Source organism: Scleropages formosus, chromosome 9, assembly GCF_900964775.1.
Source record: "Scleropages formosus chromosome 9, fSclFor1.1, whole genome shotgun sequence".
NCBI classification, from domain to species: Eukaryota; Metazoa; Chordata; class Actinopteri; order Osteoglossiformes; family Osteoglossidae; genus Scleropages; species Scleropages formosus.
In genome coordinates this window covers 28,774,922-28,847,010 of record NC_041814.1, presented here as the reverse complement: position 1 = coordinate 28,847,010, position 72,089 = coordinate 28,774,922, and the positions used below count along the sequence as shown (strand labels likewise).

Genomic DNA, 72,089 nt, shown 5'->3' with positions numbered 1-72,089 from the left:
TAAGAGCGAACTGGCTCTCTCTACCACCGCTCTACTGAAATAGCTGATCTGGATAACTGACGGCGGTAAAAATAACCATTATCAGCACTCCACAGCGACCGATTGCAGGTGGTCAAACTGTGGGCCGAGCGCCGGTGCTGCGGGCGCTCCTGGGTACAGGTGTGTGCGCCACCGAAAGGACGAGTATCGATCGGCTACCATCTGCTTCTCGACGGATATTACGATCCGACAAACGGCGACGCGCAACGAAACGCGCTTTCCGGAAAGTTCTGCTTGTGACCGTTACGGATCCCCCTGCAAACGGTTCGAAGTTTGCACAGAGGACACTGCAAGTTTCTCTTTAGTGACAAAAACTGAAAAAAAAGTAGCGCGATAAGACAAATAACTTGTTCTCCTTCGATTATGTGTGTTTTTCCGTTCGAAAGCGCCGATCATTAATACCATTTCAAGCGTCTTTACCCCAGAAGCTCTTTGCTCCGTCCTACGCAACATAACGCTTATTTTCTGCCCCTTTTTTTTTCTCACCTAAAAATAATCCCAGAGGTCAGAGAGTTCACTGTCACCGCTCCCCCCCAGCTCGTGTTCATCTTGAACAAACACAGATAGTGACCTCCGACCCTTTTTTTGCATAAGAATTGGCATCAGTATTCTGAAGTCGCCAGTTTGGCCGCCAGGACAACGCAAATCCCAGCTCCTGGTTTGAAACTCCAGATATTTTAATGAACTCAGGAGTAGGGGGGTGGGCTTTGAGCTCATCTGCATTACAGATTAGGAGGCTCCGAGAAAATCAACCATCCATAATTCATTACATGTTTCCTGCGGAGCCTGGAGACGACAGCGATCCTAGCAACTGGATCCTAGCAACAGCGACAAGGCCGCCTCCCATTTTTTCTGAGCCCCAGCCTATCAGGAACCAGACTTCCTGGTTTCACAGAGCCAATCAGATATTGGGGGGAGGAATAAAAAAACAGCAAAGTAGTGAGGAGATTCCTCCCACTGTGGACACACAAGCAGTCCCTTGCAATTTGACCCAGAACAGATTTTTTTAACCATATGAGTGTTTCGATTTTGTCCAGTTCAGAAGACTCATGGTGTGTATGTGTGTGTATATATTATATATAGAAGAAAATCAACCGTCATTGTGTAAAACGCTGCATGGGACAACACCAAGAAGCCAACACGTCAGAAGCATTTTCCTCCCTAGAGTTTGAAGAATGTTGAGAGCTGTAAGTCCAGGTCTCTCATTGCTGGTTTTCCATCAACAGGTTCTAAGCACCTTGTTCCTCTCCCATTGTCCGGTGACAACAGTGGTTCCAGCGTTACCAGTCTGCGATTCACCACAACGCACGTTTCAGCTGTAACGAGGCCCTGGAGAAAAGCGGAGGTGTGCGTTTGAAGCTCCGATCCAGGGCCACGTCCTCAAGCGCACAAAGATTTAATGATCGTCCGGGGAGGAGAGACTCCCTTCGACTCCCTCAGGGCTGCCTGGGTTTTTGTTTGGGGAGGTCGGCCTCCTCAAGTGTTGTTGGCTCAGCCTCAGATGAGGGAGAAGGAGGGATCTCAGACTGATATCCTCACTTCAGAAGATCATTTGTACCTCTCGTTTACTGGGACAGGCGGTGGCCGGTTGGGGTTCAGTGGACAGGTGGACACAAATGACTCGGGTTCAGCTGCTCTCCCTCGCAGTGTTCAGAGAAGAGCTCGACTCTCTTGTAGGCTTCCCCACATCCAGCATTCCTCTCTACATGTCTTCAAGTTCACTGTTTCACTTCAGATATTTTTCTTCCCTCTTTTTTTGCACATCAACCAATCCTTCTGCGTGACTCACTCTCTGTGTTTCATTTGTTCTTCTCTCCATCATTCTCCATTTCTTCTTTGACTCATCTCTCCATTCTTCACCAATCAATATTCTTCACCCTTCTGTTCTTCACGCTTCTCTTCTTCACTCTCCTCTTCCTCACCCTTCTCTTCTTCACCCTTCTGTTCTTCACTCTTCTCTTCTTCACCCTTTTGTTCTACACCCTACTGTTCTTCAGCTTTCTGTTATTCTCTCTCCTCTTCTTCACCCTGCTGTTCTTCTCCCTTCTCTTCTTTGTATTTGCATTTGCATTTTTTCATTTAGCTGACGCTTTTCTCCAAAGCGATTTACAATGTTAAAGTTACAATTCTTCACCCTTCTGTTTTTCACTCTTCTCTTCTTCACCGTTCTGTTCTTCACTCTCCGCTTCTTCACCCTACTGTTCTTCTCCCTTCTGCTCTTTACTCTTCTCTTCTTCACTTTTCTTCACCCTACTGTTCTTCACCGTTCTCGTCGTCATCCTCCTGCTCCTCACTCCTCGGTTCCCTCTCTCACTGTTCTCTTCATCTCCATTTGTCTTACTCTTCAATCTCTTACTATAGCCATCCATCTCTTTCATTCACTCCATCCATCCCTCATTATCTTATTTCTATGTCTTTTTTTTCTTCCTTCCCTCTCTATCTCTCTCTCTCCACCCTCTCTCTTGGAAATGAGAGACTCTGTGTCCAGTTCAGCCTGAAGCTAAACGCTCCGCTGCACCCAAGATGGCCCGATTTTTACCCATCGCCTCGGATCGTTCCGGCAGACACTTAACAGCCTGCTCTGCCGCCCAGCTCCCATCATTGCGGTTGAGCGAGCTCGACCTCTGGTGGATGCAGGTCTGCACCAGCCCAGCCTGCTTGCTTTCGAAGACTCGCGCGTGTAAAAACACTGTTGAGCTCTTTGGCTTGACAGTTAAACAGTGTTCAGTTCAAGTTCAAGATGGGCAACAATAAAATTGAGGCGAAAAACCAAGCAATCCACATTTTCATATCAAAATCCTCCTTAATGATGCACCAACACACCCTCTTCGTTGGTTTATGACATGATAACTGTCCGGTCATACTGTAAAGTCGGTGCTGGGGCATTCTGGGCTATACACTGATGCACAGCCCCCAAATGCAGGTGACCTGTTGCCACAGAGTAAGGTCTTCCTACTACTCCTGTATCACTGTCAAACAAGTGGAAGTTTGCTATAAGCCACTCTTCCCAGTCCTGGATGTCGATGTTATGGATCCCTTTTCAATGCGTTCAATACCTAGCAATGATCCACCCTCACAATCAACGCAACAGCTATCCACATGCTTTCGTTTGTTGCGTCTTTCTAGATTCCGATCCACATCAATAGCTTAGAGCACAACATATAGATTCAGCTCAAGTAGCGATTTGTCACTGAGCGACCATTTGCTTTAATGAGCCACATCAGTATGGATATAGTCTACATTTACTCATTCAGCCGACACTTTTCTCCAAAGCAACTTACTTACACCATTAAGCTACCCACAGCTATTTACCCATTTATACAGCTGGGTAATTTTTTACCGGAGCAGTTTAGGGTGCGTACCTCGCTCAAGGGTGCTGCAGCAATAGGTAAGATTCAAGGCGGCAACGTTCAGATCCAGAGAATTAACCACTGCACTGCCCAATTCATATAAAGTATATATTTATATTTTGTGTACACACAATATGGAAAAATATTGACTTTTGATTTTTTATTTATTGTCTTTTATGTAGATGAGGGGGTGCGGTGGCGCAGTGGGTTGGACTGCAGTCCTACTCTCCGGTGGGTCTGGGGTTCGAGTCCCGCTTGGGGTGCCTTGTGACGGACTGGCGTCCCGTCCTGGGTGCGTCCCCTTCCCCCTCTGGCCTTACGCCCTGTGTTGCCGGGTAGGCTCTGGTTCCCCGTGACCCCGTAAGGGACAAGCGGTTCTGAAAATGTGTGTGTGTGTGTGTCTTTTATGTAAAACAATATTGTACCACATCTGTTTGATAGATGCAGGTGTTTTTCTGGAAAGACATAGACATAAAACATATGCTTAAAGGCTATGCTTTACAGAGTGACTTGTTGAACACTGAGCTAAATAACGTGGTAACTGGAATCAGTTATGGGTGTTAACTGAGAAGTGGCTACTATGGTAAGTAGCTAAGCCTTCAAATTCTCTTTGGAGCAGCACCTACAGCTACATGCCACGTCACCAACTTACCTAATACAGTATAAATTTAGTTTGAAGCAGTCAAGTAAATATGTTCAGGTGGTGAACACATCCATGATCAGGTCACTACAGTGGTTACTGGAACATGAGTTGAGAAGCATGGCGATACCAGCAGGAGCTGACATTTCAGGCACCTGTACCTGGATGACTGACAGGTACACTCTGATGACCGCTGCTGGAAGAAACCCAGGGACATCAGTTCTGGTTCATGATCACAGCATGGTGATGCAAGTGAACCGCTGGCTGATGGAGCGCTGTAAGAGCAGGTTATTTTTGCATGCCGACGCACAGGTTTGTCTTCTGTTCGGTATTCATGATGCCCATCCTCCTAGACTAACAAGTCTGGACAAGAGGCTTGGTGGGAGCTGGGGGTTTGCTGTATGGTTCCATGGCACCTCTGAAAATTAGGATTCAGGAAGCGTGGGCTGCGAATCAGCTGGAATGAGCCAGTGCGTGGGTAGAAGGCTCATTAAAAAGCGGGCACTGGTTGGCTGCATCGCCAGGGTGACACCTTGTTAATTTGGCCCCATGTCAGAGCGTGACGGACCGGTCACATGGTGAACCGGTCACATGATGGACCGCTCGCATAACTCTCTGAAAGCTTTCCCTTAAAAGTAGCAGTATGTTGCCGTTGTGCCAGATAGAAGTTCCCTGTGTAAAAACATGATGGATGGATGGATGGATGGATTTCTTCTTGCTATAAAGAATTAGTGTAAAAAATCAGTATGATAACTCATACAAACTCCTTTTTGGACAGTGGACTTCTTGGACAATGATGCTTGATGACGCTTTTAAAATATTGCAGTTTTTGTCCTTGATTTATGGATGTGGACGTGTTCATAATCTCTATGTTTTCATTTGTGTTCCGATGCCGCTGTTGCAAATCAATAAAAAAACCAAGTGGCACAAATTACATCCATATCCATGAGCTCCTGCTGCCATGCAAGCAGCTACAGTCAGATGATGGTCTGTCTTCATCCCCAAGTGTGATTTAGGAATATCATTTACATTTATTCATGTAGCTGATGCTTTTCTGCAAAGCGACTTACACTGTTAATCCACCTACAATTATTTACCCATTTATACAGCTGAGTAATTTTACTGGAGCAATTTAGGGTAAGCACCTTGTTCAAGGCTACTATAGCTGGACGAGGGATTCGAACCTGTGGGTCCAAAGGCAGCAGCAGCTTTAACCACTACTCTATCGGCTGCCCCCTATATCAAGGTCCGAGTTTCATTAGTTTACCTTTTACGCTCATCCAGTTGTTGATTTTTTTTTTTTTTCCCAGTTTTTGTATAGCTATAATATTTTGGGGAAAAAAAGGACATGAATACGTTAAAAACAAGCGCCGCTTTGCTCGGTAAACAGGGCAATTCTATAAGTTTCTCCTTCTGCAAACCCTTACAAACCGAGCCCCATCTTGCATGTTTGCGGCACAATCGCCTCCACCCTTGAGACACATCCGTATTTCTATACACTGCGTTATTACGAAGGCTGTTTAACAGACATGGATGATGTCACTGCGGCTCCTTCCATCCAGTCCAGTGCCGCCCTGTGTCCACTCCTAACTCTCTTCTGTCTTATTACACTCGTACCACACCTGTGCCACACGTGCTGTTTGTCCAAGGTGACAAACGAAGCCCGAATTCAAGGAGGAAAGCAGAGCGTCCAGAGCCGCTGGGCGTCCCATCATGCAAAGTGTCTCCTCAAAGCGCCACTCACTCCCACGGGTGCGTCTTCGCTGAGGCTTTCATCAGGCCTACGAGTGAAGTGAGAATATAGATCCTGACATTGCCTTTATACGCTCGATGCGTATGGTACGAACCCGGCGCAAAAGAGCGGTAAGAGGCAACGGGAAGAAAGAGTCGTGAGGAACTGAAACTGCACACAACGGAAACTCAAAGACGTTTTCCTCGACCTCTCACTTCTCTGGGCAACTGCATCATCAGAATTTCCTCGATGGGGACTGATGCAGTGGGGTGGGAGGGGGCTTTGGGGGGTTCGCTGTAATAACCGCCATCGACTCCCCTCAGGACTCGGTCACGTTCCACACCCACGGTACTAAGGAGAGCGACACGTGACGCACAGCATACGTCCTCTTGTCATCCTCTGTGTCCCAAACGTTGCTAGGCAGGGTGCAGTCCCCCCCCCCCCCCCCCACACCGTGCCATCGCTGCAGTGGAAGTAATTTGTGTTCCAACACCTCGGTCCGATCTCCATTTTACAGACAATTTGGTTCTGGGTTGTGGGAATTGTGGCCGCAAATTGTGGCCCCTCCCTCTGTGCCCCTCCCCCACCTCTTGGAATGGCGTTGTTTCCGGAAAACCTATTTTTCCCCCGCGCCCCCTCCCAGAATAAGGCTCTGCTGTGAAAGCTGCTTTGCTTGATGTTCGACTTTCCACGGTCATGCCCGGCAGGAGGCCACACGGATGGGCTGTGGCACCATCGCAGCACGTGGCAGGCCAGTCCACTTCTGCTGGTCTTGCACGATGCAGTGTGACCCTGTCTGACCTCTTATGATTCCGTATGCCCCTGTTTGACCCTGTATGACCCTGTCTGACCTCATACGACTCTGTCTGACCCTGCACGGCCCTGTCTGATGTCCTACGACCCTCTCTGATGCTGTATGATCCTGTCTAACCTCATATGACCCTGTCTGATGCTTTCTAACCCTGTACGGCCCTGTCTGACCTCATACGACCCTACCTGACCCTGTACGACCCTGTCTGACCTCATACGACCCTGTCTGATCCTGTCTGACGCCGCATGGCCCTGTCTGACCCCAGTATTTGTCAAACTGAGTTAAACTGGAGCTTCTTAATCCTGTCCAGAGCAGGAAGCAACAGCCACACAATAAAACTAAATTAATTTTCAGCTGTGTAAAGTTTTACCGTGTGCATTTTCTTCCCCCTACGTGTCAAATCAGCATGATCCAACGCAATTAAAAATCCAATTAAAATACTCATTGCGATAAGCGCACGCACCTCTTGTTTCAACTAGTTGCAGCATTTCGGTTGAAAAAGCAGCGCAGGCGATTACAACGACACGGAGGAGGTGCTGTGCCCTTTCCATGAAGAATCTTCTACATCTTTCCCGGCGTTTTCCATCGTACGGTGTTGCCCTCGACAGTATTCTCGTCGTCCGGATCCCAGCGTCTGCCGTCAGACTCGAGTAGAAACAGGAGCCCTTCTGTCTGAAGACAGACCAAACCGCACTCTTTGTCCAGTTCGAGGATCATTTGTTCACTCGGAATCTAACCAGCAGGGGGCATACCAACTACGGAGCCTCCCTGTAACCAAGCGATTCTCACGGGACCTGCTGCCGGGCTCATTAGAATTCAGACTGTACGACGGGCAGACGTGTGTGAGTTTAATGCATATTAAAAACGGAAATAATATGTCACTATTAAGGGGGAAATACAGGAATGGTCTTTATAACCAATCGAAACACTCAGTCCTGCAAGCATTTACATTCCTGCCATAATTTCTGGGCTGAAATAGGCAGAAATATCGTGTAAGCCATGGGAAGAAGGAAAAATCTGTCTTGCCGTTTGATATGCTGGCATAGAAACGCAGGGATAACAAACCTCAACGTGCAGCAAAAAGAAAAACTGGGAGGCGAGAAAGGGGCCGGAGAACACGTTGGAGAGTGGAAACGCCGCGTTAGAAGCGAACAACAGTGACGGCGACAGCAGCTATTCCTGCCCCGGAGGATGAAAATGAGTAGAATGTAGAAGTCGGTGGACTTCGGTCCATCGACAAGCAGATGTACTGGCGCTGATATTATCCGCTTGTTTATTCATTTTCGAATTGCGTTTTCTTCTCTTAACCGCTTTCTAAAACTTGGGGGGAACAAATGTGGCCTGTTTTAAGGCGCCAAGCCGACGGACGAAAGGGTAAAGAGCGGCCAAAGAGAGTAGGAGCGTGGGGCCGCCTTAGTTAAACTCGTTTCCGCGGTGTTTACGGCCGGGGCGCGGCGTTCCCGAGCGGCGCACCTCGATAACAAGACAATCAAAGCCGGAATGAACTGGCCAGCGATCGGCACCGAATACCGCGTTTATGTGTTTACATCAGTTATTTTACTTCAGCTTTACTGCAGCTGCAAGTTCACAGATAAAATGCAAAGTCTTTCGAAAATAAAGATGGTCCCCGATTTACGACGGAGTTGCGTTCCGCGAAAATATCGGAAGTCGAACACGCATTTAATACACATAATAGACACCTCTGCGCGACAGACCGGGAGATGCGGATCGCCGTCAGCGCCCAGTATCGAGAGAGTATCGCTCTCCATATCGCGTGTCTGGGAAAAAAAATCAAAATTCAAAAATTAAGGTACGGTTTCTATGGAATGTCTATCGCCAGCTCGCCATCATAAAGTCGAAAAAATCGTAAGTCAAACCTTCGTAAATCGGGGACCACCTGTAGTGGTATTTGTTAGGGATACAGTCAAGGTTTTTCCAGAATTTAATGTACGAATAAATATTGCAACATCTGTATTAGGAACCTATTGTTACCTTTGACTCGGTGAAAGTCACTTCGGAGTTATGAACAAAATGAGTTATGAACAGGCTTGCGGTCCAAGGTGTGCTTTTGCAAGCTGATTCGGCGCGTCCCCGTCTTCCTACAGCAGGTCGCAGCCACGTTCGCAGATCGGTGCAGGTCGGTTGTGCTGCGAAGCTGCTCACAAAAACACAAAGCTATGAAAATCCATCCAGACGGGTGCAAAGCAGTCAGTGACCGCTGTACATGGTTTACCGCTGTACGCGGTTTGCTTTGATTTTTCTGCTTCCTCAACTGCGTTACAAAGGAAAGTAGCACTTGGAGAACTTCACTCAGTGGGAAGAAGGCGTCATTAAAGAGAAAAACATTAGTAAAACCATAATAAAATAGAGATGAAGTACGTCACTGTCCTAAGAGTGGATGAAATAGCGCACATAATGTCACAGCTATCGATTTGTTTCCAATTAAGACGCGGGTTCAAGGAGGGCTGTGTGTTGCGTTTCGGTTTAGAGGGAATCTCGTAAACAGACCACGCAGAAGTCAAGTGCTCCTCTCGTCCCGTTTCTAAGAAGCGTTTCGGTTGTTCGCTACGGGGAAGAACACGTCGGGCGCCTCGGAGATATTTGCATTTGGAGGATATATGTGTCCTGGGGGCTGAAGGCAACACGGAGAAACGGTTCGAACCCTCGTAGGGTTTCCGTGCCTCCCTTCCGTTTCCCACCAGAGAAGAAAGCGGAAGCGGTTGAATTTGAAGGTTATGACTTTCAGAGGAGATCCCTGCACTTCTCTTAGCGGTCAGTAGGTGGCGCAGTGGTTAAGTACTCTGTCTTTTACAGAGTCCGTTTGTGTCCTTTCAGCTTCAGATGTTTGTAGGTAAAAATAATATGCAGATTCAGGCAGGCAATGTATACATGTATACGTGTGTGTGTGTGTGTATGTAGAGAGCTGCTCAAAAGTATGTGAACCCCATAGGGATGGTCACTGTTCTGGTATAGAATATTAAAATAAAGTTACAAAATGAATAAATGGTGATGATTTACACACCTGACTCTACTTATCTACTTGGTAAAAGTAAGGGACACAAGAGTTTCACACACCTTGAAGCAACACTGTACATACATATACTGTGTGTGTATATATATATATATATATATTTATACATATCATAAACACTAAGAAACACTAAATACATTGAGTAACATGTCTGTTAAAAATTTCTAAAAAAATCAACATTAGGAATAGCTGTTTGTATACAAAAAAATGGATAAATGATCTCATTTTTTGATTCAGTTTGGAATTAAAACGGGAGGGAAAAGCGTTTAGTTAAGACGCTCACTTAGAAGGTGAGGTCACACCTGCCGTAGGTGTGCGTTTTGGAAACGCGTTCTTTCGGCGGCTTCGCGCTCAAGGTGCTCTCAGCGGAACGAAGCTCCTCCGCTTCCAAATAATGGGGTTCACTTCAAGTGTCGTCAGCGGCCGACGGACACATGAGGCGCCTCGCTCCCGAGCTCCGGCCCAGCGGAGCCTTGATGTCTACCTCCACCTAGTGTCGGCATCCGCACAGCCGACCCGCGGGGGCCAAAGTGACTTGCTGTGATTTACCCATTTATACAGCCAGGTAACATTTACTCTACCAAACCAAGGTGAGTACCTACATCAAGAGTACTACAGCAGGAGGTGGGATTCGAACCCGGGTCCTACGATCACGACGCTCAACCTCCTTTTGACACAAAAGCACAAAATCTTCCACAAAACTGGCATCACTAACAATAATAGTAACAGTAATAATAAACTAATAATTATAAATATTAGCCTATCCAGCTTATGACACGTGTGAGACTGTAAGTGGCGTAGTGCCTCATAGCACGAGCTCACGCTCAAAGGAGCCGGGTTCGAATCCCACCTCCTGCTACGGTACCCTTCATTAAGGTACTTCTGCTGAATGGATACAGTAAAAATTACCCTGCTGTGTAAATGGGTGAATCATTTGTAAGTAATTCAATGTAAAAACCCTCAACGTTCTTTGGAGAAAAGTGTCAGGAAAATATAATAATAATAATAATAATGCAATGGACTGGGGTCTTGTCCATGGTGTACCCCTCAGTCTTGTGCGCAATTATTCCGGAATAAGCTATGGACCTTCGCGACCCTGACAAAGACAACCAATTAGTGAAAATTAACAAAAAAGTTTATTATTATTATTATTATTATTATTATTATTATTATTATTGTAACAACAAACACTCTGAGCTGGGTTGTGGCTGCTTTACCTGGACTCTATTGTATTTACACTACTTTTTTGAGGGTGTGGCTCAGCATCCTTCACCAGGATCCTTCCAAGTAAGTTTTAAATATCATTAATTTTGGGTTTTACTATGTTTCCGCTTGTTTGCCCTCTGCTGTCGGGTGGAAAGTGCCCTTACGCTCTCGAGCGCATGAACCCGATGAAGCCGTAACGATGCCGTTCAAGGTTCGTTCGAATGAGGAGAGCGGTGGGCGCACGGCCTCAACAAGGACACAAACGGTGAGGCTCTGCCAACGCCCCTCCCCCCGCCAGCGCGCTCCCCATGTCGGCGGAATGTTAACGAATCGCCGCGCAGGTATTTTGCAAACCAAGAGCAGTTTCCCCGAATTTGGCCGCAGCTCTCGAATCCTTTAATTAAACCCTGGGAGACCCTCGACCCGAGAACGCAAGTCAAATTACAGCGTGGATCGTATGCATGTTTTAAACGATATGAATTATACAATGTACCATTTAAATAGATGGGATGCTTGATGCGCGATGCTCTTCGCCAAGTTATTGAGGAGGAAGAAAGGAAACAAACCAAATTGTTCCGGCACTTTTCCCTCATTTTGCCGCCACGAGACCCCTGCAGAAACGGTGGGTTTGTGAGTTATATGTTTATTTTAAAGAAATTATAAACATCCATCCATCCATCAGAAAATCAGTCAGTCCATCCATCCATCCATCCATCAGAAAATCAGTCAGTCCATCCATCCATCCATCCATCCATCAGTAAATCAGTCCATCCATCCATCCATCCATCATCAATAGCTTCTCAACCAATGCAGGGTCATGGTCACGCAGAGTCTATCCCGGAAGCGTAGGGCATGAGGTATGGTACACCTTGGTTGGGATGCAAGTCTATCGCAGGGCAATCACACACACGTATACACACACAACGGATCATTTAGAGTCACCAGCTGACTGAAAAAAACACCACTGGACTATTGACAAGAGATTGGACTGTGGGAGGAAACCAGAGCACCTGGTGGCAACCCGCATGAACATGAGGAGAACATGCAAACTCCAGATGGACCAGCGCTCTCCGCACCGCCACCGTGCCGCACAGATACAGAAAGACAACGAGCGCTCTGGTCCCGGGAGCACCCTCTACGGAGCCTCCTGTGGAAGTAGGGAGGAAGTAAGAGTCGCGACGCAATGGCGATTATTTCACTTGAAGCTTTATTGGCGCTTATATAAAATGACAAAACCCCCATTTGCGTGCAAGGAGCAGCGATAAGAGTCTCTCGCTGAAGAAATCGTCCGAAGAATCACATCACAGTATGGGAAGGTATCAGAGCGGAACAGGAGCCGTAGACGGACGGAGGGAGAGGGGTTCGAACGCGTTCCCGTTAAAAGGTGCGGACAGAAAAAAGGGCGGGACGCGGAACCCGCGCGCCTCTCGGGAGCGCAATCGCACACATCTTTTATTCATGGCGGCGCAGTCGCGCGCTTGAGTTTGTTGTCGGCATAATATTTAACGCGTCCGTGTTGATTTAAATAACGAAGCTGTGGGGGTGCGGGTGCCGCGACCATGCGAGCGTGCGCGGCCGGCCTTGCGTCAGGTCGATCGCGGAGACGCTGCCTCTTGGCCTCAGGCAGCGAGGTTACCGTGATTTCCCTCTTCTGTATGCAATTACCTCTTGGTACGTGGCGATACCATGGCGATACCATGGCGATACCTCGCTTTACCTTGCTGTGAAGGTGAGCCGTCCAACATCAGAGCCTCCAAGTAATGTACGGAGTTGCTCTTTTTGTGCTGCCTTCTGACGACCTCGCCTTGACCCTCCATTTAACCCTGTAACGGAGCCTTCCGGAAACCTCCGGTGACTCTGTGTGAGGAGCCCACCTGTCCACCTGTTCACCTGCTTTGTTCACACAGTCGCCGCATTAACCGTTCGGACTTTATCGTAGCGCCGACCTGCATCTCCTTAACTGTCTGCCTCTTTCTAGAATATCTCGCAGAAAAGCACGGCCTCCTCCTGCTCTTGGACTGCATGCGGTTGACTACTGGTGCATGATGGGATGGATCCGTATGTGTGATAGTTATTCTGTATGGGTCGAGCGTCTCTCGAGCACTTGCGGGCTCTAGGTGCTGCAACTCAACATTGGGTCACGTGATTAGAGAGAGGCAGGGGTCAAAGGGCAGAAAAATCACAGCCTCTAAGACTAAAACTTTACAAGAAAATTTTTTTTTTTTAGATTTTTTATAACATTATAATTTCATGTTCATTCATGCAAACTAGAGCTGTACATTGCAGGCTGCGTCCCAAGAGAGACACCCGGTTGCACAGGTGGAAACGAGATGGGAGATCGGAGCGGGGGGTCGGTCGGGGGCGGGGGGGGGGGGGGGGACACAGAGCAGATGGAGACAGGGATTACAGACTGGACGCGCACTCGCTAACGGAGATCGGGAAGACAGCGCCGGGAGAAGGCCCGGGATGGCCCGGTGAGTCGAGGGAGGGCGGGGCAGGGGGGCGGGACGGGGCGGGGCGTGTGCCGAGACAGCCGGCGCCATCGGCGGTGCGCGCTTCTCCAGGTGGCCTCCGCCCTTCCTCGGCTCCACGGGGGGCTGCGCTCCTAAAACCAGAAGCCCGTCCGATGCGTCACCCGGGGGGTCTTTTTCTTTTTGGCCTCCTCCCTGAGCCACGGCTTCCTCCTCTTGCTGTCCGTGTGCCCTGAGGAGAGACGGCGCCCATTAAGCGCACTGCTCGGGGGGGCGCCGCTGAATCGCCGCGCATCTTCGATGTGGCACAAACAAAAGCATCAGCAAGGCCGTTCTTAAAGGGCGGAGCTAAAATGACACACGTCATTCTTCGGTGCTCTCTGGCGCCTCACACCACATGGACGATCACACACACACACACACACACACACACACACACACACCTTCCCTGGGGTCGCCAATAACACAACCGATCGCAGCAGTGCATTTAAAACACACATTTAAATAGTAAAAAGAGTCACAATGAATTTAAATAACATATTATTATTAGTATTATTATTAAAAGAATAATATTAATAATGAAAGAAATCAAGACAGAGCTTTTCCCACATTTTCTGAGGTCAAGAAGTGCCTTTTAATCAGTGAAAACCATAAAATTAAGCAAAGACACAAATACCATGCACTAATAATGAGTCTTTAATTAAGGGAGGTATGCAGTTTCAGCGAAGCTACTTATGAAAACATGTCACTTACCTTCAGATAAGAGATTCTGCTTTACCCCAGCATCTTACTTATTCTCTTTATCACAATATCAACATCTATAGGCTTTTTTCTTACATTTTTATTTACACGCATTTAGTTGACAGTTTCCTCCAAAGCAACTTACAGTTATTTACCCATTTGTACAGCTGGGTAATTGTACTAGAGCAATCCCAGGTAAGTACCTTGCTCAAGGGTACTACTGCTAGAGGTGAGATTTGAACCTGTGACCCTGGGGGCCAAAGGGAGCAACCCTAGCCCCTATACCACTAGTTGTCCAAGGTGCACTTAACCCTGGTAACTGATCCAAATTCGTTCCTGAAAACCGACCGAATATCAAAAAACCGGGTGATGAAATCGCTCACGGGATACGTGAAAAGCCAAATATCAGGAAACCAAATAACGGGACGAGAGCAATTACTTCCACTACATGACGGTCCCTAAGGGGCGCCGAAGGAGGCAGTTAAGTCCATATCAGTGTGTTTTCATGCTCGGAGTCGATCGGCGACCAAGTACAAGTGGAAGGAGGTTTCGTCAGGGTGTCGGTTCCTTCAGAGCAAAGCCAGCCTTCGAAGAGGCCCCGTTGCCCTCTCGGACCGCATCTAAACCGCCGTCCCAAACACACGGACCGAATACGGCGCCTGCACCACGAACGTGGATTTACTACGGTGAAAATGAGCGAGTTCATCAAATGGGCACCGGCTGCCAGACCTGAACTACTTTGCAGACGGCATCTCCCGTTCAGAGCATCGACGGTCCGCTCAGGTCGCCCACGTGACCCAAGGGTTCGAGAAAACGCGAAAACAAACGGCGAAATCCAAAAATTGTCTGCAACATAGAAATTCCGCCCTCTGCATTTTCCTCCCCCAGGAGCGAAGAGGCGCACGGGGGGCACACCTCTGGACTGGCCCGGCATGGGGCTGGGAGAGCCACGCTCTTCCTCTTCCTCGGCGGCGCTCTGGGGGCCGTTCCTCAGGTAGCGCGGTACCGAGGGGGCGGCGGTCAGCATGTTCTGCCTGCGAGAGCGGCGCTCATCCTCTAAGGCTTCCAGGTCATGCACACCTGGGGGTGGAATGAAGAGGATGGAGGCCAATGAGAAGAAGGTGATTAACATGCATGAACGGAGGTTGTGCTCCAGGGTGGGACGTGTATAATAGCTGGGTGTTCTATTCTCAGTTCAACAAAAGCTAATAGTTACTAATACATCCAATATTAGTTTTCTAGTAATACACTAATATATGCTAAATTAAATCTCAGCTATATAGAGTATTTCACCATTTCGGTACCAATAAATAATGGAAATATTATTTCCAAACACTATGCTACTCATAGGCAGGGGCGTGGTGGCACAGTGGTGCAGTGGGTTGGACCGGGTCCTGCTCTCCGGTAGGTCTGGGGTTCAAGCCCTGCTTGGGGTGCCTTGCGGCGGACTGGCGTCCCATCCTGGGTGTGTCCCTTACGCCCTGTGTTGCTGGGTTCAGAAAGGGTGTGTGTATACTGCTCATATCCCAAAATATAGTTCTAAGTACATTAAGGACACATTTTCTTATTTATATAGTTCATACGTTTGTCCAGAGAGACTTAAAGTGGTAACTAATCAGCTTTACAGTTACTCACCCATTTACACCTTTACTGTAGTAATTCACAGTAAGTTCTCTGATCAGTGGTACTACAGTGGGAGGGGCCTTTGTATTGAAAATAATCCATATTTAATAAATATGTGTCCCCTCTATTTTGATTTTTTAAATACATACATACACACACACACATATATATATATATATATATACAGTATATATATGCAACCTCAACCCTGCTTCCAATCCACTTAACCAAGTCAGCAGGTGGATCTCAGGCTGTGATGCAGCAACACTTTCATTCCTAAATACCCCTTAGTTATAATATAAATGACTGTGATGCGCAGATTCATTTTGAATTATAATAATTCAGACTTTTAGCACAGTGCCAGATGTGCGATTAATATTGGCCTGTTGATAAGACAAACAAGACCTGCAGTGTGGGCGTTGCTCTCTTTTCTCCCAGTCCTATTTGTCTGATTTACTACTTATTTTTTTAAGTTTTTTTTTTTTTTTACTTTTAAACACGGTAGTATATTTTTTCATATTATACCTTTCTGTATTTCAAAATGCAAAGTGTAAGAATTTAGAAATTGGTCTCAAAACAAAATATTAATAATACATTCATTAATCGTCGTACCATCATTTGTATTGTAGCATGTAGATAGCTCGTTATATTTTTAGATTAAATTTCACAATGGAAACTGTAATGATGGATGTTTTGTACTACTTGCAATATATAGATGAAAACGGGCATATATTGTATCCTATTTTCTGTATCATTTTTGAAACTGTTTTCCACGGTTCCTTGGCGAGGTGTAGTACAACGAGACATAAATCAGACCTTTGTTTATACTGTGTCCGTAAAATATGAAAACAATTAGCGTACCAGAACAAACCGCCAAAGACAAATGTGATGAAAGTTCAAATATACCCTGGAGCAGCCTCTTTCCTTTCATGTGCCTGCCTTTTATATTCCATTTATATTTCATACAGCACAATTTATGGTGGTTAGTCATGTAAATAAAAAAGAGAGATTTCTCTATTCCTTTCTGTCTGTAATTTACATTTATATTGAATTAGGGACAGAGGAAAAAGACAGGAAGGGGGGGGGGGAGTGATTATATTGTGAGATTACAGGCAGATTACATCGCCATTGTGCTGTGTAATTAAAGAAAGAGTGGAGAAGAAAAGCGCTCCAGATGCTCTGTGGCTGGAGCACCTTTCATTTAGCAAAGGTCCCCGGTACCTTTCAGCACTCCTGCAAATATTTAACAGGCGCGCCGCCTCCTGCATGTCACTTGCATTAGCGCAAAATATCAAACCGCGCCTTTCGAGAGTGGAGGTCACGTGGAGGAGCACCAGCAATTAGTGGCCCTTGAGCCGCCAGGCCCCAGCGGGGCGCCATGAAAACCATGTGGCATCACCATGCGATGCGCATTACCGAAGAGGTGAACCGCTTTGGGTATCGCTTTCTTTTTTCTTTATTCTTTTTTTTTTTTTAAAGGTCTGATCTCATCAATAAGGGCCAGTCTGCCCGCGCTGACACCTGACACAAACAGCCGTGGTCTGGAAACGCTCGTATTAAATGCATCCGTTTATTGAAAGCGATATGATCCGCAGCGCTCCACTCTCCTGTGATCAGCTGGCGAGAAATTCCCCAGCCTTATTCAGGGAATGGATTCGATAATGAAACCCAGTGACCGCCTGACACTGAATGCCGGGAGAAGGATGACTTTATTTCATCGACACTAATTATTTCCCCGGGAGAACGGCACACGGACCCCTCCGTGAGGCTAACAGAAGGAGGGCGACAGAAGGAGCCATGGGTTGCGTGTGGGCGGATACTTGTACGTAGCGTTCATTGGAAGTCGTGTGCATGTCTAGGGATAGGGGTACGAATGAGAAACAGCCCTCTGTGAGAAATGAAGAGAAGTCCAATTAGAAGTGACCCTGCTGACTCCCCTTTCCTTGCAACTACGAACGAACAGCACACTGTATATGAAGACAGCCATCAAAGGTGCATTAATTTTTCAAAATGAGAAAATGCAAAGAAACTACCGGTTACCCCAAGATTAACTACTTGGCTCTTTATGTTGTTGTGGCCCCCCCATCTTTGTTGATCAATATTTGCTTCTGCTGTTTGGTCGTTCATTAGCTGGGTTATAAAAAGAGGTCCCCAGAGGGGAAACGGAACTCACGTTGCAGGATAATCGATCATTATTTAATTACTTTGAACAAAAGAGCCCAACGACTCATTCCGAAGCATTTCAAAGTGTTTTGAGACATGTGTGCCCTTCCTCAAGATGTAAGACTCAACTGCATTTTGATGGCTGAAGACAGAGGAACATGTCACATTACGCTGTTCACTGGGGGTTGCCAGCTATTGTCCTTTGTGCGTGACTCCCGGTGGGGCACAACGGTCGGCTTCTGCTGCTGTAATGGGCGATTTGACTGACACACGGAGCTGGTCGAGAGACCTGGAGGCTGGAGGCGGGAAATGGGAGGCGCGAGGTATCTTTGTCGCACACGCCCAGGCGTCCGTCAGAACCTGGAAGGCCAATCGTGGTGAGACCAGCCCATGAGCAGGTGGGTGGGGGTGTCACAGAGAGGAGGTATGACTAGGAATTACATTTTTCTATCTTAAAATCTTAACCCATATTTTCCAGTTATGCTCTTTTCATAATACTGTTATTGTTGATACCATTGCACATGACTTTTTTCTTTTACTCCCTATACTCCAGCAAGAGTGCAGTTCAACTCATAAGGAGATCAACCTGAAAGTCCATAGGTGTCAGTTTTGGCCCCGAGCTGGTGGAATGAGCTCTCAATCCCTCAGAGCTGCTGAATCCCTCCCAGAAATCAAGGAAGGTCTCAAAGTCCATCTCAGACCCAATTTCTTTTCTGATCTCCTGACAGCTACATGGAGTCCAACACCGTCTACTACGATTGTGTCTGTATTTGCTATTTCAATGTTACTTCTACAGGCAGCTACTCGAGGGCTGTGAATCAGCTACATGGCGGTATCAGACAAACAAGCTGTGTACTGATCCCATGTCTGCTGTTCATAAACTTTAGTCCTTTTCTGCGCCTTGCTTTAAAGAAAAAAAATGGCTGAATTAATAAACGTAAAGAAGGTACATCTTTACACCAGTTTTCCAGAAAAATTTCTGAAAATATCATCCGAACATGTGGACTTAGCAGAGGCACTGCAACGTGTACAATTTGTTGTTTTGCAACGAGGATTGCATCCTTAATTACAGTGGAGCTGGTGGGGAAATTTTACCGTGATCACACAGAAAATACTGTGTTCATGTCGTGCCATTAGAAACGCGTAGTCTGGATGTCACACCAGACTCTCGCAATGCTGTCATACTGTTGCATTTTTAAACTCAAACCGCCTGCATCTGAACACCTTTGAATGTTTTACAGTGATACATCTGGGTGTCTTTTAACTGTCCAATTTTATTTGAGTAAAGAATAAAAGTTATTATCTATAATATCTATGCATTACTATCATTACTACTACTACAGCGGGGCACGGTGGTGCAGCGGGTTTGACCGGGTCCTAGTGTGTAGTGGGTCTGGGGTTCAAGTCCAGCTTAGGATGCCTTGTGATGGACTGGCGTCCTGTCCTGCGTGTGTCCCCTCCCACTCCAGCCTTATGCCCTGTGTTGCCGGGTTGGGCTCCAGTTTGCCGCAGTCCTGGTTGAGATAGACGGTTTCAGTCAATGTGCGTGTGTGTGCAACTGGACTTGTGACCACAAGGTTGTCTGGTCAAACATCAGGAAAGGCAGCTCTCATCTGTACCCCAGCACTGAAAACATAGCTGTCTAAATTTTGGAAAGTGTAACACTGCCAATAATGGTAGTAGTTTGTATCTGACTTAGGGGTCTATGACAGGGGTTCAAGAGCAAAGAGCTTTCAGTTGATTGTGACTTGCAGGTCAGGTGTGGAACAAGTGGATTGTGGGGTAGCATCAGCCCCAGGTGACATATTCACACAGGGCCGCATAAGGACCCGAGGTCGACGGCGCTGCTTGAGAAGGGGAGTGAGACTGAAGGAGGAGAAGCGACAGCAGAGTGCAGTTGAAACTGTGTGCAGTCATCAATAAAACAGCAGCTGCTCCTCGAGTCGGGGTACCAGAGGAACGGCAAGCGGGAAAGTGCGTAGGTGGACCCTCGCGCTCATCTCTGATCTGCGCTCTGCCCACGCCGTCGCCATAGCGGAATACGAAATGAAAGGCGCGGACGGGTTCGTGCGGCCGTACGGAAGGCCCATTCTCGACGCCTCGCCGCTCCTGATTGCACGAAAGGCTCGAGTCCCAGCGGAGGGTACTCAGAGCTCACTTTCACACACTTGAGAGAGGAGAGATGAGGCTGGGAACGAGAGGCGTTAGGCCCTCAATGCGACTCGGCGGCCTTCGCAACGCGAAGGAATGTGTTGAGAGCCGCCTTGTAACCTTCCGATGGTCATTCCGTCCCGTTCGGGCCGCTTCCGCGATGCTCTTGAGCGTATTTAATGCGATCGGCCTGACGGAAGGGCACGTCAACACACCCCCAGCCACAGTGAACGCACATACTGGCTTCCTGAAAAGTTTGACGCGGTTGGTTTTTCGATCCTGCTGAGACTGTGTGCGGTTGAGGAGACTGCAAACATGTAAGTGATCCCTCCTAAAACAAGCACAACAAAAGGGGTTTGTATCACACCGATAAGTAGAGACTGTTGATCTTTAAGGAAGTCGCACAAATCAATAATCTGATTGCAACGCGAGGAAGGACTCGTCCCTCATCTCCCTCAAACCCACAACCCCCCCACTCCTCAACATAATGACTCATCTATTAGGCTGCTGCATTCACCTGAGCAACAGTAAATTGTCTAGTATTGTGGACATGCTATGCAAAACCTGGTAAGGCACATTCATTTTATATGCTCATTTGAAAGTAGCTTTTTTTGTCAAGTTATAATAAAGCGAGTTGTGTGTTGTAAATTAATAAATGTAGATGTATGTCAATAAACACACCTCAGTAACATGCTGTCTAATGCAGGAGAACGTAGACAATTTACTGTTACCTTCTGCACTCACAGTTTAACAGTCTGTGAAACACAGCATGTTGAAATGTATGAAAAACTTAATTTCTCACATTAGTCCATAATGAAAGCATAACAATCACCCCCATGTGGTGTGAAGCCTAGTGGCTGGTGCTCGTGATGTACAGTGAGTGGGGCGATGGATGGATGGACGGACGGACAACAAAAATGACACGAAGACGCCCCCTGCTGGTAATTAAAATATTACATCTGAGGCCACATTGCTGAGATTTGTATGAAACACAAAAACTGCAAAAACACTTATAAAAATTTTAGTCAATTTTCATTATAATGAAATGGTGCAGTACTTTAACCACCCCTTGCTCTATTAGAGATCAATTTTTTAAATCACTAAACCAACACGGCGTGCAACCAGAAGATGGTGCCAGTGCTTCATTACTGCCGTGACTACTTAATTAAAACTCACAAATAAAAGCTATTAGTCTGGAACTTCTGGCAGCATAACTTATCAAACGCAAACTATATTTAAAACTTAATATGTTGTCTTCATCATGATGGCAATTATTTCTGGTCAAGCACATAAAGCGCAGAAAAAAGTAATTTAAAATCTGTATGTTAGGCCACACAAGACTGACTACTTTTAAAAAAAATCACTTTGCAAGTAAAGGTTATGCTAAAAATGCTCTCGGCCTCTCAGTTCTCCACTCCACTGGCCCTCAGATGTGCACGCAATCTGTCTAGTCATCAGCCATGACAGGAGCTAGGGAGAGGACGCCATGATGCCTAGCAACCTCCACAAAGGTGAAGGCACTTAATTACTCTGAACTAAAAGTTAAGAAAAACCAGAAAAATCAAGATACATAAACAGATCTCACAGTCACTAAATTACTTTGGAAGCAAGTGGTAACAAATCAATAACAATGTGAAACAATTTTATCACATGCACTCTGAAATGACAGCTAAGAGCTGCAGCCTCTTCACGCCTGACGTGTACGGCCCCTCGACTCGACTTCCACGTGGACACAAATACATGTAATCTGGTTACTTACAGGCACCAGGTAGGGCAGTGGGTAAACCGGTCACATTACAACCTCAAGGTTACACGCTGAACCTCTACTCCCCCTGCAGTACCCTTGATCAAGGCATTTACTCAGAACATACAGCAAAAAAAAAAAAATCACCCTGCTATATAAGTGGCTAAAACACTAACATGCCCTTGAGAAAAAAGGTACATTAATAAACAAATGATTCTTGGATGGTACCACAGGCCTTCAATAGCTAATAAACTCACTTTATAACACCATGCAGTTTTTAGTGTTTTTGATGGTCAACAACAATAATGCTCAATAGAAGTGTGTGGAAATAGTGAGCAGGGACGGGACTTGCTCTCATACACACCCGAGGACAGTCATGGAGGAAAGTGAGCGTAACTTTATCAGCTAAGTTCTGTCCATTAGCCTCTTTTGCAGAGTCTAGACAAGGATACAGACTGAAGATATGTAAGCAGGTTTTCTGTAGAAATGTCCTTGACAAACCGAATTAGATCCTCGTGGATGTGGTTAGGGTGGCACAGACGATCAGCATCACAATGCTTAACGCTCATTACCACTATCTGGGTGCCGCTAATCCTGAAAGTGACTTAATTCCAGAGTAATGATGACCGGTATTGGGAAAGGAAGCAGATTCAAGGTGTATCGTAGAGAATGAGATCCGTCCCCCATACAGGAATTATCCATTTCACCCGTCCCTCTGAGCAGCTCTGTTAGCTTTTAATTCCCCTTCAAGTCTCTAATCCTGGTCCAGTAGTCTGAACAAATTTAATAAATTATTTCTAAAAGACACTCGGAATGAAAACTCACAGTGAAGGGCCATCCTTGCACCAACGCAACAGGTGGTAGGAACAGCCATGACCACGGTATTTAGTGTGTATAAGCGAGTGCATTCCACACTGTGGTGATGTGCAGATGAAAGCGTGTTTCAGGCAAGCGGTGGGGTAGTGCTGTCAGGCCATGTGAGAAAGTGACAGCAAGCAAAGGACACTGAGAATCACACACAACGGTAAAAAAAAAAAAAAAAAAACCCCAAAACTTTCATTTATTGATTGTAAACTGATTAAACAAAATACAAACTTCTGTGGTGTTGTTTTAATTAGGTCTGAATTGTTACGTCATAACATTAATATAAAGAACTACTATCACTGGAAATCATGCAGCAAAGAAAGAAAACACATCCAAATAAGTGCATATTAATATAATTAATTTATTAATATATAAGCATGTACAAAAGAAAATGGTAGATTGTTAGAAACTTTTTAAACAGGTGTGTAACTATTAAGTGAGGGTTAAGGTCTCTACTGGAACAGTTGAGATGGTGAAAAGAAGTCATGCTTTATTCAGGTATAACATTGATGTGCTCCAACAACAGCCAGAAAGGCAACAGATAATCCAAGTGTAACAGCAACGCAGCAAAGTGTGCGCAAAAACAAAACCAAACAAAAGAAAAGAAAAAAATAACCCTGTATCTTATGGTCCTAATAACACAATGGTCCCACACAAAAGTTAAATGGAACGAATTAAATTTACAATAAGTTACCATCCAGAAAAATGAATTTCTTCAACTAAGATGGAGACGCCTTTTGCAGGAACGGTACACTAAAGGAGGTCTATGGGGGTGGGGAGGGTCGGCACAGGTGCAGGGGAGGGAGGGGACGCACGCGGATGTACATCTGCACAGCGCTGGAGCATTCGTCCCGGGTCGGAGCGCTCCACTCGCCGCTCATCACCAGGTTACTTGTTATCCAATCGCAAGAGCTGCTCCTTACCATTGACAGTGAGAGATTTTAGCTGGCCGTCCTCTTCCACCTCGACGCGCTCCTGTCCGTTCTCTACAATCCTGCACGGAACGTAGAGTTGAACGTCCTCATTATTACTGCATTATTAATGCAACAATGAAATGGACATTGCAAGAATGAAAACCTAACATTTTCATAGTTCCCGAAATGACAGCTGCACAAGCAATACATACTGACACTTCTGCTTCTGAATGCATACTTTAAAATTTCATTTGGAACATCTTGGAAAAGTCTTCCCTCACAAAGCAAGAGCTTGTATAACGAGAATTTGGACTTATGAGCACATCTGTACCCTAAAAATTGCAGGTATCAGCTCCCACAAGAATCAGAATACAGAAACAGACTTAATTCATGAGCCTTGGTGACGTGATGCACCGTACAAGGCGGGCAGTGGCCCTCCACGCAGGACCCAAGTTTCTCCTCCGAATTTCAGTGGTCTTGTTGCCATGACTTTTCATGCTACTGTAAAAGCATAATCTTTAACCCTTTTCCTAAACTTAAAAACAAAAAGTGCGAAAAGATACTCAAAAGGCAAAGGAAAGCCCTTCGTATTGGCTTAAGACTTGAAATGATGAAACTCAATTCTCTTGAAAGAATGTCATTAAGAATGACTTCCATTTACCCCAAATGATACTTTAAACACTTTTCAGCAGAGAAGGGTTAGTAGCGTTTACAAGTGATTACAGTAATTATGAGAACTGCCTTATTAGGTAATACAGTAATATTGTTGACACGGTTGTGAATGAGATTTGTCTGTATGATAAAACAGAAGTTGTTTGGTGAAAAACAGGTGCACTTTTTGTGACTCAATAGTAATTAAGAATTTGTTTTACAAGATTCACCTTTCTAGCACACTTTCAGGAAGTGCACTAATTATGCCAGGGAAGTCTATATGGGCACATCTGAAATGTTTGCTGAGACAGACATTTTGATGCATTAAAAATGAAAAGTATAATCAGGCATTTCACAGTACACAGACATTCTCAGCTTCTTTAAAAGACAAAAGCTACTTTGTACCTCTTTGTTGTGATTTTTCTTCCATTGATGAATTTGGTAGAGGTGGACACTTGGCGGAAGTTCCCCATTCCACCACCACCACCACCGAATGACGACGAGGAGAATGAAGCAAAGCCGCCGCTGCCACCTATTGAGCTGAAGGAGGAGAAACCTGCAGAAAGGGTAAGGGCAGATCAGAGCCAATAGGACCCAGCTGTCTGACACACACACACACACACACACCAGTGCCTCTGGATCTACACCTACATGTCAACACAAACATCACTGTGAAAGGTTCTAAACCGAAATGTTTACTACTTCCTGTACTAGAGCGCATTTTCAAAGCTTATACATCAACAGCAAACTGTGATCTTCAGCCTAACTTCACACACCAACACGATTATTTAACAGCTACACAAGTGCTGGTTGTTCATCTACAGTTTCTTCCACAGCATTTTGGTACAATCCAACGGAATTTTGAATATCCATAATTTTCCACTTTATACATTTTTGGGAGTCCTTCTGTCATTTTAAAAGCTAATTTGAAAAAGTATGAAGACCCACCTGTGTCGAACCCTGAGAAACCGCCCCCGAAAGGAAAACCTCCAAATCCCGCAAAGAAAGGCCCATCCATTCGATTCCGACTCATGCCGCGATGATGGCTCCGCCCACCACCAAAGAAGGGGTCGTCGAAAGGGTCATCTGCACAGAGATTATGGAAGACATTGAAGTGGAGCGACTCAGAGTACTGCCACCACGTTTCCAAAGGTACAAGACCATCCTCTGTAATCCTAATGCTTTTTATTTTACATTTATTCACTTAGCAGACACTTTTCTCCAAAGCGACTTACAACGGATACTATGTAGTGTTACTACCCCACACACCTTATTCACCATGGTGACTTATACTGCGTCACTCATCCATACATAAGTGGCACACACACACACACACACACCCTCTCTGTCACTCGCACACTATGGGGGAACCGGAACAACATGTCTCTGGACTGTGGGAGGAAACCGGAGCACCCGAGGGAAACCCATGCAGACACAAGGAAAACATGCAAACTCCACACAGGCTGAGCGGGGATCAAACCCACGTTCTCTGGCACCACCCAGGTGCTGTAAGACAGCAGTGTTTCTCGTTGTGCCACCATGTTGCCAATTTTATCTATCAACATCTTCCTACTGTTATTTTAATCACCAACACTAGCTGTAAATACCACAGAAGTGAGCTGATTAAAGTGATTCCACTCTCTGGTTCTGTTTTGGGTGCTCTTTATTTCTACCTATGGGCTTGGCAGGTAAACAGGTCACATTCTCCACAGCAAATATTTTACAAAAGAGGAAATCTGCTATTCCATTTAATAAGAAATTCAGAGGATACCAAATTGTCCTTCAGACCAAAGCAGAATGAGGCCAGAGGAAGGTGTCTCTGGCGTGCACTTATTCATGTTCTTGGTGGCCTATCTGATGCCTTGTGCCAATTCCCCATTTGAAATCCCCAGTAGACATGCTCTTAATTGCGCAACAATCTAGGTCATGGATTGTAGAGTTGCTTAGTGTTGGTTTTTACACTAAAGCATAAGAGTAGCATATAATACTCAAATACATGCAAAAAGCTGAACAAGCTTCATGTTACCCTGGTGACAACTACCCAGCGTGACTGCCATCACATATAATTTTACACCACCCAACTAAACAGCTGAATGTTTTTAGTGTAGAAATTCACATTGAGAAAGAAAGCAACGTAAGTTATCTTTAGTGAATACAACTGGCAGACTCTTGGTCAGATATAGAATTCCTTCACCAATATTACCTTCAGTCCCAAAAAAGCTGTCATCCCTACTAAGACCCACAGATGTTAGCCCAGGGGAACTCTCCAGAATGACAAACTCTGGACTAGATCCACTGGAAGAGAATCAAAAGCCCCTGCTGCCAGGAACGACGACAGCAATCCTGAGTACTCCATACTGCCTGCGGTAAGGTTCTGCTCAGGCCACTCAGTAACTTAGGCTGCATCTAGACGCAACTACCACGAGGGCTTCTCATGACCACAGGCTGACACCATCAGCTGGTTATATAGTCAGGGGGAAGTTCAGGACACATCCTTGATTGGTCTCTCCAGAGATCTTCATGCCTGGGCATCTTGCTGGATAGGACAGGGTGAGGAGGAGGAGCAGCTGCTGTGTCCTTTGCAGTTTAAATATAGAAAACAGTTTTGCACACAAACCCCTAGGCATCCCAAATAAGTTTCCAATTTGCTTGCCTGAGTACTAGGTTGACACAGTCCTGCAAGTATAACAATCATCTAATGACCATTGATGTTTGATTTACAATCAGAAACCCAACTTATGGTCCTGATCTTGTACACTTGGACACTTGTTTGGTCAAAGAAATTGAAAGGCCACCATGTCGATTCCACAGCAGGAACAACATAACGATGGGTAAACTCAGTTGCCTCTGGCCGTTTCCATGGAGTCTATTTTCATCACATTCCAGCAGAATGATGCATTAGCTTACATTGGCACCTAGCTATGGGGCTAGGGACTCGTCTCCTTATTTAGACCTGTGTGTGCGTGTGAAAGAAATGAACACCATTCTTTAACTGAACACACAGCATTTACCACAACAGAAAGCCTGATCTTCAGTTCTGGTCCTAAAGAAAAGCAGCAAGCAAACAAGAACCTGCTGCAGTCAGCAGATTTTCTACAAGTGCTTTTTGCTGGACAAAAAAAATGGACTAACGGCTGAATGAAGTTTTCAGCACTGGCTATAGCGGCTATTGTTTAACAGCCTTGCTAACAATGATTTTACCGTTGCTCCGGAATCTCTATGAAATGTAAACAGGAAAACTAACATGGCAGCTTTGGGGGAGGTGCAGGCTTTCTGATAGATGTTCTAGCGTTTTCCAGACCGATAGCATCTGCCATTTTCAACTGAATTTTGAATGCAAAGGGACAGGAAACATTCAGCAGCAAGGTCATCCAACTGCTCCTTACAACACGAGTGACCAGGTCCCAATTCAGACACAGCAGCTTCCCCACCTACCTGTGAAATGTGAATTTCAAACGTCTCAAACACGCCAAAACCATCCCCAGATTGATTCATAAGCCTTTTGTTACATCACTGCAACTGTAACAAGTTTGTCAAAACATCCAGACTAAATACCAAATTCAAGTTTAAACAAGATGACAGGTATCCATTGTTCTACTGACCCAGACTTTCCACTCCACAATAACCTTGCTGGGCCGAGGACACCATGAAGACCAAGATATAGTTCTAGTAAAGCTCTGCCATGTGCCACAGATCAGATAACACAGCTTTTCAGTGCACTAATATAACAATGAACACATCTAATAGCATCAATCAATTCTAAAACAGAACACAGCAGTGTAACCGTTTACATTCTACTTTTCGTCCAGTGCTTCCTCGGTCACCATGCCACCCACAGATTTGGGCAATGAAGAAAGACTCACCAAAGAAATCTGCAAATGGGTCTCGACCGCCAAAGAATTCCCTGAAGACGTCTTCTGGGTTTCGGAACGTGAAGACCCCCCGGAACGGGTCACCGTTGTGGTAGTGTCCTAGACCACACAAATGAAACCGAAAGAACTTTTGATTGTGGAAGGAGGTGAACTGCTTATAATCCATTGTAATAAAAACATACATCTCAATTGTGCTTCACAGGAAAATGTAGAAGCAGTGAAGTCCAATGGTTCTTTGCTAGTGGAATGCAACCACATCCTCAATAGACCATAATACTGAATACTTTAATAAGATTACAGAGTTATCCAATTTAATTCCCACATGTAACTTCCACTGAATCTCAGAATGGAAGCTTCAGACTTGAATCCAGTTGCTATTAACTGCTGGGTTCACCATTCCTTGACATGAGGAATATACAAGTAGGAAAACAAGACTTTACCTCCACCGTTTCCAGACAAGCCTTCTTTACCATATCGATCATATATGTCCCTCTTGTTTGCTGCAAGACAAAACAAATATTAGCTGAAGACCATCTTTTATATAAAGCACGACATGGTACCCTTCGCACTCCAGTACGGTACCACACAGCAACATTGACTCCACTTGATGGAACATCACGGAGAGCTGAATATGTGTACAGTCTATTCATTTGTGTGACAAGGATTTCTAATGAGATACTTTGTGCTTTTAGGTATCATCAGCATGACCTTAAGGCCAGGGTCAGACAATTGCCAAGGACCACAAGCGCTTAAATGTCTATAAAAGTATGGTGAACATTATCAATTAAGGCAACAGTAGAGAATTAATATTTGGGTTACTTAAATTACTGTGCTGTATTATTCTGAACTGGACACTTTCCTCAGATTTTTAAACTAATGTGTCCCTGGAAATTACTGTTTTCACCAAACTGATTAAGTGAAAATCTAGTTCTCCGTTTCTAGAGAAGAACATATGTCTGACCAAGATCTGGACTCCGATCAGATATTTTGAAATTTTCATCTGCAGGTCAGGTACCAAAAAAAAAAAAATCCTGGAATTCCATTATTTTTAAACAAAGAAAATCCTTATTTGTATCAGACCCAAGAATGCAAACAGCTTTACAGGGCACATTTACTTCCTCTTTAGCAGGAGGAAAAAAATTAAACCAAGTGTAACAGTTTTCATAATTCATTCTCAATGTGTGGCTCGACTTGAAATCCTATTCTCAAACTGGACCATAAAGTTGCTCAAAACTTCCTGCAAATAAAATGCAACTGACCAGCTAACCTCCCTGCCTTTCTCACATTGACAATAATTAGGTCTTAAAATATACCCTTGATGTCAGAAATAAAATCTTGATGGTGGAGAACCCCCTACTTGGAATCACGAGGAGCGGTAAAGTTATAGCACACCATTATTCAGGACATGTAACTGGACATGGAGTCATTAGGTTTTGTACTCTGTGTTGGGATCATGAGGGGAAAATGTAGCAGATACAAACAACTGAAAACCACAACTTTTACTCCAGCAGGGTTGAGGGACCTTCACTTCCACACTGCTCATTAGCAGAACCTGGATCTCTCCTCCTCCTACATGGCTTTAACCAGGAAGAAAACAAGAGCAACAGCATGCTCTCCAAGGCATCCACACACATCTGGTCATGCTCTCACTGTCCTCTTTCATGATGGCTCTCAGTTTTGCTTTAGAGACCAGACCACACATCCCAGTTTCAAACCCTTCATATCTTTTCAAACCAACTACAGTCTATTCACTTGGCTTTGTTGCTTCAAGAGACGGAAGACAGTGACCACCCCATGATGCGTCTAACTGAAAAGTGCTGTCACAGGTAACAGACTTGTACATCTGATGTTTTAATTCTAATACACTTTTGGTCTCCACTTTGTGCCACAGCCCAAATGAGTTTTTTTTTTTTTTTTTTTTTTTAAAAAAAAAAGAAAAGAAAAAAAAAAGCTCTGACACATTCCTTTGGGGTGAGAGTCAAAACATTTTTCCCTTGAACCCAAAAGAATGTAGTAAGGAACAGAATTTACTTTTGAACCCTGGGGTGGGGTTGTGGGGGCGAATGTGAGCGGGAAAGTGCAACACTGAATTCATTGCATTCATGCAGGGAGCAGGCTGGGTGTAGGAGTTAATGAACAGCTTGCCTACAACAACTAACCTAACCAGTTCACTGCAGCTCATCACTGCTGGAAGAGCTAGTCGCCATCTTTTGTATGTCTTGTACTTATCTGCTTTGTTCTAGGAGAGGCATTGTTTGGACAAAAGTTATGAATGTCTGGCATCTCCAAAGGTTGGCAACAAGAATGGGGAAGCCGTGTTACTTCGTGTTGCTGGGACAATATGCAACGTTTAGAACATAGTCTTGGCCACTTTCTGCTGAGAGACTATTTGTTCCCCATCTGCTTTGAACAAACTGTTAGAAATGAAGGAAAAAGGATTTCCTCAGCAAGTCAAATGTTTACTTGAAACAGAATCAAAATTAACAGTAATCATTTCTAACATTTGATGCACACCTGTTTCAGACAACCTTCCTGAAGCAAACTGACTGCCTCTGTGATGACAGTTGCTGAATTATCAATGTTCTAGTTGAACCCCCAAGATGCAAACTAAAACCACATAGTTCACACCATCATGGTCAATGAGCACTGCCTGACTGGAAAGGCCAAATTCAAAATTGTGAGTGAAAAGTTTACACTCTGGAGAAATGGCCTAACAAACACAAGACAAAACAATTTGACACTCAACCTGGGGTCCCAAAAACACTGAAACATGCTTCCATTCACACTGCAAGCCAAAAACTCAAAGGGTTTATGAACAAAACATATGGGAGATATAAATCTTTAGTGTCATAAAATTGATTAGATTCATGAGTCATGCAGTTGCGACTCAATTCATAAATGATTTAGCTCAATTATGAACAATTAAAATCTACTCTGCAAATTTGTATTCAACACAATACATTCCTGGAACTCTGAAACAGTGGCAAATGAAATGGTACTAATGTCCTTCTAGAGAAGGAAAAAATATAAACCATTTAATGACTGAGTTGTTATAAAGTATTAAACTTCTTCCTAAGAAATATTGCTGAATACTGTAAGTGTATTCACAGAAACATCATTTTAGTCTAAGGTTCCCACTGAAAGCTGATTTAAGGGGGAGGAGCTGAACAGTGGCAAGAATCTCTCACAGACCAAGTTTCCACACCCTGTCTTGGAAACGCAGCAGAACACTGCAAGGGCACAACCTACAATAAGCTCAGTCCAAAAGATTCAGAACAGGATCAATGCAGTCTTACCATCTGATAAGACTTCATAGGCCTCTGAAAGCTCCTTAAATTTTCTCTCTGCCTCCTCTTTGTTTTCTGGATTCTTGTCTGGATGCCACTTAAGAGCAAGTTTTCTGTACCTGCACACATCATAATAAAGAAAATAGAAAAACATCAAATTGAATATAAAAAAGGGGCACCCATCGTTTCAACAATGAAAGAACAAAAATGAACAAACTTGTATCCTCATGACACCCAGCTATTCATTTATATCCACTTTAGAGGAAATATCTAAGTGCATCTTGTAAGATGTACATGCTACAATGCTAAGTAATACACCTTACAGAAAACATTCCAAGCTTTTAAATGCTGTCACATGGGTGAGAAGTCTGAAAAACTCAAGATGCATATATTTTAGACAGTTTTTATTACTCACCTACCATACTTTTTCAAGAAAAAGGGACCAAAGTCAAGGACAAAATCTAAAGTTTTCAGATAAATCACAAGTACCGCATTCATCATCTTACGTGTGACAACAGGAATTACGTGAAGGTCTAGAAGATGTGTCTTAAGGTGAGGAATGTGAAAGCCCTGGTCCCAGTTCTGACAGGGCCCACAGTGCTTGCTTCACACTAACCTTCAGGCTTCACATTGTTACGTGACAGTTATAGATGAGGGAGTGCCAGGCTCCATTCCTAAAGAGGCGTGTGTGTGTGGGCTGCTATTCATTTTGTGGGTTCCCCTGGGTTCACTGGTCCAAGAAGAACTTAATTAGCTCTGTGCTGCCTACCCCCTACCGCTGTGAAGTACAGCATTTCACAAATATGTAACTTTCATATGTACTTTATTACTTGTTAGAAACCGATTGCTAAGTAATTTTACCATTTCTTACATTCAGACCTTTAGAAGACCTTAGCTGAGTGATCATCAGCACCTTACTTTTCACATTCATTCCATGCACCTAAAGACATATACTGATTAGCTCCATCTACTCCTCCCTTCCCTGTAATATATAGTTTGCTTTTTGGCTACCCAGAAGACGGCAGATACTTCTTGTAAAATTTACAGAATGATTTTTTTATACTCTAGATACAATGCATACAGGGTAAAAACACGAAATCCTGTCAATATCAACGTGCATGTAATATTTCTGGTTGCAAAAATACCTAGCTAGCAGCCCCATTTTGAGGTTTTGACTTGTCAAGATAAGATCTGTCTGTGGACAGAACAGGGAGACCAAGTCACGGAGAAACCACACGTTCTCCCAAGAACAGATGCCGACTGGTGGGAGCAGCTATGTGTCCTGTAGAGAAGTAGAGCAGCTCAAGCCACACTGCAGATAGGTGGAAGAACAGAACGTGTGAGCAGATGTGTCTTCTGGCTTTTTTCTTTGCTTTTCAACTCCCATCAAAAAAGTACAGGAGACTTCCATCAGAGCGAAAACATCCATCCATCCATCCATCTTCCTCCGCTTAGCCGGGGCCGGGTCGCTCTGACTTCCCTCTCCCCGCACACCTCCTCCAGTTCCTCTGGGGGAACCCCAAGGCGTTCCCAGGCCAGCCGGGAGACATAGTCTCTCCAACGTGTCCTGGGTCTGCCCCGAGGCCTCCTCCCAGTGGGACAAGCTCGGAACACCTCCCCAGGGAGGCGTCCAGGAGGCATCCGGAACAGATGCCCGAGCCACCTCAACTGGCTCCTCTCGATGCGGAGGAGCAGCGGCTCTACTCCGAGCTCCTCCCGGGTGACCGAGCTCCTCACCCTATCCCTAAGGGTGCGCCCAGCCACTCTGCGGAGGAAACTCATTTCTGCCGCTTGTATCCGCGATCTCATTCTTTCGGTCATGATCCAGAGTTCATGACCATAGGTGAGGGTAGGAACGTAGATCGACCGGTAAATTGAGAGCTTCGCCTTACGACTCAGCTCCCTCTTCACCACAAAAGAGCGAAAACATAGACCATCAAATCAAAATGGCATCTTAAAAACAGGAACAATATTACGGCCAATACTACAGAAAAAATGCCATTAAAGGGCTGCAGTAAAGGTCATTTGTTATATCTAACTGTGGTGATCTCTACGTCACCAGCACTCTAAACTATTTCCTGTAGAACAGAATGTTTAATGTGTCTTAAATCAGTAAGATCTAACTCCCTCCAATCTAGCGAGCATGAAACAAGAAGGAAAAAGACTAATCAAATCATTTTGATTACACACAACACAGAACACCTTCTGACAAGAAAACTGTTTTCAACATTTTGTGTTTAATTTTAGAAGTCCTTGAAGATGCCCTCAACATTTCTCTCCTGAGCTGGCATGTGGGTTCTCTGCCTCTGTCTCCCAAAAGTGACAATGCGAGCTCCAGAAGCCATTGTGCTGCATAAGCCCGGTTTGCTCAGAGGGACCTGGCATAAAGGTGAGAGGGATTACCTCCTCAGCAGTCGTCAGCAGATTAATGCTACTGAGCCCTGTGTGTGACCACCACCACCACCACCCCTGGACTTTCAAATACACCATGTGCCTGTCTCTTTCACACTAAAGCCTCCACCACCCCACACTGCTGACGTATAGAAACCACTCAAACACACACTCAATGCCAAGCACTTTTTTTTGCATGAGACCGATTGTGCTCTGCAGAACGAGGCAAAAAGAAAGGTTAAAAAAAGAAAACCCTAGAAGAACTGCATCTACAGTGTTACAATTAGAGACATGCAAAGCAATAGTGGCAAGAAATTCTCAATCTATCGTGGAAATACTGTACAAGCTCTCAAAAGTGGTTAGCAATGGTTTGATAGGCATTATCCATTTTCAGTAGATTGCTGGTGTGGGACTATGTTATTTGTATTTAACTGAGCTAATGCTGTTCCTTAAGATAGGATACAAACCTAACATTAAAAGTTAGGTTACTTGCAGTGATTTATACAGCTGGATAATTTTTACTGCATCAGAGTAAATACCTTAATTTAGGGTAATAAAACGAGCAGAATTTCAAGACAGGTCCTTTGGGTTCAAGGCAACACCTTTACTACACTACCAGCTTTCCCAGAAGGCTGGACAGGCAAGTGACTTTTGACCTTGCCAGCATAATGCCTTGTATTGCAGCAATGCTTTTGGCAGACACTTTTCCCCAAAGTGGTGTACAATTCAGAGTAAACAAACTGACAATTAAGAAAGCTTCTTTAACAGAGCCATTTTGCTAAGTAGCTGCCAACAGATATGCATACTGACACATATAAAATACCAGCTCGGTGTAACTTCACCGCAACACAGCCCTCTTGGCCCTGTACTCATGAGGCAGCAGGTAGGGTAGAGGTTTGGGCAGCCGCCTTATAATTCGAAGGTCCCCGTTTCCAAATCCATCCCTTCCTGCACTAGTAGCATTGATCATGGCACTTAGCCGGAGTCGATGCAGTAAAAACTATGCAGCTGTATAAATGGGTACATTGGTGTAAACAGCTTAGTGAACTAACCAAAGTCATCTTTAAAAAAAAAAAAAAATGGATGAGCAATAAAGTTTAGTTACAAGTGTATCAGTGCACCTGTGAGAAGAACGAAGAAAGGAACACTGAAAAAGGCCTCCAAAACATGATCAACAGAGGTTAAAGCGTTGAACATGAAAGGCTTCCTCTTCAGAGGTTTCAAAGCTATACTGAAACCAGCAATATGGTTACAACATGCTGCTTTATAAAAGGCACTTTAATTATGGGGATGGGTGAACACACCACCTACTCAGTCAGTAAGACATGCACAAGGTCCTCTAGTTGGGTTATGGAAAAACAAACGCTCCTTTGCCAAGGGTACTTCCAGAGTTCATTTATGCCCAGAGTAAAATTAGCCCATTACAGCTTTCACAGCCTCTTCTGACACATCCACAACAAGCATTAAAAATAGCAGAGAAGACAGCAACTCACGCTTTTTTGATATCCTCCTGGGAGGAATTTTTGCTCACTCCCAGGATCTGGTAGTAATCCACCATGGTTTGGCAAGGCCTTTGTCCACAAAGGGTTCAATCTGAAGAGAGAAACATGCAGGTCAGCCAAATGGACTCAGACAGTGAAACTGAACCTCTGAGCCATTGTTGTAGGACTGGAGAATCCCACCGTGGGTCAGGAAAAAAGAAGTTTCATTCGGCTGCTCTGATCACAAGCAAATCATAACATGTTCTAAAAATAAGTACATAAAAGGAAGCCATTTTAGTCTAAAAGAACTTCAAGCATATTTCACTGAAACATTTGAACACAATACATTTATTGTATTTTACTGATTTTTGGAAGCAATTAAACTCACTCACTGTCATTAACCACTTGTCCTAAAAGTACAGGGCAATAGGCCAGCGAGGGTAGCCATTCAGGCATACAATCGCACACTACAAGCAATTCAGAGGCAGCAATTCACCAGAAATAGATGTCTTTTAACAGTGGGAGGAAACCAGAGCCTCTGGAGGAAACCTAAATGAATACAGGCAGAACATGCAAACTTCACATAGGCTCAGCTGGACTGGAGCCAAAACCATAACAGCTCAGGTACTAAGAGTCACACTTTGCACTACTGTGCCACCAAGAGATGCATTACAGCAAACTAAAGTTACTAATCAGTGTAACTGACATGAGCCTCACCAGATATCTGAATGACTCCCAAACTCGGCCGCAACGAACGGTGAAAATGCTTTTGGATTCGCTCTCACACAAGCACAAAGGGGATTAGGAATACCATAGTATTCTTATCTGAGTTAACTGAGAGAAATATCATTAATATCTATATTCCATCAAATTTATCTGTATATAGCCCTCTTCTGAACAAAGTGACACAGAGCACTAAACAGTTGAACACACAGAGAGACAAGCGACTGAAACTAAACAAACACAGCGTGCAGTTCACCAACGCTCTGATCTGAAATAATCCACTGCGAAACTCAGAACCCAAAACTGTTTAGCCAAGAAACTGGGAGGAAAAATCTCTAGGGGTCTGAGTACCAATGGCTGCCCAACCCCTTTTGAGCATTCTGGACTTTTACAGTGGGTGTGTGCTACTCACGTTTTTGTGGTGGTGCCAGTGTAAACAAACCTACTGCACTGCCAGTTGTATAAAATAATAGCACATACAATTATGTACAGTACATAATACTTGATGACAACACCTACGTTACTGGTTTATGTATTTACTGTACTTACCGTTATTTTAGAGCGTACTTATAAAAAGTTTTCTGTAAAACCGTATGCTGCATTACGCCGGCGGCAGCGTCACAGATCTTGCGTTTACCGCATCTCTTGGCTGCATCAAGGCTATACCATGTAGGTTTGTGTAAGTAGCCTCTATGATGTTCACACAACGACGAAATCACCTAACAACGCATTTCTCAGAACGTATCCCTGTTGTTAAGCAATGCATGTCTGTATGAGAAAACCAACGCACCCAGAAAGGACAAACAGGTGAGAAACGAAGCTCATCGTGGATTTGAACCCGCAAGTCAACAACACTACTAATTACAATACTGAGCCCGCAATTCTACAGCTGTACGCTGGAATATAAGAACCGCTGCATAAATCAGTGTCTTCCAGCCTACCTCTGTCACTGACCCACTTTAATACCTGGTCAAATAAAAACAAAATGTATTGCTGTCAGCTTCTAATCATATCCAAAATTAGCTAATGTAAAACCAAATAATGAGTTACAAAATATGTGAGAAATTTACAGGTCAGGCAGTTCATTTTTTTTTACACAGCTGTAGTAAATGTTTTTCAGCTCACCACTATTCATGCAGTTTTTTGTTACTGCTGTTTACAGTTAATTATATGTATAGCAGCTTAAAGTATATACATTACACATCTATAAAGTTTTTTTATAGTTGGCAAAAACCCTATGAAACAAAGTACACTATGAAAATAATTATGTCTAATGGTTATAAGCATTAACAGAACACTTATGGTGTATTAACAGTATAATTTAATGGGAGAGTACACAAGGCAACCACACAGCAGGCAACAAGCCACCACTGGAAACTAGACGCAAATAAAAACGTCAAGCTAGGTGATCACAAATGGGGACCTAATTTAAATGTATGGTTTTTTTTTTTTTTTTAAAAAACCCTTTCCTGCTTCGTAATTATCAGTATGTTACAATTATGCAAAATATGAAGATGAACACCAGAAAAATGTTTAAAAATACATTTTTTTAATCATTTAACAAGCAAAACCATGTCATTCTACTGCTATCATTACAAGCATCCTGGTAAAGCAAAGAGTTAACTAAACCAGTCCAACTGTATCACTAGCTATATTTTAAGATTACCACAAGCCAGTTTTTTCTCCCCCCAGGAAAGCCACTGACATACAGACAGAAACATTCACACTGCCTAACCAGTTCTATTGTTCCACAAAGATGGACTTCATGAAAGGCGTTTCACCGCCTTTGTTTCCACCCAAAATACCATCCTACAATTTAAAAAGGCCAATGTCACAGACCAATGTACAGACATAATAATGACAGCGGACACTGGCACAGAAGCACAGAACAGGTAGCATCACAAGCGTTACATAGTCTCTACATCTCAGAAGGTCTTTCACATGAGAAACGCAAAAAAAAGTTTTTAATGTGAGACACCCAAAGTGAAGGAAACACAGATCTGTTTTCAGTTACACAGAGACCTCGGTGGTATCCTGTCCTTTTGCTATTTTTGCCTCCAGTGTCCTTTCCAATTGGCGGCACACAGCCAACCCTGTTTGCCTGCCCCCCCCGGCTGGCATCTTCCTCAGCCACCCCCACCCCATGTCCCTGTTTTTCTTTCCTGGCAGTGTGCAAAGTAGAAACACACACACCTTCTTTTCTGGCAACATGTTTCAAACATACAATGGTTTGATGGTCAGCTTTGCAAGTATTACAATCAACCCCATTTCATTTGTTTCAGTGTTATGTCAGAATCCATAAAGAAAACAGAAGGATGAAATTAACAAGCATTTCACCTTGAAACGGTGCATCTTCAAAGGAAACAATTATTCATTTAGCTGAGAGACTCTTCAAGGTGACTCACAATGCTTACTTAGTTTGTATACTAAACTACTTTAACACAGCTAGGCAATTTTCACGTTGTCAACCTTGGCTAAACGTCTTGACCCAGCATACCATAGCAGAAATGAGAATTCGAATCCAAATATTCTGACTGCAAGCCAACTACTATAAAAGAAAACCGTGTCCCAAACCCAACCCAGGTCTTCATGTGCAGAGCCAGCGAGCAGATCCCAAAACTTGTGACTTCAATGTGACTAACCTAGATTCTTGTAGCATAACGGCTCCAACAGCTTGCTACCACAATGCGTGAAATGATAATACCAAGCCATCCTGCGTGGGCTGAGCTGATTTGTTAGTGTCTTTCAGCAGAGTATATTGATGTCTGCATCTCAGAGAAGTGAAGCAAAACACCAGGAACAGGAAGTGTGTGGGTCTGGGGAGGCATTCATACAAACTCTTCACACAGAGGGCACACAGCTTGATAAGTCTCACTAGAGGCAGTTATCAATATAAATACTTAACACTAAGCTTATTTTTCTTATAACTCATCCTGTTCTTAAAAGATATCCTAAAGCACACTCCACAGATAGAAATGTAAGCAGCAAGCAAAGGGCACACCCTTGCCATTAAAACAGTGACACACTGGGATGAAATATTGAGGAAACTGAATGATAAATTGCACTTACAATACCACTGAAAAACAAAACAGACAATCTGAACTTCAAGTCAGCTTGACTAGAGCAGTGACGACCTTAATGTCCAGTAGGGAAGTGAACAGTTACACATTCCAGAGGCGAGGTGCAGCTCAAGAGCTTGCATGCCGATTAAAGTGTTGGTGAAATACAGCCAGACACGTCATTAAACGTCAATATTTAGGTTGTCTGCAGAAACTGCAGTTGGGCATTAGAGCATTTACCACATTTGTGAATAATCACTGCCCCTAGAAGAGCACAAACCATGTTTTACATTAGGTTCCCCTAACATTGCCACATCATAAAGTTAAACTGAGTAAAACTTTGATGGGACAAGCACAGTGGCACAGCTGGGCTTCAGCTTCATTTGCTGGATATCCCAGCAGGCATAATAGCAAGAAATAAAATGGATGATGGAATAAAAAGCTGCAGGTTCAAACCTCAATTTAACAATCAGCTATCATACAGTCAAAACTACCCTTACCAAAACAAACAGATAAAGCCGCAGTATAATGCTGTAAATAAATGGCCCTGTTAAAGAATCAATTACATAGCAGAAGTAACAAAACTTTCCATATCAATAGCCAAGAGTTGGGGGCACATGGTTCATTTCAAATTGTAAATAGTGCACAATTCTGACTGCAAAACTGCAGAAAATCCAGAAGAACGAGTCCTTTACAGAGAATGTGCGACAGGTCCAGCACAGCTGACATACCACCGCTTTGAAGGCAGGACGACCTTTCACTGTACCGCTCTAACGAACCTCCACCACGTCGCACCAGCCGTCCACTTTCACAGAACTCCCGGAGAGCAAGCTACAGAACTATTCTTGTTACAAATGAGAGTTTATTTCTTTCACTGAAATGCTTATTGGTTTTTCCCCATTATATGACCAGACTCTTCAGCAAGGTTATCCAAGTGAAGGATATTTGAGCTGGAACATCCAAATGCTGCTCAATTCCTGTACAAACTGAGCCTCATTGTTTACGCATACATTTATTCATTTAGCTGACACTTCTCCAAAGCCATTTACAATGGTTTACCTGTTTATTCACCTGGGTAATTGTACTAGGGAAACTGAGGTTAAGCACCATTCTCAAGGGTACTATAGTAGGAGGTGGGATTTAAACCTGGGTCTATCAACTGGAAGGCAGCAGTGTTAACTATGCTACCTGCTGCTCCTGTCTACTTTTCCGATTCAAAAATAACCTGCACCACAGCCAAACAGCACGCAGACAAGAAGAAAACTGTCAAGTAGGAAATGCAGCGGGCCACACAGTCCTGGAATTGGACCTATAAGCTGAAGTGACCTATTAAATCCATCTAGGGAAAAATAAACACCAAAAAAAAACCAAAACCTTTTTTTTTAATCTAGAGAAAACAAAAACCAGTCAATATGGGGTCATGTTGTCACTGGTTACTGCTCCTGCCTGTCAGATACACTTAAGAAAATGATTTTCAATCTCATCTCGCTGTTGAATAAAACCTACCCAGAACTGGCTTTCTAAAGATGTTTTTAGAGTCAGACATTTCACAGAAAGCAGCACCACGGGTTGACTGGATATCCATCGACTAGAAATCTATTGCCTTGATTTTGCAAATAAAATCCAGGCTTTTCAGATATACAGCAAGTCAGCACCTTTTCTTTAGAAACAAGTATGAATCCTCCCTTGGGTGCCATTGCATTATTTCTTACATCCACAGGGACCTACAAATCTCAACTCTGATAACAGGAGATGAAGGCAAGCGAGTATCACCCATCATGCCAATCGATGGCAGAGTTGTTTGCAGCTTCAATGTCAAATTGAGCGATGGAGTGATTGAAGGACATTAACTGCTAAATCTATGTTGAACCTCTGGTCACCCACAGCGTGGCTGCAGGTTTGCCCATCGCATACATATAGGATGTGTGAAACTGCAATGCCCTTTACTGCATCTGCAGCTCTCTGAAGCAGAGCAGAACTGATATGCAACAGACACCCCAGCTTGTTTATCCACAGCAAGGGCAAAAACTTCTTCATACAATTACATGGACACAGTGACAAGAGATACTGCTGTACACACAATGACATGCAGCAAGTTTCCACTGACGTAGCGAAGACCTGACTAGTGAAAAAGGGAACAGCTGTACTCAGTGGAGATGGGATCATTCTCAATTGTAGTTATGAGGTGCTGAATTGTGAAGAAAAAAATATAGGCAAGGATTCCTCAAAAGCTGCACTGTGGCCTGTGAACGAAAAGCGCCGTTCTCTAAAAATGTCCTCAAGCGGCTCAGTCTGACTTTTGTCATCTGGTGCTGAGAAATTGCTGCCGTTTCACTCCCTTGTGAAAAGCAGTATGGGTCTGTGTGCACAGCTTACGGTTCAGTGTGTACCTGTGTGCCAAGCAATTCAACACTGTGTCAGAGCCTTGCTACATACAATTTTTCAGTTTTCTGCTTCATTGCCTATAAAACTAAGGTTCAAGAACAGAAACCGAACTGTCCATACAGATAAACTCGAGAGCTTGCACTGAGCTAAAGTGTCACTTTATTTTTTACTACTTATAAACAAAACCGCGTTATCTATCACCTGTGTATACTTTCTGTCACAAGGCCAGTCCATTTACTAACAAACGATTAACCTAATGGGGGGGTGGTTCTGTGTGTAATACAAGGAGAAACAGTTATGATAAAGGAAAAGTGATTGTACACAGTTAAGATACTGAATACTAGGCTAAAAAAAAAACCATGCCTTTTAATTACCCTTCAGTAGGATAGACAGCGACTTTTGACTGCAGTCTCTCTCAGCCACTGACCTTAACTTTTGCTTTTAATAAAAGTGCTGCAGAAGTTGGCATATTGGCTAGGACCACCGCCCTGGACTAAAAGGGCCCAGATTTGAATCTCCAAATGCATCAAACATGGTACTTATCCTTAAGTTGCTTTAGAGCAAACGAGTAGCTAAATGAATAAATACTAATGATACTACGACTCTGGACATTTTTTAGTATCACCTTCTTTCCAGCCTCTGTCACTGTGCCACCTCTGCTGAACACTCCACACATAACTGAAAAAGTATTCACCACCAGCTACTCCAGTGTGGGAACTATGGGTAACCAACATACCCGAGATCCGTAACAGCTTGTTTACAGTACCATGTAGAACTGTACAACAGCTCCAAACATCCACCCATCACACAATCATTTATCCAGACATTCCCATAGTAAGGGCAATCTAGAATCGCCAACTCACCTGAAGCATCTCTTCAGCACAAGGGAGGAAACTAATATAAACTCCAAAAAGTCTGAGCAGGTATTAGACCCATATCTGAACCTACAGCAAACTTATTAAACCTAAACTCTGGTTTGAGAGGGACCCTGACTTCCAAAAACGTTTTATAATTACAACTTACACTTTCATTAAGTGCACCTTAATATACGAGTTACTTCCTATAGTTGTGAAAAAACTTGTTTCTTCACGACTCAGGAAAGTACATAAAGTGTGACATGACCACAAACCTCTCTCTCATACCAAGTCCATATGACAAAGTACAAAACTTTATTATTACTTAATACAGCTGTTGCCAGAAACAGCACAGACCACACACTCACACACCCATCAGTTGATGACTGGACCTGTGGGAGGGCTCGAGCACCAGGTGTGGCCATTCAACTCTTGAGATTATTATTAAAGGAAACTCCAGGGACTGAATGTTCTGCCGCTGGAGGTTTTCGGTTCAGGCCAGTGATTTTTGTGACTTTTTCATCACCCGGTAGGGTCGTCTTTTCCTTGCCCATTCTACTTTAAAGCCAACACACTTTTTTCCCTTTTAGTTATCCAAGCTTTGATTTGTGTTCCGTTAGATTTGTTATCATGGCTCGCAGATCTAATATGTTCTGAAAGAACACCCACAGCTCCTTTATACCTAATTACTTCTTGAACCAGGCACACCCTGCTGTGTCACATTCATATTACACCCACAGATTTTGTCAACAATTGTGACTGTGACCTGCAAATCATGTAGCTGAGGGGAGAGTAACGACACTCAGGCAGTAACTAGCCAAATGACCCAATTATTCATTGGTGGTTAATCAATATATCAATAAACCACATTATGAGTGAGGAGGAGACCAGGCGGAAAGCTGATAAGCAACATGACAGTGATGACAGGTTTTCCTAGATTTACTTTTCTACTTTCTACTGTTCAGAAGTCGCCCCCCCCGCCAAAATCATACTACCATTATAAATGCAAAAAAAAAAAAAATAAAAATTCTGGAACATCAAGACAATACAACCCCCTACACTTTACCCTAAACCCTGTGTCAACTGTTCACTGACCAAACCCAAAAATCAGCCTGCAAACCATACTTATAATCGCTCAATGGAAAGTTACAGGTCTTACAAAGCAACTGCTAAGTTGTGCCATTATAACAAGTGCTAACTACTTAAGTTTAGCCTTGTTTATATAATCAGCTGACATATTTGGTTTAGTATAGTGAATCTGTGATCAAGAAGGCATTACAGTGTTTCATATATAAATAAATAGTAATTCTGTTTACAATCAGTTCTCAGGAACACATTACACTTGTAAATTGGCATATCAATGTACTTGTAAAAGTTATTTTCATAAAGCAATTCATTTTTTTCATTTTCAAGGAATTCATTTTCATTTTAATATTTTCCTAAGGCACCAGCCTGTTAACCAATGAGTGGTTTGTGTGCATAGGGTAAATATCCTCCTGAGAGCCAACCATTCATTTCTGTCCACTCTAGAGGACATCTTTTCAAGTTCATCTCAAAAACCATGTATAGAGTACATTCTATGTTCATAATCCCAGTGATATAGTCAAGCATCTTTTTACTGGCTCTCAGGAGGATATACAGGGTAGTAAACTACAGGTCTTGGGCACCATCATGGTAGGCTCTGCAATTTTATGGACACAACTGTCCGTAGCCAGGAATGTGAAAAAACCTCTACAAGACAAAGTTTTTCACAAAATTGAGTAATGTATGGACATATTTCATAACATCATTCAACCATTCCGATCTTTTGGCTTCAGGAAACATCAAAACTGACCTCACAAGAATGCTGAAAACTTGAGTGACGGTCAGCCCGGAAAAATGTCACCAATCCTAAGGAGTCTGTAACTGTGCCATTGTATCCTGGTCACTGGTCTTTGTACAGTTCTTTCACCAAGGTAGACACCAAAAACAAGCAAAACCTGACACACATTGAACCAAGTCATCCAAGAACTAGAAAAAAAATATGCATCACAAAAAGCAGAGACAGCGGGACTCAAATTTGAAATTTAATATTTTTTATAATTTGCATATCAAAGTGTGGCCCTCTTTGGTAACTTTACTCAACCATTCAATTACTGAGTAATGTTTTGGCTTCAGTCACAAGAGTCACCCTAACCCAGACCAAGGTGAACCAGCTGTCTGGTGACATTAGCATCTGCAGAGAACACTGATGCTAGAAAGGGACCTCAGGAACTTGCAGTCGCAGCACATTAGGACAGTCATCTAGGTTGCAGGTGAGCTGAAGACTACACCACTGAAAATGGGTCAAACACTATGAACATTTGAGATGATTATGATCTGTAGGTACCATAGTGGTTAGAGCCATCGCCTTCAGACTCAAAGGGCTCAAAGTCTGAATCCTGACTCCTGCCGGAAAACCCTTAAGCAAGGGTTCAGGAAAAAAATTTTAAAAAAAGTTATGCTGCTCTATAAATGAGTAAACTGTAGATAGCTTAACACTCTTTTGGAGAGAAGCATCATGTAAATTAATAACGTAAATCTAAGATCCACCACAACTGGAGAAAGGAACCAACAGTACCCACAAAACTCTGCAGTACCCCATCCTACGGATTCTGTAAGGATTTTTATTCAAAACAAAAAACATAACTGTTCAGCCCATCTCAACCACCTGGACAATTAACAAATTACTGAGTCAAAGTGAACAAGGAACCACACTGGCCTTTGTATTATACTTATTCAACAGAAAGTACAAAACTTGAGTTCAGAAGTTCCCTTGTAAGAGCAAAACCAAAAAACAAAACAAGAGAAGTGTGCGAAACCAAAAGAATGTCATTCAGAAGAAGCAGATGGGGGAAATCCAGAGTATAGTCACGAACAACACACCTTAGCATTACTCAACAAACATGTAGCTTTTTCTTAATATTCACCTCAAATCACACGCAACAAGACTAGAATGATGGCAAAACTAGAAGATCACTGTATATAAGAAGTCTGTAGCCGTGCATCATACCTCAGACACGTTTTTGACTGCGTGGTGTAGTTGTTTAAACACAGTGCACACAGTAAACAAACAACATACAACAGACACAGGTTCCAAACCAGATTCTACCCAAACCAGCAAAGGCCTCCAGAAACATCCACAGAAGGGGACTCGTGCCCGAACAATAATAAACCGACAGTGTCCGGTGGGTCTCATTTTGTGATGCAAGTAGTAAAAAGTATTTCATAGTATTTTTTTAAATGTAGATTTGTTTTACCAGATTACACAAGAAAGACATACTTTCTTGAGTCTTCATATTGCATTCATTAGGGTACAGCTGGTAGTACAGTGGTTAGAGCGGCTGTCTTTGGACTCAAAGGTAACAGGTTCAATTCCCACCTTCAGCTGTGGTACCCTCGAGCATGGTACTTACCCTAAATTGCTAAGTTACCAAGCTGTTAAATGGGTAAATAATTGTAAGTCACTTTGGACAAAAGCATCATCTTAATGAGTAAATCTATGTAAATTATTAACAGATATGATATATCCCTTCTTGTGGATTACCACTAGCAGAAACTAAGGCCAGAGTGGCAGAGTCATTAACCACAACATTGTTTATTTGAATCCCACTTCCTGCTGCAAGAGCTTCAATGAAGGTACCTGCCTAACCTACTCCAGCAAGTATACACCGCAATTTAAAAGCAGTGTACATTTTAATAGCATAACCTTGAACAAAGAGAGCAGTTACAGAAGAAGTTATTACTAAGTCAGTTGTCAGTGAAAATGAAAACTCTACAGAACGTGGTTTGGTGTGTGTGTGTGTCAGTCATTTTCACACCAGAAACTGCAGTGTATGAGGAGCCAATGAAGGACGGTTCTTTAATCATTAATAATGTGCTTATGATGCGGCAATTAAAACTTCGTGTTTTGCAATTACATTCGACAACATTGTGTTCGGCCTATTAAAGATTATATGAATATCGAGGGAAGTGAACGAAATGTAACGTTTTATACTATAGACGTGACGACGAAGCGCCGGAACCTGGGCCGGCTGAGAGAGATATTTATTTTTTGCCAAACTGAATTTATATCTACACGCACTATACGTCTACTGCTGATTCGACGTTAAAACAACACGTTTATTCAATCATACGGTTACGGCATTGAAAGGACTCGGAGCCGGAGCGTGAAGCCGACTTCCAGCCTAAATTTACCGCTGAGGAACGAATCGTACCTGAGAAAAGCGCCTCGACGACCGCCGGAGAATTTGCTCTCTTCTCACCTCGGCCTCTCGCGCACCCGCCGCCTCTGACGTCACCCAAACGCTCTGCGTAAGGCATTTGGGAACGCCTCCCGCAAGCGCAACGGTCCTCGGTGTCACGTGACAAACTTTCTCACCGGTTCGGCCGCTCGCATTGGCACACACGCCCGCTTACGTCACGTCCACTGGCTTTGCCTACGGCCCACGGCGACGAAACACACGCACACAAAGACACACACGCCGGAACGACGGGGCAGCTGTCACGCTGCTGTGCCGAGCCGGGCCTTAGTGACTTAAGAAGGAGGTAATGTGAGAGGACTTCTGGTGGACATCTCCCGGAGCGTACCATCGCGGTCACAAGCGTGTCCTTCTCGGCCGTTGCTACGCAACGCGGGGCCAAACCAAAACAATGAGAGCAAAAATCAACGGTGATTCTATACACACCGTCCTGGAGACAGTGTGTGTAACCCGGGGCGTGACAGCTCGATAAGCCACTCGTGGCTCAGGCACACAGGATGCATGACGTACGGCTTGGGGCCCCGCGGTGGGGTAAATAACGGGGTAAAAAGGGGTTCAAACGCCGCTGCCCACCCGATTGGTTACACATTCCGAGATACTAGTTTACCAGCACAAAGAAGTGTCCCTCGGCACGCGCACAACACGAACGGCAAGAGCTACACACTTAAGAGTTCTGTGCTTTGACCACCAAACATCTGGAAGAATTGTGCCGCCGACCAGTTGCATCATCAACACGCGGAGAGAACACGAGGGACCAGGGCCAAGCGCGCGCGAGCTAAGTCTGGTGGCCCACGGCTGCCTGGCTCAGCTGGTCCACCGCAACGTAACGTTAAGTAGGGAGCGCGTCGATACGCGCAGCACAAGCGCACCTCGTCTCGAGCAGAGCAGCCCCTTGGCCCCATCCAACTTGTCAGTGAGTCAGTCTGGCGGCGCACGAGGACCGCCGGGGGCGAGAGACAGAGAGAAGCGGACACAGGCCGCGGAGCTGCTCACCTGCCGTCGCTCCGACTCTCTCTCTCTCTCACACACACACACCGCTGGAGGCTGCTGGTGTCACTCCTTGTACGACTCCTCTCGCCTCAGCTCTGCCGCAGATCAGTCGCGCTGCCTCGACTCGCAGCTGTTGGAACGGCCGTGACGTCACTTCCGGCAACAAATAGAGTGGCGAGAGAACTTAACTAGAGAGCGTTCTGGAAATTTCTACATCGGGGAGCGACGTTTTCTAACCGTGTTGATTGCACGGCACTCTCACTCTCTCTCACACGGACACGAAAAAACAAACTATAGGGTTTTGTGTGAAATTGCCCGACCGGAAAGATGTAGAAAGTTCTATTACCATGGTGATGGGTTTTTGACCAACCCATTTAGTCCTGCAACATTTAGGTACAGTATTTTAACTGAGATACACACAGCGGTGTGTCCTGACCGTGAGACAACTGGGAGTGTACTGCTTACAGTTGCTGCTTTCATACCCAAAGGTTGTAGGTTCAAATCCCACTGCCAGCTGTAGTACCCTTGAGCAAGATGCTTACATGTGACTCCCATGGAAATTACTCAACTGTATGATTCATTGAAGGGGTAAATAACTAAGCAGCTGAACACTATTACTCCTTGTTTTGAGAAAAGCATCAGGTAAATGAGAAAATGCAATTAATCATAAATTCCTTATACACCAGTAGCTTAGGGGTTTGCTGAATGTTGGAGTGGGGGTGCGGTGGCGCAGTGGGTTAGACCTTGGTCCTGCTGTCCGGTGGGTTTGGGGTTCGAGTCCCGCTTGGGGTGCCTTGCGACGGACTGGCGTCCCGTCCTGGGTGTGTCCCCTCCCCCTCCGGCCTTACGCCCTGTGTTACCGGGTAGGCTCCGTGACCCCGTATGGGACAAGCGGTTCTGAAAGTGTGTGTGTGTGTGTGTGTGTGTGTATATATAGTTGTTTTGGTTACTCTCCGCACAGTACAGGTGGTACACATGATTTCACGTGTATTACTTTTGTCAGAGAGCTAGTAGCATGGTTGTTATAGGTGTTGCCTTTGGAGCTGGAGATTGTGGGTTCAATCTCTGACTAGTACTCTTGAGTAAGTTCTAAATTGCTCCTCTAAAATACCCAGCTGTATGAGTAGATGAATAATTATAAGCTTGTGATAAATTTAATTTTAAGCTTGTAAGTTGCGTTGGAGAAAAAATGTCACCTAAATTAAAAAAAATATATGTCAGAAGTTTTTAATTCCTCTTGTGAAACGGGGAATAACTAGGTTATTCCGCTTGGCAGTTTACATCATAAATATATAAATGTATCTGTGCGCTTGCGTGATGAGGCTTAACGTGCTCTCACTTCTGGAACTCAACAATATATCCCATCTCAACACCTGATATTATATCCCAGATATCTAAATGTGCTAAAAATTTGAGTTACAGTAAATAACGTGAGCAACACAAGATTGCAATATTACACAATATCATGACCAGATCCTGTTTGATCATTCCTTTAGCATTTTTTTTTTTGCGAGTGATGTTGACCATGCAAGATAAATAATGGGCTACATTTTACTCTACAAGTATTTTTAAATATGTTCTTGACACATTAACCATTTTCAGCGTGTGATTTTGCTATTATTTACATTACACTCTTCTCTAAAGCAACACACAGTGTGGGATTTCTACACTAAGGTATTAATTTACACAGAAGAACCTTTTTAGCATATTATTTCAGAGTATCTTAATTAAGGCATTACAGCAAGAATAGGACTCAAACCCATGTCACTTCTGTGAAAACCAGTTGCCTTAACCCATCTCTTTAAACAGGGACATACACCCAGTCCAGAGTAACCCAGGTGGGACTCGAACCCACAATCCCCAGCTCCGGAGGCTGATGCCTTATCCATTAGGCCACTGGGTTAATCTCTTGCTTATGTTTTACGTTTCCTGTAATTTATAGAGTAGAATTTTAATTTGTGCATTTCATTCCTGACCATTTTGCCTTTTGCTATATTACCTAGAATCTTTCAAATTATCAGTTAAAAAAAAAAAAATCTCAGCAATTTTCTTTATTGTATCAGTCTCTGTTTATCAGGTCTGTGTTACACACTTTAACACACCCTGCACTATAACTGTAATAATTAATGTTTCCCAAGTTTGCCACCTAAGGTTGAAAGATCTCAGTCCCATCTTTCTGCTTTTATTCGGACCAAGAAGAGCGAGAAGAGTGGCCATGACTTCAGCTGTTTTTAACCTTTGGCTATTTCTACCGGTTCCAAATATCCCTCCAAACATTTCTCTGGAGTGAAGTGTATTTGTACATGGCTTTTTGAAAACACAATGTAACGAATTTATTACATAACAAAACACGAAGTTCATGTGTGAACATGTCAGATTTCATCATGTGAGTTATCATCAAGTGTGTGAGACATGTTATCGCAAAGCCTAAAGGAGAAGGCATCAGGGTGGGGGGGCTGAGGAGCATGTGTTTCGATCCCAGCTGTGCTGTAGCTTTCCTCTCTTTTAAATCATCAGGCACGGAGAAGTAAGCAGGGCCCCATCGCCTCCTTCCCTTCGCTCATTTGTAGGCATTACAGGACATACAGGGTAAGCGTTTACCCACATCTCACATTAAAAGATGTAGCTGAAATCTCTGCATCCTAGAGCCCTTGAATTCAGGCACCAAACAAACTGCAAGACATGGGTTGCAGGTAAAAAGTTCTACATTCAAACCCCCTGCCTTCTGTAATACCCTTGGCCATGGTACTTACTCTAAATTTCTACAGTGACGATTAGTCATCTGAATAAATCAATAAATCACTGTTTGTTTGGAGAAAAGCATTAGCAAAAACTCATAGAGCAACAAATTATCTGTAAGTCTCAGCCTGAGCTGAGTGGTAAAATAACAGCCCTGGGTGTGGGAAGTTGTGGGTTTGAGCCCCCTTTGGGTTACAGTGTCGTTTTCTACTATCAACAACTGTTATTCCAGTGCAGGGAAGCTGTGCTCTGAGTTTGCTTTTAGACATTTTATTGATTCAGTCCAAATGTTAAGTTTAATTTATTAACCATCTTGTTTCTCAGGGTTGTGTTCAGTCCACCATTGAGCGAGTCAGAACCTCTCAGAGTGCGTATAACTGATATGCCCATCCGGGTGGAGGTCATCGCTCCTTTAACGCTGTCCGGTAATCGGATGCCGACCACACCAGCTCCAGGTGGGCGGTATCAATACCTCTTACCTGCTCTTCATTACATCTCTCAGCCAGATGCTGCTCCAGCTCTTACAGCAACTCCACTAGTGTGAGGTGATCGCTGATCGTCTGGAAGGTTCTCTGTCTCCGACCATGTAATAAACCCTAACAAGTCCAGTTGTACTGTGGAGCGTTGCATATGGAGCTCAGGAAAGGTTCACGCTGACCTGTCTGGGCTAAAGAGATTAAAATATATGGGATATAAGGTATACAGCCATTATTATAGGTATGGGGACTATCGTATTTCTTCATTGCTGTTTTACTATATAAATATAAAAGAGCTTGTCCCAAAGTAACTTAATGATAATTTTGATTTGAACATTAATCCATTTACAGTTATTCACCCATTTATACGTTCGCTGTCGATAACTGCTTGAGGAGAACATTAAAACTCCACATAGACAGAGCCACATTGAAACCCGGGCCTGAAACACCGCAGGATCTGTGAGGCACCAGGGCTACATCGCCATGCTCCCCGCACCTATGTTGAACTTAGCACATTTTTTATTTTGCTCACGCAGTGGTAATATTAGGTGTCATCGATATTAATCCAGTGCATTTATTGAGAATTTAAAGAATGATAAAAGCGAAACATGTTGCGTATGTAAAAATCACGGTACAAGCCTCACGTTCACCGATCAACCAACGGACAAGGACTCACAACATTTGGCATCCCAAAAAGGGACAAAGCATAAAAGAAAAATACGCTGAAGGTTCGACAAGCATTAATGCACAGGACACTGGTGGTACTGGCCAGTTCAGATGCTTTTCAGCAGCCCTTCTTCCCAATGCTCATTTTTCTCTGCTCTCATTGGGTCGCAGATCAGTAGACTCAAGGAACCGACCGCTGCCAAATTGATCATCGCAGTGACTGCTACCAGAAATTGTGGTGCACTAGCTTTCCCCTCCCAGTGCCGTCCAGGGTTGCAGTACCACTGGTGCCCTTTCACAGGGTACAAAATGATTTTCTGAGGGAAGGGTGTCCATTAAGTGTGCCTGCCTGTCACTGTCAGGACTGTCCCGTCCGTGTCAGCCTTTAAATCCAGGCTTAAGACTTACATGTTCACTCTGGCATATCAGTGACCAGTGTAATTCCTGTTTGTTGTGTCTTTTTTCCTTTGAATAAAACTCTATGATCTCATTAACGGGCAGCGTGGTGGCACAGTGCGTAGCGCTGCTGTCTCATAGCATGTAGGTGGTGCAAGAGGATGTGGGTTCAAACCCTGCTCTGTCTTTGTGGAGTCTATGTGGGTTTCCTCTGGGGGCTCTGGTTTCTTCCCCCAGTCCAAAGACATGCTGTTCAGGTTCACCCATAGTGTGTGTGTTCCACTGATGTATGGATGAGTGACCCAGTGTAAGTCACTGCAGTGAATAAGGTGTGTGGGCTGATAACACTACATAGAGCTCATTGGAAGTGGCTTTGAAGAAAGTGTCTGATCGATAAATAAATGCAAGTCATTGGTTTCTAACAATTTCTTTCTCGCTGAGCCTTGTTTTCTTATGATAAGACCTGAGGGAGCTGGTCGACCGTGATATCAGACCCCATGTTGACTGAAGCTGATAACCGCCTGCCATGACTGATGAGTCAGTTGGCAGTTTTGCCTCTGTGGCCAATAAGGTTACTTACAGCATTAGTAACTGTATGGATACTGTAGTAATTTAATCTATAGGCAACTCTGTTTTATCTTTGTCTACTTGTCTAATGCCTTCGTTCAGCGCTGTGTCACTGTGTGAGAAGAGCGCTCTATAAAACTCAATTGAATTAAATTGAATGAAGAGTGAGCACAGTCCAGCCTCTCAACGCTTGGTTACCAGATGTTTGAAGTGCCTCTGGAATGTTCTGGCCTGCTCTTGGGTCTTAGGGTTGAAAGGGCTGTGTCCGTTAACACCCTGAGTTCATCTGTCTCGTTTCTGGTTGTTCCCTTTTCCAGTTTCTCCAGCTTTTCCAAGCATTACGGTCTTTTGCGAACATCTCACAATGTGTCCAAGTGATGGTAACCTCAGTCACACCATGGTGAGATGCTGGATCAAATCCGGCATCCAACCATTTGCCTTCCTGGTTGTCCATAGTGTCTATGATGGTGTGTGGGAGACTTAAGAAACACCACCTTTCCTGCCCTGGAACCGAGGGGAAGTTTAATGAAGGTTGATAAAGGAATAAGGATGGGCTTTCAGGTTTTTTCCCCCAGTTACTCTTAGAAAGCTTGGGTTCTCAGTCCTTTTGGGGCAGCAAAGTAGATGGTCACTTCTGAGGTCTGCTGGCTCTTCATGGTGTCCTAGTTCATCTTTTATTCACCCGCACATTTTAGAAATAGACCCTCTCTTTGTGCTCCTGTCATTCCTCTTAAACAGTGTCACCAAAGAGCGCAGTCACCCAGTGTCACTTGGGCGACCAAAAATAGTTTAGACTCCAACGAATGTAACATTTTATCTTTAATTTACATTTATTTATTTAGCAGATGCTTTTCTCCAAAGCACCTTCCAGTGAACTCTTTGTAGTGTTATCAGTCCACACACCTTATTCACCGTGGTGACTTACACTGCTAGATACACTGCTTACACTGGGTCACTCATCCATACATCAGTGGAACACACACACACTCCCTCTGTCACTCACACACTATGGTGGAACCTAAACAGCATGCCTTTGAAGTGTGGGAAGAAACCAGAGCACCCAGACAAAACCCACACAGACATGAGGAGAACATGGAAAATGCCACACAGACCGAGTGCGGATCAAACCCAAGTCCTCTCGCACCACCCAGGTGCTGTGCCACCCATAATTCAGATCAGAATATTCTCAAAATGTTTGAAAATTGTTGATAATCGTCAGCGGGTCTTAATTATAGCAGCGTTCGGTGCCCTGGATCGATGAGCTCACCCACACGGCCTCTCGCTGAATGCAGAGTAAGACGTTCGCGGCCGTCCGGCTTGCTCAGCACGTCTGGCTGCAGAGGGAACGCTGGCACCGTGTAAATGATGAATGTCTATTAATTACGTACATTTTGGCAGTCAATATCTAATTAGCCGGAGGAAAAGGGCCGCTGGAACATATTAAGGGCAAATACTCGGGCTCATATTAAACGAGCTTATTAAAAGGAAGCGTGGGGGTTGACATATTGCACAAAGAATATATAACAAAACTTACCGTCACACTGAATTAATATTCTGTTTTTAATGAACTATTAAGTTAATCTATGGGGCTGGTTTTTGACAAGAGCGTTTCTGTGGCTTTTTTTAGAACTATTTTGGTGGCCGATGCGTGACAGTGGCAACACACACACACACACACATTTTCAGAACCGCTTGTCCCTTACGGGGTCACGGGGAACCGGAGCCTACCCGGCAACACAGGGCGTAAGGCCGGAGGGGGAAGGGGACACACCCAGGACGGGACGCCAGTCCGCCGCAAGGCACCCCAAGCGGGACTCGAACCCCAGACCCACCAGACAGCAGGACTGCGGTCCAACCCACTGCGACAGTGGCAACATTGCTGTTATATTTCAGTGATTCTTTTGAGGGGGGAGACAACCAGCTAACGCTCTGTAATAATGTTGTCGTTGACCAGATACTGTATTCTTAATTACACTTATAATTTAAAGCACGAGGTTCTCGGTTCTGGTGCCGTTGGGGTGGAACGACCTCCCCCTCTCACTCAGAACTGCTGAATCCCTGTCCACATTTAGAAAGGATCTTAAAACTCACCTCTTCCAGATTCACTTCATCCATGATCTCTTAAGTTCATGTAAAGTATAAATGTTCATGCATCATAACTTTAAGATGATGCCGGATAAACCTTTACACAGCTACTCCTGTAGTGTAACAGATGTTTATATGTCTATCTGCATTATTTGAAACCGCTTGTCCTAAGATGGGTCACAGCAAATCAGAGCCTAACCCAGGAACAGAGGGCATAAAGCTGGAGGGGACACACCCAGGACAGGACACCAGTCTATAACAAGGCACCCAAAGCTAGACTCGAACCCCAGACCCACCGGAGAGGAGACCTTGGCCAAACCCGCTGCACCACCATGTTTATATGAATCTCAAAAAAAAGAATTACTACGAAGGTGATCAGGAGTCTGATCCCTAATATGTGTTATTTCCTAATATTTGTCATTTTTAGTGGTCTGATCGTCTGCGGTTCCAGCGGAAGTTCGGCACCGTCGCAGAAGGGTGCAGCCGTATCAACACCTGCATGTGCGCAGCCTGCGGCTATGAATGCGCACATGAGGCCGGAACGCAGAGCATTCCTGCGTCGTGTCTGAACCCGATCCCACGCGGCATCCGCGGCGCGTCCCTCCTTGAAGAGCCGTGCGGCGAAAAGGGTACGTGGGCCTCACTGCTTTTACACCGCTGCCAGCCTCTGGTTCTCAACGTATCGGTCGTTCTTCACTCGCGCTTCTGATGCCGACTTCTGTGGCCCTTCAGTATTTATGGGAACCCATCAATCAATCAATCAATCAATCAATCAGTGCATCTTACGCAATGTAGCAGAGTTTTTCAAAGTTCTTAGTTTTGTCCATTTTTGTGTCGATTATGATTGCTTAAGGTTTACTAATGACAAAAATACCACTAGTTCTTCTAGAGTATCAGTTTTAGTTTGGTACTTTACAGCCCGTGGAGATTCTTAAAGGAACCAGAACATTCTAGAAAGCATCAGATCCCAAAAGGACCTGGAATATTCAGTGCCTGAAATCCGGTGCCAAAATTTGCTAATTTCAAGAATGTTATATTGAATACGTTTCTAAAAACTGACATAGAGAATAAACTAATGCGAAAAGTATGATTCATCTAATACAACTGAATGGAAAATAGAAAAAAAATGACATAATAACATTTTTGTTACCTTGTATTATTAGTGTTTCATGTTGTGTATGAAGATAAAATGTATTGTGATATATATACTACTCTTCTTGTGCCTCTTAGAATTTTCCTAGCCTCAGCTGAGAAGTCCCCTTGTGGTAAATTTCACTGTGTTTCACTGTGAATTTCACCCTGAATGGTCAGTACCACACACCAACACCAGGTGGCGCTCTGGCTCTACTGATCACAGCACAGACCCCCAATGCAGGGCTTGTCCTGCGCAAGGTCCCTCAGACATCTGAGATGTTGTGAAAAAGGCACAAAATACTCTTGTTAGCCCTGATTTACTTTGTTATTTTACAGTGTTTGATTTTTGGATGTTCATTTCGCCTTCAGTTCTGCTTTGAGTTTTCAGCAGTGTAAACACGGTACATGAGTGTAACAATAACATACGCAGCACATTTACTTGAACTCATAGTGAGGATCAGCATGAAATTGAGTTTACTCACCTTGTCTGACTCCAGGGGGGTCGGAGGGTCTTAACCCGCAGTAGGCCGCCGATCCCCGGGAGAGGTGCGGACCCTTCCTGCATGAATAGAAAATATCATAATAAAATGGGAAATATTGCACAGAATTTACTCAACTGACAACAGACTTTACCTTCACATAGAATTATGTCCTAGACAGTTATACCATGGGAATATTGTGATACTCAGTATTTTTTACTCAGTACCCGGAAATCTGAAGGTTGCAGGTTCAAATCCCGACTAATCGTGATACTTACCCTGAACTGAGGCCGTGAGGATACCCTGCTGTGTAGATGTGTACATTACTTACAGTTCATTACATTATTTTTTTTAGATTTTTTTTCATTTTCCATTCGGTTTTATTAGATGAATTATACTCCTGGCGTTACTTTGTATTATATATCAGTTTTTAGAAACATATTCCGCATTCCTGAAATTAGCAAATTTTGGCACTGTATATTCCAGCACCTTTTAGGATATGATGCTTTCTACAACGTTTTGGTACTTTCTAGAATGTTCTGACATATGCAGAATTTCAGTGTAATTTTTTTTTTTAATAGATGGTGTTCAAAACCTCTCAGTACAGTGTTCCTTATGTGTGTGAGCGAAAATCCTCATCAGTTCCTGAAAAATGTCACTAAAATAGTGAGAGCGGGACTCAGTGGCGAAAAGCGACGCTCCAGAAGAACCAGCGGTACTGTATCAAAGTGCAGTGACGTCACTGGGGGGGTGCGGGGGGTACGGACCGCAGCGGGTGACACCATCAGAGGGGGTGACACCAAAATGAGTCTCTAGTATGAAATGTTTGTGCAGTGTTTCAGCACAAAGGTGTTATTGTTTCTTAAAATATCCCTGTAGTTCGTTATAAGAACAAGAACATGTTTGGTAATAAAGCCCAGTTTACATGTATCAATATTCCTACAAGGATAAAACTCTGCACTCATTTACTTTTAGAACGTTCCAATGTGCTCCGCTCACAGCCCTCATCAATACCCAAGTACAATTACAATTACAACGACAATTGCAATTACAGTTACAGTTACAGTGATGCTTCCAATCACGTGGATTCGTCTCCATGAGTTACCGCACTGGGGGAGACCAACCCTACTGACTAACCCTAATACACAGAGAAATCGACATCAGTACATCTTGCTGTTCTGAAAAACGAACCCCTAACTCTCAACCTCTAATCTCTAACCCTAGCCTCTCTAACCCTAAACGCTTACCCGAAACCTTAACCCCTAAACTCTAGCCCTAACCCCTAAACTCTAACCCTAAACCTAACCTCTACCCCTATCCTCTAACCCTAACCTCTAACCCTAACCCCTCTAATCCTAAACCTTAAACCCTGACCCTAAACCTTAACCCCTATCCTCTAACCCTAAACCCTAACCCTAAACCTTAACCCCTATCCTCTTACCCTAAACCCTAACCCCCTAACCCCAAACCTTAGCCCCTATCCTCTAACCCTAACCCATCTAATCCTAAACCTTAAACCCTGACCCTAAACCTTAACCCCTATCCTCTAACCCTAAACCCTAACCCTAAACCTTAACCCCTATCCTCTAACCCTAAACCCTAACCCCCTAACCCCAAACCTTAGCCCCTATCCTCTAACCCTAAACCCTAAACCTTAACCCCTATCCTCTAACCCTAAACCCTACCCCTCTAACCCTTAACCCCTATCCACTAACCCTAACCCTAAACCGTTACCCCTACCCTCTAACCTGTAAATCCTAACCCAAGGCCCTACTGCTCTACCCTCCATGAATAATGTTATCTGGCTATTCAGCTGTTATTACAGAGTAGCTGCCTGTGTAGTGGATAATAATGCCTTTTTTTGGACCCATTGGTTGCAGGTTCAAATCCCACCTCTGTGGAAAATGTTGTACTGTTGTGTTATTTAACCCTCAGCGTTACCTCGGACAAACATGTTCGATAAATGAAATAAAACCAGAAGGCCTGTCCTGAATACCGTAGGGGGAAAAACAGCATCGGGTTCAGCGCGAGTGCGATGGACTGTCGGCAGGAATAACAGTATTAATAGCAACAAAAACAAGGAATAATTGTAATAATTTAAGAAGCTATAACGCGGCGGCTTGTCACTCGTCACACCGCCTTCGTATGGATAAATCTTGCCGAGCGATAATCGAAACCCTCCTCAATAAATTAATTCCTGTTTATGCGATCAAATTAAAAACACCATGAAGTCACCCTGGAAATTTACAGTCATCTTTTTAAAAAGGCCTCGAACGATGCTGAGTGGAATTTGTGCTTTGTGATTCATAACGGCCGACATTAAGTTCGACCCGCCATATTCCATTATAAAGTAATAGGCAGAAATAAATCACGTTCTAATTGAGACCAATCATTCACTTGTGCTGGACAAGTCGGTTTTTTAAGACCTAATTAGCTCCTGTGAGCTCCTCTTTGGGAAACGGCGCGTTTCCTTCGGGGTTGGGGGGGGGGGGCGGGGTGTCGTTTTTCGGCCTTCCCGCCGATGGAGCCCGTCCAACGTTGCATAAAAAGGCGTCGCGGCGCAGCGCCGCGGCTCCGTCCAGCCGTAATAAGGCCCAGATTTATGAGGGATGCTCACAATCTTCATTTGTATCTCGCCGGCGGAGCTTCGCGAGGCCAAGATGCCTCTGCTGGCGGCGGCAGAACTGGATGTTTCTTTAATTATATGTCAGAGGCCATAAAACTGGAAATGAAGCTGCCCCCCAAAGCACTGAGCTTAATGCGCGGCTCTTACTGTAAACGCGGGGGTGGGGGGTGGGGGGGTGCGCCGTGCTCTTGTCCTCTTTTCAGGTTTCTTAACGTGACCTACCTTGTTTTTACCTCCCGTGTGCCTCCAGCTTGGATTCCCGGGGGGAACGGCTTGCGCTGAACCCGTGAGCGGGGAATTCAAGGTGAACGAAGTTAATAACCACAGTAACCTGGCCCCGGCTGCGTCGGTCACTTTGGGTAAAACTTCATCCGGAGAGGTTGGGTGGGGGCAGCTGGTAACGTGATGGTTAGAGCTGCTACCCTTGGAGCCACAGTGTGCAGGTTCAATTCCGACCCTCAGCTGTAGTCCCCCTGAGCAAGGTAGCTGCCCTGGGGCCACCCTGGTAAAAATGACACAACTGTGTAAATGGTTAAATAATTGTAGGTCGATTAATGCTGTAAGTAATGTTGGAGAAAAGTGTCACAGATGAATGCAATATTACCTGTTTGCTCTCGGGTGATGCACGATGGGAGGTTTGTACCGGAAGCCACTTACAATGATTCACCTGTTTATACCGTGGAGCGGTTTTCACCGCGTCAGTTCAGGGTACGTACTTTGATCACAGGTACTACAGCGGGAGCGGATACTGGGACCCAGATCCTTTGTCTGTTACACGGAGTCTCGAACCACGACGCCATCCGCTGGCCCACGTATTGCAAGGCACCCCAATCAGGACTCAAACCCCCTGCGGGACCCAGCCAAGTCCACCGTGCCACCACACCCCCCGAGAAACGGTCATCCTGCACGAGTGTCTCTTTCCTCCGCGTTCCGCTTCTTGGAGCGATTCGTAGAATCATCCCACGAGTCAGGCTCAAAACGTGGCGCGATCCGACGCCCTACCGGCGTATGGAGTAACGGGCCGGAACGAAAGCGCTGGCTTTGTGCTGCCGACGCGCCCGCGGGATCCGCGAGGGCGCGTGGCCGAGGTCCAGCCTGTTACGGGGGGCAGGTAAATGGATAGGAAGCCCCCGCCTTCGGACGACTGCCGTATTAAAGTGTCGTTGCTTTTTGAGGGAGAGTCGTTTTGGGAAGGATCGTTTGGAGAAAAGGAGCCATTTCCATCATCCTTCTCAAATGGCTTCTCCTGACAGCGCTATTTCTCGCCTAATGAATCCCCGGACGTTAACGGCGGCCAATTAAGGACGAGCCGGGCTGCGGCGGGGGCCGGGGTCACGGTTCAGCCGCGGAACAGCGTGCACCCGAGCCAAAGGGGCCGCGCATTTCATTTGTCCCAAAGTCAAATTAATTAAAGCGACGACGACCACATTTTTCACCCGACTTCCCAGCGTCCCCGGCGCTCTTCTTCCACGGGACGTGACCGATCACGACTTAGGAGTCTCTGCTATAAGGCAGGAGTGGAATGGAGTGGGGGGCACCTGTGGGAAACCTGTCCAGACACATAACGGTTGCTGAGAGGATGCAGCTTCCGTACACCCCGTTTAATGGGGGCCTCGGGACTTGAACCCACGGCCGTAGCCACTACCTGTGCTTCGGTATAAAGCTGCCAGACAGCTCTACCCGTGAACAAAAGCATTAGGAATTGGAGCTACTGCCTTTGCACTCGAAGGTTGTTGGTTTAGTTCCCATTTCTAGCTACAGTGCCCTTGAACAAGGTACTCGTAAAATCGCCCAGCTGTCCAAATGGGTAAAGAAGTGTCCAAATGGAGAGAATCGTCAGATAAATGTACAAACCTGGCGGGTGTTCTCACTTCCTGTTCTGCTCTCATGAGGTTAATCTTTAGGTCATGAAGGTAAAAAAAGTTACATTTATTCATTTAGCTGATGCTTTTCTCCAAAGCAACTTGCAGTGTTAAGATTACAATTCCTTACCCATGTGTACAGCTGAGTAACTTTACCGGAGCAATTTAGAGTAAGTATCTCGCTCAAGGGTACTACAGCCAGAGGTGAGATTCAAACCTGCAACCTTCTGGTCCAAAGCAGCACTAACCACTATGCTCACCTGTCCCATTATATATTAAATCTGTATTTTTATTCATTTTTAGCAGCCTTTGTTCAAACAACTGAAAATGACCAATAGGCTGAACACTGTTCTCAGCTTACAAATGCAATTCCAACTGGAAGCTCTTCAGAAACCAGATATCTAGTAGTGTGGTGGTTATAGGTGCTCTCTTTGACCCAGGTGGTTGTGGGTTCAAATCCCATCTCCAGCTATTATACTCTTTGGCAGGGTACTTACTCTGAATTATCCCCAGTAAAAATTACTCACCCAGGTCAATAATTGTAAGTTGCTTTGGGGGAAAGTGTCAGATAAATGACAACCTGTCCTGAATAAAGTCCTGACTTTACCTGAGTTGTGGTAAAATGTGCTTGTGCTCCAAGATGAGTGTTATAGAGCTGGAGCAGTGGGCCACAGTTGCTGCCCAGTGGTAGGAGAGCCTCGTCGACAGCTGCAGGAAGCATTGGGTTTCAGTCCTTGCACTTGATCGTATTTATTATGAAAATTGGAAAGGGGGCAAATTTGTTTCTATTTTATCATAATTATTTTTACAGCACCAGATATGGTGCTTGCATAATGTGATGCTTCCGCAGGCACCCTCAGCGTGCGCTGAAGCCCCCGCAGGTGTCTTCCACCCATGGAGCAGATGGGAAGGGGGTCACATGTGTTTGCTCAGGGTACCACAGGCTGCCAGGTGGACATACGCTACGCTGTTGCCATAGCCGACCGGTCTCCTCAGCTCGCCCACCTGGGAGACGGAGCAGCGGGAAGCCGTAGTACTCGGCCAGGCGTGAGCCGTTTCCTCCGAGTGACGGAAACAGGATGCTGGAGCCTTAATCAAAGCCCCATGACATCATGTAGGGCAGTGGGGCGAGGGGGTTTGCAGCCACATGCGACCCTCCCAACAGAACTGGTCTCTCATGTTCAGTAAACAGAAACATTTACATATATTTCTTTCACAGACACTTGTTCTCCAAAGTGACTTCCAATAAGCTCCATGTAGTGTTACTATCAGCCCACACACCTTATTCACTGCAATGACTTACACTGCTAGATACACTACATCACTCATCCATGCATCAATGGAACACACACACTATGGGTGAACCTCAACAGCATGTCTTTGGAGTGTGAGAGGAAACCAGAGCACCCAGAGGAAACTCAAACAGACATGGGAAGAACATGCAAACTCCACACAACTGAGCAGGGATCAAACCCACATTCTCTTGCACCCCCCAGGGGCTGCAAGACAGCAGTGCTATACACTGTGCCACCATGCCGCCCAGGCCTACCCCCCCCCCCCCCCCCATCCCAAACGGGCCACTTGTTCAAAATCCACGAGTGACTCTACGTTTCCTCATATGGGACCTTTACCACTCTTACTTCTCGCTTTACTGTGAGACCGAGCAAGGCTGAAGACCCCACTCGTCCCTGATTGGACGCGAGACACGATTGACCGGAACAATAACGAAGACTGAAGATTTGAGACAACGGTCCAAAATGAAACTGGGTTGGACGTGTTTTGGAACCAGGGTCAGAATTTGGGTCCCGATGCTCTACCTATTTGTTTCGGATCCAGACAGAAAGCCCCTGCTGCTTCTCCGCTCTTAGGAAAAGGAATGATGAGTGGAAGGGGAACCGGTTTTCGGTGCGGAACGGGATCCCACAACAGGCTGAGGTTTTGTGGAAGCGCTGAAGAATGCAAAACCAACTGTAAAACGTTCTGTTCTGCATGATGTACATACTGTATATCTTCATTAGAGAACGATAGCAGAAAATAGGTGCCGCACGTCAACATCCCGCCTCTATGAATTTAAAGACGTTTAAAGCGAAACAAAAGCAAAGAAAACAAAAGGTGCTGTTGTGAATGATTTAAGAATTCTGTATTATCTGTAAAAACGAAACATACATTTTAAACATACTCTAAATCTCGTGTACATTTAAGTGATATGATATTTATAAAGACTTTACGCAATTGGCTCCACATGTAACAGCAGCTAGCTTCTCATTTATGTTTAGTAATATTGTTAGTAATATTTTTTTTTTATTTAGCTGACACCTTGGTCCAAGGCAGCTTAGAAAGTTTAAACACTGATTTTTTTCTAAATGTATGAAATTGGATTTACTGGGTTCCTTTACTTTGCCATTGGGCTCCTTACAGAAGAGGAAATTGTTTCTGTTCCAATATCCCAGAAAGTTTTGCCTCCCTTTTCCAAGTGTAAATCTTTTACTTTTACTATTTACATTTAGCCCTTTTTATTCCCACTTCATTGGGATGAGATACTTTATTGTCATTGTACTGTATGCAATACAATGAAATGTTGTGTAGCAGCCCTCAGAACAAGAGCAGCAGAAGGAAAGAACACTTAAAAGAGAGAAAAAAATAAGTAAATAAATAAGCACGGAAATAAGGAAATAGGTAAACAAATAAAGGCGGTGTGGTGGCGCAGTGGGTTGGACCAGGTCCTGCTCTCCAGTGGGTCTGGGGTTTGAGTCCCGCTTGGGGTTCCTTGCGATGGACCGGCATCCCGTCCTGGGTGCGTCCCCTCCCCTCCAGCCTTACGCCCTCTGTTGCTGGGTTAGGCTCCGGCTCCCCGCCACCCCGTATGGGACAAGTGGTTCAGACAGTGAGTAAACAAATAAGAATTAGTCTGACACTTTGAAGTCCTTTCGTGAGCTTTTCCGATGCTGACGGAGCCTCGGCCTGCGGGGGAACGTACAGCTTCCTGCACCAACCCGTCGTTCACGTAGGCGCACAGTCCTCCTCCTCTGCTCTTCCCGGACGGAGTCCCTCGTCCGACCCGCTTCTGATCTCACCTGTCTTGCTGGTGATAGACCTGGGGGTGGCAGGTAACAGGCTCGGAAGTGCTGGTCTGTGCAGGTTAGCCTGTAACCGAGCGCACGGCCCCGGCTCCCATCCCCGCTTCTGTTTCGTCTCCCTCCCTTTGCTAACGTACTTTGGCTGCGGTCACTTCGGGCAGCTTCGTCGTATCGCACCGCAGGTCACACGCACACTTTCCAGGGTCTCAGCGAGAGCACGTGGCGTCATTGAGGTGCATCCTGTCTATTTCCAGGTAAGGACGAAGCACACACCTGAGCTCCGCTTGGTAAATACCGCATTGCTGGTGTCCCCACAGCGCTTTCCACTTATTCCGGAGGTGTTTTGGGAGGCGAATTTATTACAACTGACAGCCTGTGGGTTTTAATGGGTCGCGTTCCATACTGCATCTACGGCTGTCTTGACCCGAGAGCCCTGGTAACCGTCGTCAGTTGCGCAACGTTGCTCTAGTTAAGAAACGAATGCGAAACAATCCAAAGCTTTAAAACGGTGTCTTACTCATCTCCAAACGGGTACAATGTCTGTTTTTTTCATCCGAAAGCTCAACACGCTCCGTTGCGTTTTTAAGAAAAATTTCCCAGCACCGGATTTGCGTCGCAGAGGGAATCACACGCAACGTGTTCCCCAGACATGACGGACTGACTGCAGCCGTTAAGCGCGGACTTCTGCGCGCGTGGCGTGACCCCAGTCGGCCCCATGCGTCGCCCTCGGCCGGAACGTGCCTCTTCGTTCCGACCCCCGCGTCGCACTCGGACCGCGCTTTCGTGACGCGCTGGCGGCTCATCCGTGGTTAACGATGCGGTAAAGTGTATTTAAAGACCCGTTAATACCGCGGTCTGGCTTTGAATAAACAGCAGCTGCAGGTAAACTAATGTGCCTTTCGGTTACCTTTGGGGAAGCGCATCCCCGGGCTGTGACAGCACTTCCGTTCTTCCAGCAGCTGTGAAAAACAGGCGTGCGTTACGAGCGAGCAACAGCTTTCCATCAGCTGTGCGGTGGGACCATTAGGACCCGGGGCAGTGGACACCTGACCGCCACTAGTCATTCATGCTCCAGCGTTGGTCATCTGGGGTGCCAGGCAGCGCTGGTGGGTTGTGGCGAGTGGAGAAGAAGGTAAGCCCCCCAGCACCGGTCAAGTTACCGCACCGGGGGTCAGGGGTCAAGCCTCTTGCTCCTCATGTACCCAGGAGTCATGGTAGAGCGTTCACAGCCTGTCGCAGGGAGCAGCAAACACACACGAGGCATCAGTGGCACCTTAGACAGCTGCACATGCATATATGAACATATGTGTGTGTCGTAAGGACAGAGGAGGCAAGGCTGATGAGATCCATGTGCAGACAGCAGTCCTAAAGCCGTGCTTCTTTGCCAAGACCCACAGCTCTGTGACGCTTATTTAGCAGAGGCTTTTCTCCAAAGCAACTTCCAACAAACTCTATGTAGTGCTATCAGCCACTTTATTCACCGCGGTGACTTACACTGCTAGATACACTACTTACAATGGGTCACTCATCCATACATCAGTGGAACACACACACTCTCTCTGTCACACACACACTATGGGTGAACCTGAACAACATGTCTTTGAACTGTGGGAGGAAACCAGAGCACCCAGAGGAAACCCATGCAGACACAGGGAGAACATGCAAACTCCACACAGACCGAGCAGGGATCAAACCCACATCCTCTTGCACCACCCCAGTGCTGCGAGCCAGCAGCGGTACTCGCTGCGCCACCTTGCTCAGGCATCCCACGCAGCACACAGTGGGCGAGTTAACAGTCTCCGACAGGGGCACTTGAATTTATCCCGCTCAAACTTTATAAATGTTAATTCTAACCTTGACCTGAAACGCCATCAAGCACCGAGGCTGAGCAGGTGAGTCATAAAATGTAAAGCTAATGTACTGGAATAGTCCTAAAAAGAGCACATTTAAACCTTTAAGGCATTAAAGTATACAGGTCTTTATAAATGATTGCACTAAAAACTCTGACCACATCAGCTAAATGGATTATAAATTTAAGAAATTTCCATAATGCATGCATCTTAAACACACACAGGAGCATAAATCAGGGTATTTTCTAAACACAGGTTAATTATGCAACTGCAAACAGAGTCTATTTTTTATGCAAAATAATCCACTTAGCTGTTTCGCCCCCGCCCCCCCCCCGCCAGCACCCCCACCCCCCCCCGAGGCAGGCCTAATTCCTGGCCGTATGCAACGCTTGCCCCTTGAAGCCTATCAATAACACAGTCACAAAGAAATCCCAATAAGTATATTGAAAAAACTTGTGGCACATTTTTCAGAAGCCCTTTATTTATGGGTGTTTATTGCCAGAAATTGTGCCAAAATGGCCCGGAATAAAAAGGATTAATTATGCCGTGGGCCTTTTAATATAAGTGAGTGCCGTGGCAGCGCAATTAATGCAAATCGCGCCTCCATCAGGAGAACAAATGCGGACAACATCACAGGTGGCTTCTGTTAGCTGCCAAATAAATTTGTTAATTTACAACATTAAGAATCAATAAAAATATAATGCTTTTCAAACGCATCTCCATCAATCTAGGCAGGAGGAAAGGAGGAAAAGTTTCCCGTCCGGCTCGGATCGATGAGAAACGGCACGGCAGGGAGCCGTTTGCGAGGCCTCAAGGTTGATGGGATGCGAGCGGTACTTTCGCTGCCCGCCGGGGACATTAAGCTGGCACCGGGGCCACCGAGCGATTCCGGTAATGGGCGCCTTTCCCTGAAGGGCGCGCAGACGGGCGGAGGGACGGGGTCCGACGGGGCGAGCACCGGGGGCGCCATCACAGAGCGCTCGTGTGCCGCTTAACGGTCAAAGCCCACTAAACCCCGGCCTCGTCACCATCCTCTGGCAATGGCTTACGACACATGGGGCGGGGGGGGGCTGTCACGATTTTTCCTCCTTTTATATTCATTTGTTTCGCTGATGCCTTTCTCCAAAGTGACTTACCGCGTTTTGCGGGTTTTCACTCTAAGTTACTGAGAGCGATTTGCCCGTTTACACAGCCGGATCATTTTTACTGTATCAGTTCAGGGTAAGTACCTTTATTAAGGGTACGAAGGAGGAGGGGGATGAAGCAGAGTCCTTTGAGTAGAAAGCAGCAGTGCCAACCACTATACTACCTGCTGCCCCCTTGCTATGAATGACCTGAGCCTCGGGTTTGAGTCCACCGACCTTCTGACACCATTTACGATAACCAAGGAGGACCATGTGAAGTCAAATAAGGGAAATACAGGTTTTCCCCGACTTACTTCTCAAAAAAAAAGGTTGCATTTAGTGTTTTTTTTTTTTTTTGGAAGGAGATTTACAGCATGGGTGGGTTCAAGTCCCGCATCAAAGCATCAGCCAATGTGCCAACAGGTAGACAGGAGGACAAGAAGCAAACAGACGGTGAATAAGCTATAGATGATCCTTCTACATCTACCAGTGGTCTTCCAGTGAAGTATAATCCTTCATTCCTATGTAGCACCTCCATCTGTCTTTTCCAATTTCTTATTATTATGCTTTTGTTTCATATTATTGCACTTGTATTAGTGAATTTTGTGTGACGTGGACACAGTGGTCTAGCTGTGTGTGAGGTTCCTTTTTTTTTTGGCCTTCTTATTTATACCGCGCGTGCACGAGCCATCCCGGCTCACCAGAGGGAAGGGCCCGCATCCCTCTCGCCGTCCGTGATCTCCATTCAATAAGAACCAACCAACCGAAGTGAATAATCGCTTGTCCCGAGTGGGGTCACGGCGAGCCGGAGCTTTACTTGGCCACACAGGGCATAGGGCCACACGGGGAGGGACACGCCCTGGAAGGGACGCCAGTCCGCCGTAAGGCACTCCAAGCAGGTCTCGAACCCCAGACCCGCCACACAGCAGGCACTGGCCACACCCCCCCCTTGTGTTACACCAGTGGCTATAAATAGAATTGACGAAGAGCCCCTCACCTGCACTGCGTCACATTGACAAACGGGCTCCTCACGGTCCAATCATTTTCATCAACCATGGACTTATTCTCAACCCACAGTGATCGTACTTGTGTCTCTGGTCTGCCCACGTGCTGGGACCTCATTTGGCACCACGGGTGGGTCTCAAGCAACGTGTGCCTCTCCGTTCCAAAAACTACTCTCCCGTATCACGCCTGGACCACGGTGCACCGGCTGTAGGCTGTATGGGGACCCCTTTGGGAGACGCTTGGCAGTTCTACTCGAAGTACAGTGACGGCATCTTTGAGGAACTCTCGTTAAGCAACACCAAAGCGGATGTAACCTTGTAGACTGTCATCCTGCTCAACGGAGCATTTCCAAGCCACTTTTCAGTGCTCGCTGACAATTCTTCCTCTGTTTACGACTCGTGCCGTTTTCCTCCTAATCCCAAGAAACTTTCCAGTCCTTGCCTTGGAGACACACGGCCATAGAATGATACCTCACCCTAAAGTTTGATTGGTTGGACTGTAGGGATGGTGACGACTGCTTTCATCCCCTCCCGCGGCTCACGAACACGGTCCGTTCTAAACCATCATCTATTATCCTCATAGTAAAACGTTGCAGCAGATCAAACCAAAGACGCCATCGGAAGCTCAGACGCCACGGATTCGACTCTCTTGCTTGGGACACATCATGCGAAGAGTAGAGTCAATGGAAAAGGACACCATGTTGGGGAAAGCAGAAGGCCAACTACAACGTGGATCGTCACAATCACCACAACCATGGATGCCCCACCTTCAAGTCTTAGCCAGTTGGCGGAAGACCGAACACTTTTCAGAACAACTTCCTTCTTCATTTAGCCGACGCTTTTATCTAAAGCGACTTGTAATTATAGCTGAACGTGGGGATCAAACCTGCAACCTTTGGACCCGGAAGCACCGATTCAAACTACTACGCGACCGACTGTCATATACCATTGTTTTCGCCAACAGTGGTATTTGACAGCCGGTAGCGTAATGGTCACATTGACAACTATCCGTAGAGTCGCCATGAGTCGACAGCGACTTGAAGCCACCAAACAACAACAAGAACAACAACAATAATAACAAACAGACCTCTACCATTAACTGAGGAATTAATCTCAAGCGGCTCGGGTTACGCGTCCGCATCACCCCGATGACGCAGCTTTCATTTATACCTCTTCACTTTGCGTCGGACCCACGCGTAACAGCACTGAACGAATATCAACATGCTGCACAAATGACTACTTTGTTGGTATTTATGAGGAAGAGAAACCCAAGGCAGGGTTAATTGAAAGTCAAATTCAAATTAATTTCCCCATGTAATTGCCCCAGGCATTTAGCTGGGGTGTGCGGTATGTGCTGACTTCCCATTTTTCAAAAGCCAAAGCGAGGAGAGGGGGGTCGGAGCACAAATCAGAGCTGCGTAATAAGTTTGGCGCATTGTCTCGGATAGACTTGGATGCCTCCGACTGTAAAACAGATCAAAAGGCCATTAACATGTGGCGCGACTCCTTATTTATGTCCCGTTGGGCCTGCTGATTTAGCGCCCGAGAAACACAAACAAGAGGCAGGAATCATCCGCTAATGGAACGGCTAATTGAGAAGCGACCGCTGTCATGAGGTAATTCCTCCCCTTGTGCGATGACCTCCGCTCGGCACATCACGATAAACAATCGCATCCAAGGGAACCTCAAAAACACCTCGATTAATATCGGTGCCGAGGGAGGAGCCAAAAAAGCCCATCGACAGATTACCTGGCAACGAATAGCGGAGGGGGGCGTCGTGAGCGCAGCGCGGTTGCGGCGACGCAGAGTTTGCCGTCGACTCGAGCTTTTCCCCAAATCGGATTGCAGCGATTGACCGTGTTTGGTGTTTAGCTCACACCTTTTTTACTGCTGGTGATTTCAGAGATACACTGCAAGACGCTACCTGGAGTCAGTCACTAGAGCAGCGTAACTATTTTTTTCTCACTTATATCGATTTTTTGCTTCGATTATGATTGGTTAATTTACCGATTACAAAAATGCCACTATTTCTTCTGGAGTGTCAGTTTTAGTATGGTACTTTACAGCCATTGGAAGATTCTAGAAGGCACCAGAATGTTCTAGAAAGTACCAAAACATTCCAGAAAGCATCAGATCCTAAAAAGGTACTGGGATATTCTGTGCTTGGAACCTAGTGCCAAAATTCACCTAAATTTGCTAATTTCAAGAATGTGGAATATTTTTCTAAAAGCTGACAAACCAAAGGTGTGGAATCTAACAAAACTGAATGGAAAATGCGAAAGAAAAAAAATCAACATAATAGCATTTCGTGACCTTTTTTCATAAATAAACTCTGCAACGAAATTGCACCATCTCTCTTCTGATTTTAATATCTTTATTGGTTCTTATAGAAATAATTGATGGCATTTATGTAGTTAAGCAATAGAGAATTATAAGGATTATGGCTGAGTAACTGATTATGGTCAATGACACAATTTTTGACACTTTTTAAAGGCACACCTTTGTGTTCACAAATCTCGTTACACCGTAATCCTTAGATTTTGGAAAGTCACATAATCCGTGTGCAAATAATCATTTCTGCTAATCTTTAAATAAAATGCTTTAAATTAATATCAGGATCAACACTGACGACTGAAAGAAGGGAACTCATTTCTCGTCTGGTTTATTTATTCTGGTGTGTGACAACGCAGTTGGAGTGTACTGTATAATGCAACATGGCATTATGTGCCTTATCGGCCCTCACGGCGAGTCTCTGCTGTGTATTTTTCTCTTTTCCTTCGCGTTTTATTATCAGCTCTCAATGATGTAACTGTCAGTATAAACACTGAGAGAACAAAGCTGTTACAGACGCGTTGTTTTGCAACGTGGTGCGAGGAGAAAGAGGAAAGGGGTTTCGATCGGGGAGGGTTTCAGAGCCACGAGCGGCTGGATTGCGGTGTTCCACTGATGTATGGATGAGTGACCCAGTGTAAGTAGTGTATCTAGCAGTGTAAGTCACCGTGGTGAATAAGGTGTGTGGGCTCATAACGCTACATAGAGTTCGTTGGAAGTCGCTTTGGAGAAAAGTGCGTGATAAACAAATAAATGTAAAATGTAGGTGAGTCTGCACTGGGGGGCACTTCTGCTTTCACCCTGTTTCTCTGCTTAAACATAGAGTATTTGGGATGGGGTCCAGACAAAACCCCAAACCCAGGGTTTTGTCCCACACTCATTAGAGACAGTTGGTAACACACTCGACGCTATTGCCCTTGGAACCAAGGTCACAGGTTTGATCCCCACCTACAGCTGTAATACCCCTGAGTAAATTATTTACCCTGAAACTGCTCCAGCAATATTTTCCAGTTACACACACACACTGTCTGAACCGCTTGTCCCATATGGGGTCGCGGGGAGCCGGAGCCTAACCCGGAAACACAAGGCACAAGGTTGGAGGGGGAGGGGACACACCCAGGACGGGACGCCAGTCCGTCGCAAGGCACCCCAAGCGGGACTCGAACACCGGACCCACCAGAAAGCAGGACCCGGTCCAACCCACTGCACCACCGCACCCCCTTCACCCCATTGTATAAATGGATAAATAGATCAACACTGTAAGTCAGCTAAATGAATAAATGTAAATGCATTGTGGTGCACAGCACTTTGGGTATGGATGGAGTAAAAAAGGATGTACAGGCAGCAAAACACCAGCACCCAGAAAAATAATGCTCTTTGCCTAAGGATGCCATTTCCTCAAAGCCCTACATCTCAAGCCAGCCTTTCCCACCTGCTTAATACCCTCAGGTTCTTTTCTTTCTCACTAGCAACCACAGTTAGCCCATTATTTTCCCCATAAGTCGCCCTAGTGGTTGAACCCCGAAATCACATTTTACCCAGAATGCAACTGTTTACAATAAACATTTTCCCACTCAGACACAGAGTAACGCAGGTCGTTACATTATTAACACCAATGGCTTTTTGAAAAAAGTATCGTCTGGCAGGAACCCAGGCCTGAGGACGGCAGGTGGCACGGAGATGCGGTAACATGAGTGTAAGACTCGGGGTGGAGGAGGGGATCAGATTTTCCAAGGATAAAATAGGCGATATATTTATTGACTGTTATTTACCAGAAACCTTTGTCCAGGGTTACTTACCACGCTCAGTTTGTACTTCCAGCCTTCAAGGTACCTTTCACTGTGAACTAGGGTTGGACCGATGAGCAGCGGTCGGTAGGCAGCTGTTCCTATATTTGATCTCCAAAAGAAAGATGATGGAAACGCATTCGGAACAAAATCAGAAGTCCGCTTACATTTATAGAGCTGTTCATTTTAAGTGCCTCACTAAAAGTACAGCGGTGGCTTCCCTCCTGGAGCGACACTACCTGGTACCCTTATAGTACAATACATTAACAGGGTAAAATATGTATTCCAGCTCCTGACTGTCAGCTTTTTCGCCCGAGCGTAGGACAAACCCCCTTAGGACAATACCCCCTAGGACAAATTCCCACCCCAGGACAATACCTTCCCAAGACAAAACCCCCAGGACAATACCCCCTTCTGACAAATAATTACGCAC

The 72,089-nt window shown here is 45.0% G+C and overlaps 1 protein-coding gene and 1 non-coding gene across 5 annotated transcripts; both read right to left on the bottom strand.

Moving 5' to 3' along the window:
* Positions 1-13,172: 13,172 nt before the first annotated feature.
* On the bottom strand, positions 13,173-47,617 carry dnajb6b (DnaJ heat shock protein family (Hsp40) member B6b). 4 transcript variants are annotated; one of them, XM_029254706.1, is made up of 10 exons: positions 47,457-47,617; positions 35,175-35,274; positions 31,300-31,409; positions 28,444-28,503; positions 27,995-28,102; positions 25,080-25,217; positions 24,537-24,687; positions 23,490-23,560; positions 14,937-15,101; positions 13,173-13,512 (listed from the first exon to the last, which is right to left on the bottom strand). In XM_029254706.1, exons 2-10 carry the CDS (start codon positions 35,237-35,239, stop codon positions 13,415-13,417), a joined length of 966 nt encoding a protein of 321 aa, XP_029110539.1. In that variant the 5' UTR covers positions 35,240-35,274; positions 47,457-47,617; the 3' UTR covers positions 13,173-13,414. The 4 variants fall into 4 exon arrangements, with proteins under 4 accessions (XP_029110539.1, XP_029110540.1, XP_029110538.1 ...); XM_029254707.1 differs by lacking the exon at positions 47,457-47,617 and adding an exon at positions 47,333-47,415; XM_029254705.1 differs by lacking the exon at positions 47,457-47,617 and adding an exon at positions 46,419-46,516.
* A 1,666-nt stretch (positions 47,618-49,283) lies between these two features.
* Positions 49,284-49,356, bottom strand: trnar-ccg (transfer RNA arginine (anticodon CCG)). The gene has a single exon. It is a non-coding gene; the product is annotated as a tRNA-Arg (tRNA).
* Positions 49,357-72,089: the final 22,733 nt, after the last annotated feature.

Excerpts from the sequence above, each read along its gene's own strand:
- dnajb6b (XM_029254706.1), bottom strand. The coding sequence starts at position 35,239 with ATGGTGGATTACTACCAGATCCTGGGAGTGAGCAAAAATTCCTCCCAG. Across the intron at positions 28,504-31,299 it reads CTATGAAGTCTTATCAGATG|CAAACAAGAGGGACATATAT; the intron begins GTAAGACTGCAT and ends TTTGTCTTGCAG. Across the intron at positions 15,102-23,489 it reads AAAATCTCTCACTGTCAATG|GTGTGCATGACCTGGAAGCC; the intron begins GTAAGGAGCAGC and ends TTCCACCCCCAG.